This window comes from Hibiscus syriacus, unplaced genomic scaffold (genome assembly GCF_006381635.1).
Source record: "Hibiscus syriacus cultivar Baekdansim isolate YM2019G1 unplaced genomic scaffold, ASM638163v2 tig00110294_pilon, whole genome shotgun sequence".
Taxonomy (NCBI): Eukaryota; Viridiplantae; Streptophyta; class Magnoliopsida; order Malvales; family Malvaceae; genus Hibiscus; species Hibiscus syriacus.
In genome coordinates, this window is record NW_024062666.1 from 117,776 (window position 1) to 189,864 (window position 72,089).

The following is a 72,089-nucleotide window of genomic DNA, read 5'->3' on the forward strand; positions in this document are numbered from 1 at the left end:
TTAAAGCCAACAAATAAGATAAACACAAACACCAACATGCATCATTCGTATAGCAACATCGATAAACTATTCGGCTCACCCGAACACAATTGGAGCTGTGGAATTCGCGGTCATAGATCCCTCAAGAATTGTATTGAAATGCAACAAATCAGCTACATAATACCCTGATGTCCCACTGCCATCTCCATACTGAAACGTGTAGCTGCATTGATTACCCTGACCTGAACAACCGGAATCCGACGACTGAAGACCGGCATTACATCGTTGGCCCGAACACGAGATCAATGAAGATGTTGAGGAGCTTCCAGGATCATACGGATTAAGTTCAATCTGTAGAAAAGAAAAGAAAAAACACAATAGCTAAGTACTTTCTATTTCAATTAAAAAAACCAAAATGAAAAAGAAGTCAAATTTACTCGAAGTCCACTAGATTCTGGGCAACCATTGCAGGAATTGCATCCAATCCATAAAACATCACTTCCAGTATCAATCTGTACGTAGTATTCCTTTGGAGGAGAACCTAACTGTAATTTTGTATAATATAATCTGAAGAACAAAACAAATCAATCAGTAAAACTCAAAACAGAAAGGGAAAATATGAAACAAAGCTCAAAGAGAAAGAAACCAATAATCAACAACGAAGCCCAAATTCAAAAGAAATTTTTATTGTTTCTTTTTTATATAAAAAAAGTACTACCCAACAAGAAAAGGATCGTAGGTGCCTTGAACTGGAAAATCCACCACACCACCAGAAGACTGCAACAACCTTCCATGCCTGAGCCTGTCGCGTTCTCTGAGTCGACTCAACTCGAGTTCATGACTCACCAGTGGAATCCTTCTCTCTAGTTTCAAAGTCGGTTGAGAACCACCCATAACTATCGCAGCCTCCAAAACCGAAATCGTTACCATAATCCAGGCGGCGAAAACCGCCGCCATTTCACTTCTTTCACAAAAGCTTCGTAAAACCGTTGTATTCGTCGTTTAAACAAAAATATTTCTCCCCCAAAAAAACCAATAATAAGAAGGAAATTGGGTCTGGGGGAAAGCTAGAAAACCAGAAGAAACATGATTGAAAGACAGAGACTTAGAAGCAATGAGAGGTTAAAGAACATAAACATGAGAGTTTGAAAGACGATTACTTTACATCAAACAGTAGAGACGATGAGAACAGAAGCTTTGAAATGTGCAAGAAATAGATTACGTTACGTTCCTTTGCATATTTATAATTTTATCTATCTATTTAAAATTAATTTCATGGGTTTGAAGAAAATATCCATTTAATATTACCAAAATGGTTTACTTTAAACAAAGGTTTAACGCTTATTGATCTTTAATTAATTAATTAATGTAAGTCCATAGACTGATAAAAAGTAGTTTATAATTAGGTCTAAATTAATACTAATTTCGTATATCTACCAACTTTTTTAGTGGATAAAAAAAATAGTCAAAGTGACTATTCGATCAAATATTAATGACTTTTTTACTTATAAAATATTATATTGACCCGCATCGCACACCTGATTTTAGTGGATGAGTCTCCCAAAGAATTTTCTGCGTACACAAGAACTTAAACTTGAGACATTACTTAAACGATATTAAGTTGTTTATCACTTAAATCAACCCATATTAGTTATTATCATAATACTTTACTTCTTATTAATAATAAAAATAGTTCAAAAATGTTTATTCTTCGTAAGTACTTGAATTTGAATGCATTGATATGTCATTTGGTTTGAGACTAATTATTTTTAAATTCTTTTATCAAGAAAAAATTATAAATTAAAAGAAAACTTTAAATCTTATATATAAAAAATGTGCTAGGAAGAGTTGAGAAGAAATGCTTTGCAAATTGCAAATTGCAAAGTCACAACTCACAATGCAGCTATCATAAGTTGACAATTAAATTAAGTATAAATTCAACTACTCACATCTTGTTTAAGTTTTTTTATTTGAATTCATTGAGTAGATTTATTTGAATGCTATTTTTTAAAAAGTTTTAAATTTGAATATACATTTACATAGTGTATTGTCAATAATTAAAAAAGATTATTAACAAATAATACATTATAATCACTTCAACTTATTAAAAAAAAATTATTCGTTTTTATACTATGTGATAACTATTTAATTCCAAATTCTAAATTTTCCTATAGATAATATAAATAATTATATCATTCAAATTTTAATTTGATCAAACATATTTTTTAAAATATTTATATCATATTTAATATTATTAAATTTTAATTATATATATATATATATATATATGTATCTTATGATATTTTATAATCATATTTAAAATTATAATACTATTCATCATATTAACTAATTATATTCATATGAAATACTTAAATTCATTGATCAAATTATAATACATTATATGAAATACGATTCAAGCTACTTTAATGGTTAAAAGGCTTTTTAAAAAAATGATTAAAAGGGATTATTGTTATCCTTAAAAGGTCTCAGGTTCGAGCATTAGAGGCTACAAAGGTATTGAGATTTCATTGTCAAATGATTATGATTCTTTAGAATAAATACTATCTTGTAATCACCCGATATTTATTAAAAAATAAATTCATTCAATAGTGTATGTCGTTTCATTGTCATATTTGTTCATTGTCATATTTGTTTATTGTTTGAGTCTTTTGGTTGGAATTTTAATTTTTCCATGTATGATCTTTATATGATCTAAAGTAATTAGTTTCACTGTTATAAGAAAATGTCCAAATTATGTATTTAGTTTACGGCGATAGTTGTAAACCCTTAATATAATTTTAAATATTTCATTTTTTTAATAAGATTAATGAATTATATTAAAAAAAAAAATCATTCAAACTAACAATTTAAAAATATTGTCATCGACATCAACTTCAATTGAACTAATATTCAATCAGCTGGTTTTAACTCTTTAACCAAATTTATAATTTTTCCTTGTAAACTAAACTAATACAAAACATAGCACTTTCTAAAAGATGAAAATGTTAATGACAATGATTTAAATTTAGGATAAATAAAACTTTTGGTATCTAATTTTGGTATTTATGTATAACATGATATACAATTTCTTTTGGGTGCAAATAGGTACATGTTCAATTTTGATTGGTTCATACTTATAATTTTAATATCAATTAGTTAAAGAGATAATATGTTCTTCAAATTTTAGATATAAATATTATTAATTTGAAAAGTATATAATTGCACCAAAAATAATTGCATATCTAATTGCACCCACAAAATTTAAATACTTAATTGTACCATTAAAATGCCAAATACCTAATTTCACCATTAACACACACACACAAAAGTAAGTACTGCATTATATTTAAATTTAAAGTTAAACACCACAAATTATAGGTAAACTACAAGTTTAGTACTTAAACTATCACTTTTGTTTCATTTTGGTCATCCACCTATTATTTTTTCAAAATCATACATAATGTTGCGTTTTGATTTTATTTTGGTTATACGTTGTTAAAAAATTAACAGAACTACTGACGTGACATTTTTAATTTTTTTCAATGATGACATTGTATTACCTTACGATGACACGTCAGCTTGACAATTAACATTTTAACGGTGGGTTACCAAAATGAAACCAAAACGTAACATCAAAAAATAATTAGGTGGCCAAATAGAATAAAAGTGATAGTTTAGATACTAAACTTACAATTTACCCAAAGTCGCATTTTATCCTTAAATTTGAAAAACATGGGTAAACTATATTAGTAGTCAATAAATTTTTAGAGTGCTTGCACTTCAATTGCCGAAATATAAACATTCAAAGAATCACTTTCATTAATAAATTTTTGAGGATGAAAAATATGTGGGCACCAAAAGTTATACTTATACTCAAATTTATATTAAAAATAATTGAAAACAAACTTTTGAGAAAGGAAAAAAAACTAGAAGCCCAATGCACAATTATTGTTTTGTTTTACATATTTCACTTTACTTTTGGTCGGTTTTAAAGGCCAAAAAAATAATAAAAGAATATAAATGCAAGTAGGGCACTTTTCCACTAAACGATCCTTCAGGACAAAGGTGAAAGTGCCTTTTTATGCAAAATGCCTAAGGTGTCCCTAAGTGGCCTCTACATTTAGCAATATCTGTGATGGGAAGAAGAAGGACATTTTTGGCAAATGAATTAAAAGATAAAGTTAAGGGGGCTGTGTTTTTCTTTTCACCTCTTTTGGTATGATAGTTGAGTTGGTTTTCCAAGGCAAATGACTTTGTGTTGCCTTTGTTTGACCCAATGCCGCCACCCAAACACGGCATAAAAGTACACTTCCGTTACGGACGCTATGTACCGAATCATAGGTGACCTGAAAATGTTTGATCTATGACATCCGTTAAAAAAATTATTAAAAATTAGTCGATCAATTATACTTGACACATGACCTAATGGTTAATTTCCTTTAATTTTAAAAAAGTAAAAATGCATAAATTTTCAACAAAAAAATTATTTTTCTTATTTTTAAGAAAATACCTAAAAATTAATATAACTCTAAAATCTCTTGATTTTTGTCCCCAACCACTATCACCGCGACGATCATTCGTTCACCTGTCAAATGAGATTTAGGGATGCATGTAATAGATTTAGAGATTTAGGTTTAAGAATTTTAAACTTAGGTTACGGTAGGCGACCAGCGGGGTCAATAGAGGCGGAGAGGTCCAGCGAGTGCCACATTTGAGTTGGGAGACAAAGAATTTGCCAGCAAACCAATGAATATAAAGTATAAGTTAATATTTAGATTCTTTTTTGTCTAATAATAAGAATGAATATCCTAAAGAATTAAGTGTTGGGGACATTGAGTAAAGGTTATGTACTTAACACATGACGTGTGAAACCAGATATACCCTGTCATTCTCCGACTTATGCTCAACTTTCCTTGCAAGATAAAATGACATTTAATCCTTTAATACCAAACAATTAATAAAATAAATAAAGTACTAACTAAGATAATATTTCAGCAATAATTATTTTTTCTTTTTGAAAAAATAATTATGGGCAATTTTGTTTGCCTATAATTTCAATAATGAAAATTTATTTGGACTCTTTCAAAAATGAAAAGAAATAATGGAAGAGGTTAGAAAAGGGTAAGATGGGACACTTTTTATCCTGCTGAAAACATTATCTGCTTTTGTGGGTCTCGGTGGCTGCCTCATTGGTTTGGTATATTCAATGAGCTAGAGCAACATAACACTAACACCTCAAGGCTTAAGGTGAAGAAATTAGGCACTGAACTGAGGTCTTTTTATTTGGCCTCTACCCTCTCCACTATCCTGCCGGAAAAAAAGTGAAGAAATTAGGCACTGAACTGAGGTTTAGTAGTGCTATATGCATGCACATTTGAAATCCTTTTATATTTTCAGTGGAAATGAAAACAGCCAACGGGACCTTGTTTACAACAAAGCACATCATTATTTTTCGTTGCCACTCGTATCCCTTGAATGAAAAAAATTGGGGATTAATCCATTACGAATAATACCGTATCTAAAAGATGCTAGGCTACCTATTTTTCCTCCAGAAGAACTGTTGTGCAAGAAAGAAGTGAAGACAATTCCTCTTGTTTCGCCAAACCAAAGCCTTGCCATCTTACTCTACCAAATTTGTCAAGCAGGAAAATATACCTTCAAACAAAGGAAAATATATATTCTCAGAGTAAAAGAACAGTAGTGTACGAAGATTATGTTATTGATTAGGATATAAGAAACTTTGAGTACCCAGTTAGAAGGGTCAGTATCTTAAGTTCCTTTCGGAAGTAATAATGGTCGCCAAACGAATAAACAATATGTCTCTGAAGAGTGTCCTCTCCATTACTAGATTTCCTCATAAATCGAAGAAGCAGCTGTTTAATGGGATTCAAGCATAAGAGCCAAGAGTCTATAAAAGACACCTGATAGCAGAAAACATATTATCATTTAGCATCACAATAATTTCTAAACATGAGTATATTAACAAATAAATTGTATAAAACATAAAATCAGCTGCCAAGTTTTTCGTTCAATTAAGTTAATAAAAGAAAAACTGATTTAAAAGTTATAGGCTGGTTGGATGAATTTGAAGCTCAGCTAGGAAAGTCAATAGTCATACAAATCATTGTTATTTTATTCCCTTTCTTTGTTTTATTTGTTTGCTTGTTTGTTTATCATCATCATCTTCATTTTCTTGACTTACAGAGATGCATGCAATCTATCAGTTCTAACAACATAAAATCGAGAACATCTGATATACCATGCATGCCAAAAAGATTAAAAAAATAGAATGAATCTCCAAGTTAAATGGAAAAATTATAAACAACCTCATATAGCCGGACATTCTTGGACTCACTAAAAGCTTCATAAAAAGGCTTGCTCCAAGAATCAACCATAGCCTGACAAGGAAAAAGGGATTAAATTGCACCAGCAATAAAAAGAATAACTAGAAAAAAGAAAAATAGATAAAAAGGCATAAACCAACATCCTTTTCTTTCTTATGCTTTTGCTGTTTTCTTGCTTGTAATTTAATTCTACCCATCCATTCCCATGGAGATGCTGATATATACCTCTATCACAATTTTAAAGCAAATGCGCTATCTAATCAACATTCTATTTTCAAGTTATTAGCAAAAAGAAAAAAAGGAAGATTTACAACATGGTTTTAAAGTATATAAAATTTATCTAAAACAAACATAGAAAAAGAAATCCATGCCTGAGAGTTTGCTCTAAATGATAGACAGACTAAACAGGCTTTAGGGGCAGCCAGCTTGCTAGCATCACCTCCATTTCCATCAAAAGTAACTGGCAGCTTTGACTCTCTACCATCAGAATATATCACATCCACCGCCGGAAACTTCTTTGCCGCAATTGCTGGAATTAAAATCTTATTTGCCGTTGCAATCTGCAAAAAGAAAAGGAAGAAAAATCTAACAATTAAAATCTTCTCAGAAAGTGACATTATTTCTTTTTTTCCCCAGAAATGAGTTGCAATTCGATTAATTTGAACAAAATTTAAAAGATTTTGAAATGATATAGCATATATGTATATATATATATATCAAGAAGAACAAATGAGTCAATACCTTACCACCGTGTTGTTTTAGCTCAGACAAATCATCAAAATATCCTCTATTCAATTCATCAGCACTGTCATGAATCAAGACTTTCTTTAGAAAAAGTAATTTTATAAAATTCTAGGAAGATAGCACATTAAAAAATCTCAAAAATAAACAAGTAAACTTAAACTTACAGTCTTGCTCGTTCTTTCTCGATTTCTTTCTTGCTAGCAAGCTGCATACGTACACGAAAGACAGAAAGAAGTTAAATAACTTTAGCTTAAAATTCAAACTTCTTGGAGCTTAAAAAGAGGGGTAGAAGGATTAATTACCTTGTAAATATCGAAGAATCGATTAGAGGAATTCCGACCGAAATGTTGAGAAGGTAAAGGGCAAATCTTTTGTTCATGATTTAGATTTAGGAGGAATTGACAAGTCGAAATCGAAGCTCTTGCCTGGTTTATCACTCGATTTACTCTCAACATTTCCGATTCGGACTTCAATTCCCTTTCTAAAAACCCTAAACCTCCAATTTAGTTTAATTTTTGCAGTGCTACACCTTATCATGTGTCTGGACGGCAAATAAATTATGGGCCGTCGCTTAATGCCCAAATTCGGCTAATTTATCAAAATAATAAATTTTCAACTTTTCTTTTAGGATAAACTACATGTTTGGTACTCCAACTATCATTTTTACTCTATTTTAATCACTCAACTTTTTTTAAAATCTTCATTTTTATAATATTTTTTCTTTTTTTATATTAAAATAAAAAAATCAAATTTACATTTAAACACCAAATTGAGAAAAAATATAACTCTATACAGAGTAAATTGAGTTATCAACAAGAAGTTGATCTAGTGGGATGAGGCACTAGATCTCTTAAGCAAGGTAAGGAGTTCAAATCTGGTTTTTGAATGGAGCAAATTAGGTTGGAGGATCGCCCTTACCTATGCAATACCCGATCCAACTACAAACAATATAAAAAAAGCACATAACCAGACATGCTTTGAAAACAACCAATACATAACCGAATGTTTAAGTTTAAATATTTAGAACTTGTCAAGCAATTTTACTGATAAAAGAGATTTCATTCTCTCTTGAGGACTCGGGTGCGTCTACATAGTGTGTAGTTATTCTTATAATCGCATCATATTATTAAAAAATATCTTGAATATTTAAAATATTTTAAAATTTCTTTAATCCCAAACCGTAAAAATAATTAAAATACCTTGAAAACTAATGTGTGCAGGCCATGGTCTATTTAGAAAGTGAAAATATTGGATTTATTCATACATTTGTTTTTGAATATTGCCTCATTCAAACACACTTCAAAAGTTTATACAAAACTTGCGGTAATAAGAACTTATAAACTTTCTTTTTCTTCAAGCATAATCCCTAAAATTAATTAAATGCCATAGAATATTTTAATTGAACTTCTGTGTGTATCGACAATTAACATGTGCGGGTCTAGTTATTTTGGTGAAAATGTTAGGCTTGAGTTACTTAAATGTGTACAAATTGATTGATTGAATTGATATTATAAATTAATTTAATATAATTTCAGTTGTAAAATTATTAAAATATTTTTATTTTAGAGAATAATCAATATTATTATGATAAATTTTGTATTTTTTATAAAATTTTAAGATTCGAGATGATTACAAATTAATATATATTCGAAAAACTTTCGTTCATTTAATAATGGATACTCAAACACGCATGCAAACATCGTACTTAAATCTAGAACCTCTAGAGAAAACAATAATACCTTTAACCACTAAAATTATTTTATTTGTGCATAAAATTTTTAAGATAAGATAACTAAAAACATTTTTTATGAATAAAATATAAGATCGATAAATTTTTATATTAATCTTTACATAAAATATTTTAATACTCACAAATTAATTATTTTATATTAATATTTATAATTAAATAGATAAAGTAATATTATATAAAATCCGTTTGTATATTACCATCACGTTTACATTCAACACGACTCAAGGATCAACACATAATTAGTTGATTAATAGATCGTTCATCAATATTTTTTTTTAATAATTCCTATTTGGGGTAGGGGAGGGGAGGGGATTTTTGTTCCTAACGGTATTGAACGAACATACAACCTAAAGGAGAGATGTATCAACTGAGAGTTTTTAACCACTTATTTTAGAGATTATTAACATATATGAATAACTAAATAAAATATGAATATAGAAATTTATAGAATAAGATGAGAATATAAATATATGCACAAAGTAAGAGTGACGTGATAAGAAGGGTAAGTAAATATAATAAATAATTAGGTATACAAAGTCTTAATTGTTTGGTTTGGTTAATGAGGAGAAGAATTAGGAAGCAAAAGGAGCCCTTTGGGGGAAGCCTTTTCTTCTCCTGGAATTAAAATGAGGCGTAATATCACTATTACTTGGCGTTGATGCCCAGCATGTCTTCATTTCTTGCGACCTATTTTCACGCAATTCTTCTCCTTGTACTTGTTTTGGTCCCATTCTTGTCGCCGTATTTCCTTCTCTTCTTTCTTTCTTTCCTTCTTCCTCATTCTTCTTGTTGCCTATAATGACAAAGCTCGTGTCCCTCTTTTCCCTTGTCCCTACAAGCTGCATTATTTTCAACCCTTTATCTAATTTCCATTTCTGTTTTAATCACTGATATCTGATCTATATATATCGGATTTTGCATAGGCCAGTTAGGAGGGCGACTCTTCCAGCCCAATTTGCTTGAGGAATGTAATGTCTTCATTGGATTTTTTTACAAAATCTTACCTAAAGTTACATTTTGTTTTCAGGTTATATTGTTTCAATGATGATGTGTCATTAACTTGTGGTGACATGTCAGCATCATCGTTGATTATTTTTTACCGCGGGTGACTAAAACTATATGTGAAGTATGATTTTAGAAAAAAAATAGTTGAATGACCATAACGAAACCACAAAAATATGTGAATCACTAAATACGCAGTTTACCCTAAAATAAACAACTAACCTTGCACCCCAAAGAACAGAAGCGAAAGGGGTCCAAGAGAATTCTGCTGCAAATTTCACACGAATAAGAACACCTTTGCTGCTGGGGCTGCTACTGATCTTTGGTTGGGGTCTCTCGTTTAGGAAAACAACTCTTGCACTGTTGATCACATACGTCTGCACCCCACTTATGTCCAATACCCTTTGGATTTCTGTAACTCTCACTACATCGTGGTACGATGATCGTCTGATCTGCATTCGTCTCATCTTTACACACAAATCTGCAATCACAAAGAACGAAAATGAAAGATCTGCGGTACCTGAATTACAAGATGATCTTTGTGTCTCGAGGATCGGCAATAGAAGCAAAATGCGTCCCTCATGCAGTCAAGGCAATACATATTACATTCGCTCCTCGGAGCGTCTCCATGTCTTGGGCAAAAGTGAAGAATGCAGTCGATAGCAGTGATTCAAGCCATGGTGGCACCTTCATTTCCTCCTGTTTTTATTTGCAGTTCCAAGAAGAAAACATCATACATGATCATGGATTCATACAAAAATGAAATGGGGAATTTTCTGAAACAAGAATCGAAGTGAGTTTTCATTCATTACCATCAACAAAGACGATTAAATGCGGAAACGAGAGGTTGAAGAAGAGAAAGGGGTTTTAAAAGAAGCTGAAAATGAAACATAAGATTCATCAATAAAACAATGTGGGGGGGCGGGGGCACTAATTAATTAAAAGAGCAAAGGATGGCCAAATGAAGGCACATAAAAGATGAGTTGAAGCCTTAGCAGTGTAACGGTTTGGATTTAGATGGTAGGTTAAAGTGGGTTTTGGACCGTTGGATTTGTGTCAACGAAAATAGTCATTTTAGTCAAATAATAATAATAATTAGGTATAATGATAAAAATGTCCATACCATTTGACTAAATAGTCATTTTAGTCCTTATTTATTTTTGAGCATTTTGATCTCAGTGTTTCATTTTGAGACAAAATGAACCCTATGTGAATGTAAATTATTAGTCAACAAACGGTCAATGTTTCAAAATAAGTGTTTTTGTCCTAAAATGAAATATTGAAACCAAAATATTTCAAGAAAAAATGACTAAAGTCTAAAGTGACTATTTAATCAAATATTAAAGTTTTTATCATAAAATAAAATGTCGTGAGCCAAAATACTTCGAATAAAAGAATAAGGGTTAAAATAATTTTTTAATCAAATATTATGAATTTTTTGGTATTATACCTAATAATTAATTAAAGATCTTTTATGAGCTTACGCTATACTTTGGTTCTTCTTTGCGTCTCTTTGTAAGTGACAATAAATTTGGTATATTACAATTGGGCTTTAAACCCAAAAAAAAACATATATTTTATTGATTTTAGTTTCTTCTAATTTATAAAATATAATATAATATTTTGATACATTCGATAGTTTGTTTGTATTTAGGAAAATTATTTTGGATATTATTGAACTTACTCGTTTATAGCACTAAACTTTCAATTGTGTCAATTATAATATTGAATTTTAGTTTTACATTCAATTATGTCACATTGTCGTTAAATTACTAACGAGGCGAAGGCATGACTAATAGTTGTTGATGTGGCATGCCACACCAAAACGACATCGTTTTGGTGCGGTTTTTATGATGCCTAAAACGACGTCATTTTAGATATTAAATTTAGGGTGTATCAATTTTATTACTGGACTTTTACATAGTTTATTTTTTGGCACTGTACTTTTCAAGCGTCGTCAGCAACTAATTACTACCCATCACTGACTATCTTTCGAGGTAAAATTGATATCAAAATGTTCGCATTTCACTCCTCATTCTTCTCATATGATTAGTTTTCCACGAAACTCACTCAAAATCGACGAAAATAAATAACAAAAATCTACTATTTTTTAGATGTTTGGAGACTTTATTATATTTATGAGATTTGAAGTGTTTGTTCGTAAATCTGAATGGTGAAAATCATTATTTCGAGAAAACGAACAATATACTTCAAAACTAGCATCATTGGATGATCATTGAAAGAGATCAGAGTATTAATATGTCAAAAGTTTAAATGAATTTTCGTTGCTTTTGAATGTGTTTCGTGGAAAATCTATCATACGAGAAGAAAGATGAGTGAAATATGATCGTTTTGGTATCAATTTTGTCATGAAATATGACCGATGATGGGTGTTGTTTGACTATTCACGGTGACAGAAAAGTGCAGTGCTAAAAAAGAAAAGCGTTTAAAAATTCAATAACAAAATCGATACATCCCTAAAGTTTAGTGTTTAAAATGACATCGTTTTAAGCATCAAAATAGTTGCACCAAAATGCTGTCATTTTGTTGTGAGACGCCACATCAGCAACCGTTAGCCATGTCATCGTCTTGTTACTGACTTAACGATGAAGTGATATAATTAAATGTAAAACTAAAGTTTAGTGCCATAATTGATTAATTGATAAAATTTAAAATTCAGTGATATAAACGGCTAAACAAACAATGTTCAATGATATATGAAGTAGTTTTTCCTTATATTTAAATGATCGACAAAATGTTTAAAAGGATTGCCATTTCCATGTGCAAAGCATGTATTTCAATGGGATTGAATTTGGAATGTTTTTTTTTAATAAATGCTTACCAATTACATGCCCAAATTTATTAATTTCCTTCTACAATATTTGGTATAATGTTAACTGCATAAATATAAATACCTTTTTATCGGTACACATGAATATATAATCTATTTTTTTTTCTATTGGAAGGCCTTAACTTGATTTTATAATATTTAATTACTTTAAATTCAAAATGTTTTCAATATTTTATTAATCGTGTAGTTAAATGGTTTTTTTACTGTATTATATTGTGTGGGCACTTCTTAATTTTAGCTACTATTGTTTAATAACATAGGAATTGTGCCATTAATGACACTTTATAAACATAGTTCTTAACAACATAAATTCTATCGAACGAAGAACAACTTTGGTGCCAACTATGCTACAATTTGGTTAAATGATTTTAGCGAATGATTTTCTTTTACAGAATTGACAAAGATTAGGGTTTTGGGTTCTTCAACATATAGTAATCTCATTTCATTTATCAGTTTTTAACAAAGTTTGCATGTTGATGTAGGTTTATATTTAGGTTTCAATTAAGTGACGGACGTAGGATTTTATGTTAGGGGATGAATTTCTAAAATTTTAGACGGACGAACTTATAAAATTACATGGGACAAAAACAAATTCATTTATTACTTTATTACTTGTTCGACGTGTATACTTGCACAATTGCACATCATAAATATACATAATAGTTGTCTATTTTGATACAATTAAACATCTAATGTAACTGGTATACTATAAAAATTGATGTTGAATATATCACCACCTATGTAGTGAGATATGATTGATTTGTATAGGATTTCTCCCTCGTATATAATTGTAGTAGTATCTTTGGTCACTTGATTGAGTGATATTATAAATGCATAAGTTAATATAATATATCACACTTTTTTGTTTATTACAGTCTACTCGAGATATCAATAAATATGAGATGAACTATACAAGTGTGATTATTCCATGACTTGTGTCCAATCTAGATATCAAGGATAAAGGGCATAATATATGAAAGGTTAATCATAGAAAGGTTATGTTGAAACACGACTTCTTGTAACTTAGGTAGCAATGATGCATTGTCAGATGTCACTCGTTGTTTGTAATATTAAAATTGTTCTAATATTCTTACTAATGTTACAAGAATCTATGAGGTCACACCCTATGATTGAAGCGAATGCAAATCAAACACAATTGATATTGTATTTAACTGTCACATAGATTGAATTCATTTAATCGAATTTGAAAGTTAAATATTGAACGAATTACATGTTCAAACTCGTTGTACATGCATAGAGAATATAGTTAAAGTTAAAATATGAAATTGATTCGTATATTAATTTTAACAGAATATGATTATCGAATTTTTTATTATTATTTTAATTATAATTTTGGTCAAAAGTTAAAAGGAGTATAATTGTTGTAATATATAATGTTTTCTATGAAAATATTCAATTTATGTTATATGCGAGTCAATAATTCGATATTTCACAAAGGATAGGATCTATAGCATTCCTTTCTATCGTAAAGCTTATATTTTTCATCCATTCTCACCTGATCCGTTCCTCGTACAAGGTTCCTTAGATGTAACCGTTGGTGTATGAAAAACCTAAAGGTAGGGATGGCAAACGGGTACAGTTTCGTGGATTCCACACCGCATCCGCTCTAATTGGAGCGGGGATGGGTGTAATTTTAGCGGGTAGTGGGCGGGTGCGGATTTATAAAGTGGTACCCGTCGTGGGTGGTGGGTGGTGGGCGGGTAATGTTTGAGACATTACCCGCCCCACATCTGCCCGCCCCACATCCGTCCGCCCAGCTAAATATCTATTAAATTTTAGACCATTATGAATTTAGGTGTAATTTTAGAGACTAATTTATAAATTTTAATATTATATAATATATAACATATAATTTAATTAAATATTAAGGATATTTAGTCTTTAATCTGATATTTAATTAAAGGGAAATATTCAGCTCTTTGATTAAACCATAATCACACTAACCACGTCACTTTCCATGTTCTTTAGCCCATGCTGCCCATCAAACACAAATTAGCCGTACTATAAGCATTAACATCAAAAGCACCAGTTTTCATGTTCTTTAGCCCCTCAAAACCCATATTAGGCGCACTATAAGCATTAACATCGAAAGCAACACAACAATCCAGCTCTGCGACTACATGCTCCCTACAATTGTCTCCATAACATTCGTAGAGCCACTCCTCTGACAAATTGAAGCATGCGCTGCTACCCCATCACGAACTGTCTGGGAACCAACTCCAACATCTCATTAGTTTGTTGTCAGGCAGGTCTAGATGGGTATGTCACTAGTGGGTAGTAGGTGTGGGGATGTATTTGAAAATGTACCCGCGTGGGCGGGTGTGGATTTAAAAATTTGTACCCATCATAGGTGGTGGGCGGGTGGTAGATTGAAAAATAGTAGGTGGGTATGGGGATGAGGGAGGGGTATCCGTACCCGACCCGCCCGTTTGCCATCCCTACCTAAAGGTTTTAAGTTTTACTTTGACTACTTTTGCAAATCTTAATTGCGAAAATGCAATAATACAAGGTAAGAATGAGAATAATAAACTCACTAAATATCTTTAGAGTATGAAAAAAGGACCTAAAATAATTTTGTAGAACTCATCTACCAGAAATTAACTAGCAAAAGAAATTTGGGGTGTTTTTATTATGTAAATCTGTAATGGTGAAAACTAACTTGATAGTGTTTCTCTCACTTATTTCTGGTGACGACTCTTTGAGTAAGATCAACAAGTGCCTGCCTCGACTTTATTACGTCTTCATCATCACTTTGGGGAAGTGAATCAATGGCTGCTGCAGCTACGTTTGCGTGCTTCATGGCTAATTCCTTGGTCCTTTCTATGCCCCTACTCTTCCCTAGATACTTGAGAGCCTGTATTCGATAAAAGACTCGGTAATTTCGAACGTGACACAAACATTGTTGTGAGCAGAGTCACACATTAAACTTAATTATTCAACTATCTTGAATAGATCAGCAAGTATACCAAAGATTAACTATTTTAACTCGTACTGCTAGTTTATCAAAGACGAACTATTTTTCTAAAGGGTTTCAGAATCTAGAAGAAAGTGAAACGTTGAAATGAGAAAAAAATTTAGCGATGTTTCGGATCACAAATGCCTCCAGCGACATTTAACAATGGCGTTATAACAGAATAGCGTTAGAAATTGCAGGCAAAACTAGGTAAATATAGGCTTACTAGGTCAACATTTGCAGGGTTGTCAAATCCCTTGTCAACAACTGCACGCAATTGAGGAAATTCTTCCATGGCAAACAGGATTGGAGCTGTTGTGATTCCCTGCAACACAATTTTTTACAAGACAATTGTACATCATTTTTATTCATTATTGACAAACATTCATTTAAATCATTTATTTCGAAACACGGTCTTGTTAACATTCAATAAGTTCCCTTCTTTTTTCTGCCTTCGCTAAGATTCAAAAATGAGTTCAGAGAGACTCAACTGATGAATACTCTCTATGGGCATTAAGATTCATGAATGAGTTCGATGAGCATAAGCTCAACCCATAGCCACAAGGATGGAAACATAGGGAGGGTTTAGAAATTTTAAACTAAGGATTTCAAACTTAGATTGCTTAACAATTGAAGACCTTGAAATGCAGTTAGAAGGGTTGTCCAAATTCCCGGTGGGTTTATCTTTCCATCAATTCTACCACTTAAATTTTTAGTTTAACAAAAAGAAGATGCAGCATGGGGACATAAAACATTAAGGTAGATGAATTACATGTCGGATATCAGACAAAGAACCTTTTCCAAGGGATGCTGATGTGCCTGTGAAATCAAGAACATCATCTATCAATTGAAATGCTAATCCCTGCAGAAAAGAAAAGAAGCAGATGGTGAGACTAAAGACACGTTGTTACTGTCAGATGGCATGGGATAGAAAAAGCATGACATGATGTCAAGTAGTTCTAGTAATCTACTCTAAAGTACTTAAAAGTTCCTGTCAGTTAATTACTGAATATCAACATGGCAAACCATGGATTTAAAAGCATGCAACTACCTTTTTACCTATGCACCATGTTCTAACGCTGAGCTAGACCATAAACTAAAAACAACATGCAAAATGTGGTGTGAAAAGAGTTCAATTTTTGTATCTTCAGATTGAACTTTTGCATAATTTTTCAGTGACAACTGCATGAAGCAAGAACAATAGGATATAGAAGATGCTTTTAGTAATATTCAGTTTCTACCATACCAGGCCAACCATATCACACATACATGATAATTGGTGTTACAACAGCACAAAGTTCTCCTGGATAATATTTGGTAAAATGCAGCATAATCCCAAAATGTTTCCCACTAGAAACTTAAGGATTTTTTTCTTTGTGACCAAGAAAAAAATTGTGGAATTTACAAACCAGATTTTTTCCATATCAAAGGCCAACTTTGCAACTTCTGCCGTGTGCCCAGCAAGAATGGCAACTGATTTGCAGCTGTTTGATATCAGGGAAGCAGTCTTGTTGTAGGTCTTTTGCATGTAATACTCCATGCTGCATTTACCAAAAAGGAAAAGAAAAGAGATTGAGAGAGGATACATAATTAAAAGTGCAATCCTGAGTATGTTAATGAGACAGCAATGATTCAGCCCTTGTCATGGATATGCAATCAGATGGAGACAAATGTTAAGAAAAAGAAAGAGAAGAACAAGAAATCAGAACATGTGCAATGAATTACGGGAGTGTAAACAGGCATACCTGCAAAATACTTGAAATACATTTTCAAGGTTGATTAGCTAGCAATCAAGCATTGTAATACTAAAGAGTTGCCATCGTAATCAAATTTTTAATATTTCAATTATCTTTTTACTTTATAATGATTAATTATGCATACACAAAGACACGTACATTTATGCATGTATATAGTACTATAGTGTTTTTTCCTCTATAGATATTAGACTTACAAGAAAAAGAAACTGCAATTCTTCATCCCTTCTGACAACACTCAACTTCATCAGCAGTGTCCATATTCTATCTTAATTTCGTCCCTTTTTCATCCCGTTTTCCAAAAATAATACTGTTGGACAAATTTAATAGCAGCTGTCTTTTCCTTTTACTCTGTGCTATGATTTCTTTCATAGTAAGGGTGTTTTATAGATCAAGTGGATAACTTCAGTTAATAGGACTGACATGTATATTGCTCAACATCAGATATCTGTACTACTGGGAAAATTAAAGCAGTAAAATAATCAGAAGTCTGAAGATAACATCAAGCCTTCATTACTTCCAGATGTAAATGAACAAATTACATGTATTCAACAATACTAATACTATGGTAACCATGCTCAGCATTAAGCAGGAGGAGAAGAGGAAAAAATCATTATATACTCCAGGGTGGAAATTGTCCAATAGGAACAAGTTTTCATCATAAGACTTTTAATGTCTATTCTCATAAATCAAAATTCAAGTTAAATGAAGAAAAAATTGAGATCATGGCAAAATGGTATACCTAAAATGTTGAGTAGAAGCAGTTGTAAGTTGCATGGTTTCCCCGGTAACAAGATTCTCGACAACTGTTGCAATTAAGGTGACCACCTATATACACCCAAAAGCCACAGATCCCAAATAGAAATTTAGAAAGCATGTAGTAAGGTGAAAGTCTGCATTGTTAGTCAATATATAATCGCACCTCCTGACTTGCCGACACAAACATCCACAAGATTAAAAAGGGTTAAAAAATACCTCTGTATTTTTTAAAGAAGCAAGGGTCAAGCACGCTCGAGAAAGCAGGAAATCTCCAGCTAAGACAGCTAACTGCATTACAAACAGAAATTCTTAGGAAACAATCATCTACTGGCTCTCTTCTTTAGACAGGTGAAAGAGCCATAAAAAGGTCAAGTAGCATAAATTAAGAACTACTTTTACCAAGCTGAAATATAAGACGAGTCTCAAAACAACAATGAGAAGTTGTTGTAGAACCTTATTTCAAGGGAACAAGAAAAATAACCTTATTGCCCATTACAGCATTTAATGAACCAACACCGCGTCTTGTGTCTGCCTCATCCAAGACATCATCATGAAGGAGGCTTGCCACCTGATTCAAGGGCATGGCCAAGTTAGTCTCGAAGGAACTCTGTAGAAGTTACCTGACAGCCAGCCAAGTATCTGCAGAGGTAAATTGAATGCAAAGGGGACATAAATATTTAACTAACGTGGATCATCTCCGTGATCTCAGCTATACGCTGCTGCCTTGTACGCAAATCAGTTGGCAAAGTATCTCCAACTCCAGCACGGGGTAGTTCAGGTATATGCACATTCAAAGCTGTCGCCATTAAAAGTAAAACCTACATAGAACAACTAAAATAGCCATTTGGAAAGTAACCATAATCTGAAATATAAGCTTAAGAACTTAGAACTTGAAACAGAAAAACAGAGAAATAACATGTTGAAAGACTGCTTTGCTAAAGTGGCACATCTAAAGTGTGCTATGTTCATATTATTTGCATTAAACAAGTTCCAAAAAGCAAGGGCGTGATCAAATGACAAGTTCCAAAAAGGATACTTAGAACTCAACTTATGCAAAATAATAAAGAGGTATTTTATCATCTTGTTCATGACACCCAAAAATAACTACAGTAAAAGAAAAGACAGCAACTTTTAGAATTAGCCTTAAGTCACCACTATTATTACCGTGGGACGAAACCTTTTTCCTTCAGCCCCAATTTTGAAGAAGTACTCCGCTGCTGAAGCAAGATTAGGAACCTGTAGGAATGGATATCTAGCTATTATCACAAGTAAGCAAGTTCCTACACCTGTTGAAACCAGAAAAAGAAAAACTAATAAAACTCAGTTAGAAGACCTGAGAAAGAAGATTTACATACTTCAGCAGCTACCATTGACCGCAGCCTGGTAGCAATAAGTGATAGTTCATCGGCAACAATTGAAAACGGGTCAAGTCGTTCCTGGAAAATGTCCCACTATCTCAATAAAGTGCTAAATCAAAACTAGGCAGAAAGGAGAGCAACGAAGTAGTTTTTCCAGGACAAGTTTAAAATATGTAAAACATTGTGTGCAACAAAAATTAAAAATGGGACGTGCCAAAGGAGCTCTACAGTGGCTTTAGGCAATTTTCTTCAACTGTTTGTTTCTGAATCAAGTTGAACTGTTGTGGACATATATTCTAGAATGCTTTATACTTAGGATCTTATAAAGTAACTCAGCCTAAAGAGCATCAAATGCCTATGGGAATATTGATTTGAAAATTAAGAAAAATAATCTAGGATTGAAGCAGTAGTTACATTACAACCATGATTCAACACCTAGAGACTTCATAATTGCTATCGTGGAATCTACCAAAGACAAGAAATTCTTGTTAGCAAATGAGAGGGCCTTGAGGTCACCACAAGCAATTTTCCTCTGTCTGACATAACCCAATTCTGTAATATAGGAGCCCTATAATCCCCAAGATTTAACTATTGTAAGATCATACATTTCTCATCTTAGGAAAAACCTACCTCTCTCATTTAGCAATAGCGCCTTTTAAAAGCAACTAGCCTCTTTTTGTTTACACTCTCCCAAAATCCAATAAAGAGTTCAATCTGAGACATTTTGTGACACTTATAGATATGTTAATCCGAATTTCAAGGGACACCGAACATATTAATGCCTTAAAGCTGTTATACTATGATACAGAAATAATGAAAACTACCAGACAATCTAAAATAACAACCATTGGTGAAACTGAAATCTTATACAGCACTACCCCCTTTTTGTAACCAAAAAATGGAAGTACAAGGTGGAAAAAACTGAAACAGTATACAATTCAGATATAGTAACGGGAACCACCAATGGCTTGGGTGCTAATTCAGCAATTCCCCTGTTTACTGCAGACACATATAATGCCAGGTTATAAATACTTGTGATTGTGAACTTCAGTTGGGAATCAAAATCAGAATTGTTGTCTCCCTCTCTGTCTCCTTTCACTATTTTCACTCTTGATATAATCACTCTCTTCCTATGAAGCATCAGAAAGACCAGTGAACACCCACAGTACCTTTTTGAAACATTATATGGAAAAATATGGACAACTTTGAATGACATTAACAATCACCAATAAGCAGTAACTTCCAATTTATCATTCAATAATCTTACCTTTCCTTCCATGAATGCAAGGCTTGAATCCGTATTCGTGAAATCGTTACCAATAACATCATTTACAGCAGCTCTTGAGCTAAGCAAACAAACAACATCAATGGTCAAAACAAATCAATTTAAAACCTATTCAAAGAAATAAAATACTATGTACCAACAAATAAATAAACCACAAAAGGGGGCCATCTAAACCTGAAATGTCTGCAAAATCCTGTCCACTTAATCCCTGCAGCAGGCTTCCTACTATACCCACTAGTCATCAGCTGCGTATATAAATAATTAAAATGGAAATACGGATCAATCAAACGAATCATGAAACAATCAAAACAAAAAAAGAAAGGCATTGAAACTTGCGCATCTAAAGGCGGAGAGAGGTTCTGCAGCTGCGGCGGCGGCGGTGCGGTGTCTTAACAAATGAAGAATAGCTGTCCTTGCCATATCAATGAAAGGATCGGAGTTTGTCTAGGGTTTTAGCGAGTGAAGGCAATTAAACAAAGATTTGCAGATGGTCTTTCAAGGTTTCGGCGGCTTTAGCTTTCTCTGATTCAAACGGTAGTTTGTTCTGTTTGACTTAATTTATGGTCATTCTTGCTTGTCTTGTCATTTTATTTTGGGTAAAGTGCGCATATGGTCCCCACACTATAGTGTATTACTTTATTGAGTCCTCTGACTATTAAAGTTATAAAATGGTCCTTTAATTATAAGGAGTTGCTTTGTTGAGTCCATCGACTATTAAAAATTACAAAATGGACAATTGAATATTCATTATGTTTCAAACTCGTCCTTTTTCGTTAAAAAATTGACGAAAATGTGTAGGATGTTAAACTACTGACAGATATAATAAAATTTGATCTCATAATTCAAACGACTATTGTATCTCAGTCAACATATTAACGTTCAGCACAGACGTTATTAATTTTTTAACAAAAAATGACGATATGAAACATAATAAATAGTCGGGTGCCCATTTTGTAACTTTTTATAGTCGATGGACTCAAAACAATATCCTATAATTAAATAATCATTTTATAACTTTTAACAATCAAATGAATTAACAAAACAATATCTTATAATCAGGGGACTAATTGTATACTTTACCCTTTTATTTTTCACGGGTAAACTACAAATAATCATAAGGTTTTTTTCGTCCATTTATAGGGAAAAAATACTCTATGATTACCGAAATAAATAAATAAAAACGCTAGGTTTTAATTAGAGGCGATAATCAAATTTATTTGAGTGAATTCGAATTTTAAAATTTATATTATTATAAAAAGCTAAATACATTAAACATCTTTAAATTATGATTCTTGTTTTAAATTAATTTCTAAATTTCTAAATATTTTAATTTCACCCTTAAACTTTAATTATTATTCTAAATTAGTCCTTAAACTTTTGAACATTTTAGTTTCATCCTTAAACTATAATCTTCATTCTAAATTAGTCCCCAAAGTTTTTGAACATTTCAATTTCTTCCAAGCACAAACTTCTTTTTATTCATGTTTTTAGAGGTCTCTTCCACTTCTTTAACTAACCAAACAAGCAAAGCAAGAATTTCTCCCTCTCTCGAGACTCAACAGAAGCTAAAGAATAAAACCCCCAATGAACCCAAAACGAATAAGAAACATAACTAACAATCATATAAGGACTAAAACCTCTCATATTTTATATTCTTTACAATTTATTTCTTGGCCTTGATTTCAACACTTCTATCATTAGAGACGCATTTCAGATTTTATTTGATAAAGTTATTTTTTTAATAATGGGATTTACAAGATAGTATATGCTTATAATTTTTCTTAGACTATTGATAACGTATATATCCCCTATAAATGCAGCTGCTCGAGACCACTCAATGGATTCAATTGAAAATTTGTTGAATTTGTTAATTTTTTATTGGATATATTATGTGCAATTTAAAGCCCACCTACCCTAACAAACCGATCCAAATAGTTATCAAAACTTTAAGGCTTATATCATGGCTTTAAAAACCATTAAATGTGCCTGCCCAAAAATGAATTCAGCCTACATTGTTAAAATAAAGTATAAAGTACACATTTAGTACCTCGACTACCATATTTATTCCATTTTGGTTCATCTAATTATTATTTTGTTCAAAATCATATCTAATATTTTTATTTTGGTCACCCAACGCTAAAAAATTAATAGAAATATTGACATGGATTTTTTTCCAATGATGTGAAATTATCTTATGGTGGCACGTCATCATCATTGTTAATGTTTTAACGACAAGTGACCAAATGAAACCAAAACTAAACGTTTGATAATTTTTTTTTAATAATCGGATGACAAAAATATGTCAAAAGTGATAGCTAGAGTACTAAATGTATAGTTTACCCTAAAATAAATAATAAAATGAACCTTTTGTCTTCTCTTTCTCTTCTATCGTTCATATGCCTCTCTAATCCACATTGCTCATTTCTATTATTCTCTACTTGTTCAAGTCATCAAACGTCCTTCAAAGCTCAATAATTTACAATTCTCTTTCACTACATCCCCTAACTTTAAAATACATGGTGGACGTTAACTTGTTGACTGAAATATAATAGTTATTTGAGATTTTAGGATTATATTTTATCATATTACAACCGTTAGGTTAACATCCAACTCAGACTACCGTCAATTTTTAATAGAGAATGACGAATTTGGAACATATGAATAGTCGGAAGCTATTTTGTAACTTTTAATAGTCAGGGGACTCAACAAAGCGACGCCATATAGTTTGGAGGATCATTTGTATGCTTTACCCTTAATTTTAATGGTCTAAAGTTATTTATTTGTTTATATTAGAATGAAAGATATATTTTATATTTTTTTCAAAAATGAATTTGTTTTCAATAATAGGAAACAAAGGGTAATTGACATTAAAGATACGAGGTGGTGAGGTATGGAGGAAAATATAAATAATTCAGTAATTTGTTTATGTTGTAATATAATAAATAATGTGGCAGAAAAAATAAATAATTCTGTAATTTATATAGGTTATAATATAATATATTATGTGACAGGGAATACTATGCGTTTGTGGAGATTGGAAATTATTTTCCCAAACTCAAACGGTATCCTATGCCCGTAGCTGTATATGCAGACAAGCAATCTCGACATATCATGGATCACAAAGATAAGCCTCCCTATTTATTTCCAAACCTTATCTAATTCGATATATAGAGGGTAAGGATCTATCTACGTTGTGTAAAATTATTTTAATTTTATACGGATTTAGGATTATTGTATGAATGAAAATAAATTATTGAGATTAACAATATAAAATGAGATTATATTCACTAAAAACGGGTTAATTTCAATAATCTATTTTCACTTATCAAACTGTCCTAAATTATGTAAAATTAAAAGAAAGTACAATTATGTTAATAATAACATCAATTAAGCTAAAGTAAATAGAGAAATAGCAACTAAGTTAGGATGATAGGATATGGACATATCCTTGATCTTAATGTCAATTTAGAACCATTCATTTAAAGTTTTGAAGTGTTTAACTGTATAAATAGTATGTAACAAGTTTCCTTTTTTGGCGGTAACATGAATTGAATGGACCGTCATTATAATAACACGACTGCTTTGTCGGGTTTCCTAGATGTGAAAATATAAAAGACTGAAGGTAAATCTAAAGGTAGAAATAACGTGGAAAAAAAAAAGTACAAATACGAAGTTTTGAGAAGACGATAATAGTAGACACTATATAAATATATATCAATATCGTTTCTTTAAAAGATAAGTATCAGAATCGAATAGTTGAAAGTTTCATAATTTCTCTCTTTCAAATCACTTATTATTAGCTTTAATTTCAAGTTTCACCTCCATGTCCAAGGACGATCGCCATGAGAATGTTCTTCAAGGAACTCCTACAGAACTTGACCAGCAAAAACAAGAAGAAGAAGAAGAAAAATGTTTTGAAAAAAAGGATGATGAGAAGAAGAAGAAACTGTGGCAGTAAGAAAAGATGATGATGGTGATGAAAATGATGACGACGAAGACGATGACGAAGTGGTGGCATCAAGGAAAGATGACGAAGAAGAAGAAGCAGTAGAAGAGTGTAAAACGCCAACTTCAAGTGATCATAAGATACCAATGATTTCAAGTTGCCCACCCACACCTAGGAAGAAAGCGACGATGAGCTTAAACTCCCAGAAGAGAATTATCAGAGTTGTTTTTCTTCGAAACTACGAGAAGTGAAGAGGTGGAGTCTTTATTTATATCAAATTCTGAGTTATTTTCTACTGATAATACTTCTGCTGCAGCTGAGCCTCTTAGTTTCAAAGGAGATGTAAGAGTGCCTGATGGAAATTAATCTTCCTCTCATGTGAATTTAGTTTCTTGGAGTTGCTTACTTACCATTCTCTCCTCTTGCTATTGTTGCATATTATGATCAAATATAGCTTGAATTATCTCCATCGGTGAAAAGAAAATGGGCATCTTCGAGAGTTTGCATATTGCAAATATATGAGAAAAAATATATTATAGTTTAAGGTGTCTTGTTTCATTTATTACTCCCATTTTCCTCTGAACTTTTCCACTTTCAATATTCCCATGGCTGCATGTAAGTTTCACAAATGTTATTGGTAATTGTGAGAATAAATAGAACTTTTATTTATAGTTCAACTTATCTTGTTTTATGAACGTTGAATATGGATATATTTAGTTTTCAAAAAAATTATTTGAAATTTATTCATAGTAACATTTGGTTGTGTTGATTGTAGACGGTTCACTCTTTCTGATTTGGATATAGAATCAGATATGATAATTTTATGTCGTGAAATCAATCTTTGGTTGAATTATATCCTCCGTCTCTAGATTGAGAGAGAAGAAGAAGAAATGGAATCTTCCTTCTCAATTTCACATGAGAGAATGGTAAGCTCATTCTAGGTTGAAGAAGCAAGCAGAAACTGGGCTTGGATCACTCCAGATTGACTCATAAATTACCTGAAGATTTTGGATTTCCTCTTCAGTGGAACAAACCCGATCAAATGGCAAGGATTGTTGTCTAACGGTTAGAAAGAAATGACGGAATAGTTTGCTTTGTTGAAGAAGGGTGGGTAGATGATTTTCCCAAAGGAGATTTCTTTCGGAACATCTTCAAGTTTTGCCTTAAGGAGACCAGAGATGTAGTTGGATGCGAGGGGCCTCCATACATTCGAGATTGCAAGAATATGTGGCCTTATGGGGGAACATACAATTTGACAAAGGTGTTGCTGGGGAGATGGTAGAGGAAGAAGATATGCTACTTGTGTTCTGCAATATCCCATGGAGGCCCTGGTCGAATGGTGACTCAATGAGGGGCTTTGCCGGGGGTTTTGGACCCTATGATGTCGATGGGTGTATTTTGGAGGAGTTGCTGCATGCTAAGGTGGCTCCGGAAGAGGAGGCGAATCCAAGGTAAGAAATAATTTTGTGATGACCTTAGTGAGGTTGCAAAGTTTGGCATTGACGTTTTTGGCGGAAAAGAAAGCAATACGGAGATCGTTGTAGGTGAAAGCAGTAGAGTGAGCAAGAAATTCCAAAGGATATTTTGGGGTTCTTACCAGTCCATCAGTACATATACACTGTAAGACCGTTTTAATACTTATTCTTGCATTGATGTGTTGTCAGAGAAGGAAGTTGAGGATTTATCAAGGCGATTAATCCTTCTATAACGACTCCTCCTTTAGTAGTACGTCCCTATGTTCATTATTAATTGTTCGTCGAATTACTGTTATTTACTCGTTTCTTTTTTACATAGGTCAAAACGACTCGCTTTATTGGAGTGGATGTGCATTCAACGTCTTGAACGAAACCTGAGTTCTCACCGCACTTGTCAAAGAAGGCTGGGGCTAATTCTCTTTCGGAGATTGAGGCAGACAACATTATGGAAGCTGAGGGGAGGTGACTCCTCCGACTAACAATATCGAGAGAGTTCTTCCTGAGGTGCCTCTTTTGACTGAGGCTGAAGCGAGATTGGCATAGAGATAAATCCTACGAAGACGGTTGCAGCGATTCCTCCTTCGGTTGCTAATGTACCATTGATCGGGGTTAGAATAGCAGCACCAAGTGGAGGATGATTCGAGCCCCGTAGATATGAAAACAATTCCTCTTGAGCTTGTGAGCAAGAAAGGATCCATCAGATGAAAGTAGTAAAGGAGATGGGGAAGCAACTGCCGTCATCACCCTGGGGTTAGTCAATGCAGAGATCCTAAGAACTGCTCCGGTGGACATCGGCCTAACTCATTTAAAATATCAAACCTATTTTAATTCAAAACTAAATGAATAAACAAATAAATTATGAATCTAAATCAAAATTTTTGAAATTGCTCGAATTAGATTCACTTCCGCCCCTAACAATTTTCCTATATATAGGGCAACCGACTTTCCCCCCTCATTTCAGTGCTACAAACTCGGAAGAAAAAACGTTTTAATTGACTTTTCATCTTTTTCCTTTACCCAAAACAAAAGGTACTATAGCATCCCTTTACTGTACAATTATGAGGAAAAACCTGTTCAAAAAACTTGCTGCTGGCTACTGTCATTCATCTTGTGATTTACCAATCAACCGAATAGCTGGCACCGGCTTCTGAAGTACTGACGTACCCTGGAAGATCATCATCTGGTAGTCCCTTGTATAGTTGTTTAACTGTTGCAATATTACCCAAAAAGAAACATTATGTTATACTTCATCCCTACAGATTCCATTCTTTTGGTAACCATCAAGACTTCAAGAGTCGCTGGTAGGAAATGGTTATTACCTCTTCCTGGGTTATCTTGCCAAATCTGAATTTCTTTGTCCAAATGGATTCTGCCTCGTCGGCAGCCGGGAGCACAATCATTTTCACTTTTAGGAACCCAAGCAGCTTCTCAATGCAATTGAAGAGGCATTGGAAATAACCCTGCAATGTCGATGTTTTTTAGTCGGACTGCATTGTGTCTCCTAATCGAAATGAAGAGAAGACCTTCAATGGGGAAAAAGTAATATTTTTATAAAGCAGTGTTAAATTACCTGTCCTTGACTTTCAGAACTTGTTGCAACCAAGGGAATTTCAGCCATTTCTTGCCCAAAAATCCGGAAAATACCGGCCGAGACAACCACTTGGCTGCGGGACGAAAAAAAATAATCATGCAATCAGTGACACCCAAATTATAGAAGATTACACAGAAATGAAAGCCAAAAAAACAAGTCTCACTTGACAGTTAATATTGCACAGTACATGCCACTAAAATCTCGGCCCTTGAAAGTTCTCCTGCAAAACAAGTTATTATTAACTAGTATTAAAACAATTTATCATAACATAAAGAACAATTGGTACAATCTAAACTTAAAATTATAAAGATGAGTAAAATCTCTAGTAAGTAAGACCATTTTAAAATAAGTAAAATATTTCCCACCTCTTTATGCAAATCAAAGCATATTAGTGGCTAAAAATTACCATATGAAGTTAACCAGTTTAAAACTCAACACTCGTACCAAACAAAGCATCAATGATATTATTCGCACACAGCTAATCGGCAAGCATCACAAATATACACAAATAACGAGTATTGCTTACCCATAAACCATTGATGGGATGAGATCACCTTTACTCGATCCAGAGTCACTTATGGGATCAAAGCGCTCCTATAAACCACAAAAGTAACATCATAAATCAATTACTACTTCGGTAGCTTTAACTTCACATCAAAGACCCAAATCAAAACAAACTACAAGGAAGATACCCCATGCATTAAATGCACAGAGGCAACTACAAGATTTAAAGCTTATATGACGGACATACAAGCTTTAACAAGCTGGTCATTTATCTAGTTAATGATGATAAGATCAGCAATGAATTTTTTTAGAGGTTTAAGCAGGAAATAATATACATGGAAGATCGCGACAGCCTTTGAAAGTGTTACTCTGGTGTCATCTGAAGAAGCCATTTTGCCGCTAAGAACCCTCCATCTTATATCAAGTTTGGCCTTACTCTCCAAACTACTTTCTGCATGCTTCTTCCTCACAACATGCAAAGACGAATCAGGAATATTCTCATCTCCACGAACTATCAATTTCTGTAAAGAAGTATGAATTCTATTGCATTCCGCACAACAAAACCACTTTCCTTTGGGCAACTCCTGATAAGAACGATGTGTGAATACTAATTTATAAACAGAGGGAAATAGAAAAACTATGCATATATATATCAAAGAAGAAAAACAGGGGACCTTAAGGTCATCCATGTTATGATCCCTCAGACAACCCACATGATACTCTCTTTCACACTGCCAAAGAGAAAATAAACACAGATCGTTCAGTGTCAATTATGGCAGACAATCATAAGCACAAACAAAACCAAAAAGATACCTGATCACAAAGTATAACAGTGCGAGGACCAAATCCTGACTTGCTAAAAGTACGACCTCTACAATTATCAATGTCATGTTAGCACAAGAAAATAAATTTCAAAGCAATGACAGAGAGAGGGAGAGCAAAAGAATGGCAACAAATAATCAAGCATCAACATGAGTGCAGGACACAACAACGGGATCAGACATGTGTCAATTTGCAAATAAAGAACAAGTTTTTGGATCAGATAGGTATGAGTTTATCACTGCTACAGATTCTGAAAAATCAAATTAGAGATTTCAGCCGTCTAGAATATTTCTACTCCAGGCCATAGTGTTAGATTAGTAATTGTTTAGCACTTTTACCTGGGTAATTGCATATATTTTCAGAAATAAATGTTATAATAAGACTTAACACTATTTAAGGTAAGTAAAAGTGGTGGGCGTTTTGAGTATGAGGATTAATTCAAAGCAATATAGAAGTATTCAAAATGGTCAGAAGAGAATAGATCCAACCTGCATAGAACACACACACTAGGAACTTCTGCCTCTGGAGTTTTGATGATTCGAATGCATCTCTTGCTTATCTGTTCTATTGGATCAATTCCAGCAACTCTTCCTGCAGCAACAGCATTGGCATTATGTTGCACAAACTTTTCCTTTTGGAAGGTATTCTGGCAATATCTACAGTGCCAGTACCAGTTGGAATGCGTGGTAGGGATATACACTCTGCAGCCAGTAAAAAGAGCATGAGCCCAACAGGAATTGTACTGATTACAAACTAACAACTAAAGTGACATTTGCGTGGTAGGGATATTTCACAATCTGTTTGTATGGAGAAAGCAAGAAAACTGCATTTCCCAAAATTCCATTGGTTGAAAATCCGTGTAATGAAAAATGTTGCAAAATTCACAAATCATTCTAAATGACCAAAAACACAAGGAGATCATAGCCATGTAAAAATAAGTCCCAAAAAGGGTACAATATAGTAACCAACTCTCAACTCTCCAAATTAAGTTCAGTCAAGTCAAAGAGATAGGGTAAAGGGGAAAAGGAGGAAAAAATACTACTGAAACCAAAAGCAAGTTATGTTCACACATAAATCACTCCATAGAATTATTGCATCCACAAATAATCAATTTCACTTTGCAATAAAAAAATATCATTAACCGCATAGGTAATTAAACAATTGGGAAATGACATTAGAAAACTATTTTGCCATCACTAGAGCCTTCAGTTAAGAAATACATTATGGCCAACCAAGAGCAAAAGGCAAAGTTCTCAATTTGAGGCAAAAGATTCTATGTAAGACTTGTTACAATTTCACAAAGTTTAGAAGTTCATAAGGGGAAAAACCAAATAAGTTTAGAATTTAGAATATGGTTTGGCATTCCCTAAAAAACAGAGACAACATTGGAAGTCAATTAGGTGAGAGTTTCTTTACTGCCATTGCTTAAATGCATCCAGCACATCAATTATTATACAAACAAGTGAATCCTGAAAAGCTTCCGATGAAGAGAAAACCCAGGAATAAAGTTGAAAACTAACCTGCGTGAAAAGCCCTTGGACATGTATCACAACACAATAGATCCCCACCATCCAAACAAATGCTACATAGGTCATCATTCTCATAAGTAGAGAACTTCCGATTTTTTGATAGGGATATCGACAATTCATGGAGAGATACCCCATTTGATGTGTAAATGTTTTGAAAACTGTAAACAAAGGAAATGTCAAAATAACACTCGTGTTCCTAGATACATACACTAAATGCACCAAGTCATTATTATAACAATTACAAGATAAAAAAAAGACCAAAAACAATGAGGCTTTGACAACTAGGACTGAGCAGAAACTTACGGCTTGCGACGACTAGAAAAACCAGCATGAGCTTCAAACTGTGAGGGGCTTATCTGTGCTCATATAAAACAATAAAAACAAAAAATCAGAGAATTTGTGATGCAGCAAAGTCATTGGGAAAATGAAGAGAAAAGGGTACCTCTGTATTGCAGCAGGTGCACAATATTCCAAATCCCCTTTTATAACCAACAAGCATTTTCTGTAACACATCAAATAACCACTTAGTAGACATAGTTGAAATAGATAAATCTTACGTTTAAGCATATTCACACAAACCTGTCCGCGAACAAAATATCCTAATTCAGTCCCATCTGGCAACCCATCTTCCTCAAATACCAATTTATGCATCCTCAGATCCCTTCAAAAGCAGTATGAAGGAGATTAATTCGTTATACAGTATCAACAAAAAGATAATGCCAAAAGTGACCACCTCAACTATAATCAACAGAGTGAATATCAAATATGTAAACAGAATACATAAACTCAAAACTAAACTTACTTTCTAGTTACTCTACCCTGACTCTTAGCTTGTGATGAATTGCATTTTAAAGCACTCATTGGAGACTTCGGAAACGCAGTTGGCTTGGGTGATCTGAAGTAAACCAAAAAAGAAAACAAAAATAAAATAAGCGGGTGAATGAATTAAACTTCAACAGAATATCTTACTTTAATCATCAGATAAGAGAAAAATGATACTAACAAGCAAGTAAATGCAATGTGGAGACTATCTCTTTGCATTTAAATCTAAAAGCTAGCATGCAAATTTTATAAGCAGCAAATATAACTTCCAATCCACATTCATACAAATTTGCTACTCTTTATTATCGGGAACAATCATAAACCCCTCAATACTCATAAATTTGATGAAAATTGAGACCAATTTTTTGCATCTGCAGATAAAACTGACTATGAAGCCAAGGGTTAAAAAATCGACATATGCCAGAAAAACAGTACTAGACATTCGACAAATTCCTAATTGATGATGAAATTGTAAGGATATTTTATTTTTTCTCTCCACTTCCAAACTCAAAGATGGACCAAGAAAAACACAGGCACCCAACCATACCTATCAGCAGCATCAGCTACCTTGGTCTCATCAGGCACTACAGTTGAGCTGTCTTGAGACTCTTTCATATCCAGACATGAATTACATAGAACCATGGCTTTCCCATATCCAGCTCTAGTAATAAACTCTACAACAATAAAGAAAATTCAAGACTCCACCAAATTCCAATAAGAAATGAGAAAATATGTGCGGATAAAAGAAGAAAAAATCAACCTCTGCAGTTCAAACAAAAGCGGGATTTCTTCATGGAAGAACCTATCACCATTCTCAGGGTGTTCTCCAACGTGCTCAATGAACTCTCCCTGCATGCGTTCATTACATCAAGGATGGTTTTCCCATTCTCCAGGTAAATATACTCTTCTGCAGGCTTGTTCGAGCTACTTGCATGAATCTCATATAAGGTAGGGGTAATAACCTAAATTAACGATAAAACGCAAACAAATGGGTATTCGCAAATTTGCAAAACAAGTTATAAAGACAAGACACAAAATATTAATAAATAATACACCCTTACTTTAGCCCCCTTGCATGCATTGCAAAAACACAAGATGCCAGAGCCCTTGATTATTCCCCGAAGCCCATTACTCCCTGAAGCTCTTGTAACCTGAAACAATGTAACATTCAGAAATCAAAATTTCGAATTGGAAGAGCAAGGCATTCATCACCTACAAAACTTTTCCCACAGACGTACCTTTGAGCTTCGAGCATACCTCACGTTCACTCCCTTGAGCATACCTGAATCCAAAAGATCCTCTATCTCTGTTGGGAAATCTCTTACAAGCTTAGTTGAGACAATTGTTCCCTGCGTCATTGGAGAATCCACGACCCCAACTTTAACATCACCAATTTTGGCATCACTCGCATCGACAACAACAGCATCTGTTGCAGCAGTTTCCTTCACTACCTCCACAGTCGCATTCAACAAGGAACGAGTAAACCTCCTTACAGGCTTCGCTTCCTTCACCACTTCCTCTATCTTACCATCATCTTTGCAACTAACCAAAACCGGCACCCCTAAATCCCCTTTGCATGACCCACTTTCTATCACCGAATCCTCCTTTAACTTTTCTTCGTCTACATTCTTCATTGTATTTTCCAGTTCACTTTCTTTCTCTCCAATGTCAGCATTCATCTTCTCTACCTCCTGTTTTCCTGCTGGGGAGCCCGTTACAGCCATTTCGGTGTCAATTTTTTCCTCCCCTTCCTTGACAACCTCATCTTTAACTTTCAACAAGGAACGAGTAAAGCTCCTTACAGGCTTCTCTTCCTTCACCGCTTCCTCTATCTTAATATCACCCTTGCAACTAACAAAAAACGGCACCTCTAAATCCCCTTTGCAGGGCCCATTTTCTATCACCAAATCCTCCTCTAACTTTTCTTCGTCTACATTCTTCATTGCATTTTCCAGTTCACTTTCTTTCTCACCAATGTCAGCATTCATCTTCTCTTCCCCGTGTTTTTCTTCTGGCGAGCCAGTTATAGCCATTGCGGGTTCACTTTTTTCCTCCCCTTGCTTGACAACTTCAACTTCAGACACTAGTTCAATTACCCCATCTTTAACTTCCTCATTCTTCTCCAAGTCGATCATCTTCGACTCCTCCTCTTCACAACCAACAACCTCCCTCTTCGGATCTTCTACGTCGCTTTTCGCCTCTTCTTCACTCAATAAATCAACATATTCCTCCAAAACCCTCACAGGTTCCTTCAAATCAGTCTTCTCGTTCTCATCCTTAACTTCTTTCTTCAATTTCTTGTTGCTCCTGGTACCTGGACTCCAAACCTGACCTCCATTCAGGGCCTTCCCAGACCGAGTCCGACCCAAAGACCCACAGATCTCAGATTGAACCTTCAAAGCAAACTCGAATTCACGTTTCAGACCCGTCTTTACCCGGGATAGCACCACGAAATCCTCTGCCTCCGTACAGTTCGCCATTCAATTTAAACAAAAGAAGAGCGAAACTCCGGATCAAAATAAAACCTTAGAAAGACAATGTTCCCAAGAACAAATCAAAAACAATTTTAAAATACATCCATGGAGAGGGATTAAACGGTATGAACTTTTAGCGGCTTTCCGCAATACGCAAAGATTTAAGTAAAGAACACAAGGAAATTAGGGTTTTTGTTAACCAATTTATAGAAGAAAGGTTGTAGATTTTTTTTTACGAGAGGAAAACGAAAAACCAAAATAGGGAACAGTGAGACGAAGGAAAGGAGGAAGAAACCCATACGACAACCATTGTATTTCGTGAATGACGAAACTAACCCTCTCTCATCCACACGTTTTAGCATATTTGTCTAAACGGGTCCTTTTTAATTCATGTTAATTTCATAATGGTCCCCATTCCTTTTGGTTTTGAACTGGAAAACCCTTCCATATTATTATCATTTTTAACTTTTTAAAATTATTAAATGATCCCGTGTTAAAATAAACGTTTTTCTTCCTGAAGACTCTAAGTTCGAGTATTTAGTTTAATGTGTATATTGTCAATGACTAAAAAAAATTTAAAGATGGGATAATTTCTCTAATTGATTAGTATCACTAATTTTATATTAAATCATAAATTTTATAACAAATTCTTTGAATATTATCAAATATTAGAGCAAACGTGCAAATTGTGATTTCTTTTTAGAAATTGTTTTAATAAGAAGTATAGTGAAAATAGTCAAATTGCATGAAGGATTTAAAAAAATTCCCAACATATATAATATACAATTTATTTCTTTTGAACTGCCTTATTGTATTAGTATATTATTTCTGACTTATTTGATTATTTAATCAATTTTTAACTGAGTATGTATTAAATTTTTTAATAATAATATAAGAACAAACAAGTAATTGTATATTATACTGTAGGGTGGAAATAATAATTAAGAAAATTCAAAAACAAAAACTTAAATTGCAACTCCACAACTATAGGGGTATTATTGTCCACTCAAAAGTAGGAGGGTATCCCTATATTTATTATCTGATACGTGTTCTATTTCTCCTAGATTATTCTGAAACCCTTAATTCTCGCGGCTGAACAATTAAAATTTTGGACCAATCGTATTCGGCCACGTCATTTTTGTGAAACCTTTAAGATCAGCTGAGCAATTACCACGAGGAAATCACGTCGTCTCACATGCCAAAATATTGAGTGTGTTCTATTTCAGTCATTAAATTATTTAGTTTAATTTATTTTAATTATTAAATTAAAAAAATTATAAATTTAATTATTAATATTATCATTTTATCGTAATTTAGTCATTATATATTAAAATATTAATGAGGGAGTTGATGTGTCAATTTTAAATTGGTTATAATTTTATATTAAATTCTTGATATTTATAAATTTTATCAATTAAATAATAATATTAATAAATTTAACTTTTATATTTATAAATCATATCAATTCAACTATCTCAAGTATAAGTTTTAACCCTTTGTATTTATCAAGTACAACAATGTTTTTCTAATCGTAAGAATTCAAAAAATTTAAAAACATAAAAAACAAAAAAAAAACTACTAGAATATTTTAAAACCCTCAAAATAATTTAAAATTTTAAAAGTAAAAAAAATATATATTTTTTAAACTTCAAAATAATTGTTTTGGTACTTTTAAAATTTTCTATTTCAAGTTTTCTACAATTGTATAAAAGTGATCAAATTGTCAACGTTATTTACTTTTTTGGTAATTGATGCTTATGTAACAAATTGAAGTGGGTGATGTAATTTGTGAAATAGACAAGGACAAAACCGGCATAACAGGTAATGCCACTAGATTTTGCTTAGCTCAGGCCTTCTTTAGTACAATTATCTGTATAATTACACCTCTAGGTTGATCCACATGCAAATATAAAGATCAACTTTGGATCGAATAATAAATTTTAAGTTATTTGAGTTGATAACTCTATTTTATAATTCAAATTTTATTTTAAAATATTAGTCAAGTTGAGTATATAAATTCGAGCCCAAGATGTTCGAGTCCACATGCAAATATAAAGATCAACTTTGGATCGAATCATAAATTTTAAGTTATTTGAGTTGATAACTCTTATTTTATAATTCAAATTTTATTTTAAAATATTAGTCAAGTTGAGTGTATAAATTCGAGTCCAATATGTTCGAGTTTTAATTTAAGTTTATGGTAAATTACACGTTTAGTATATAAAATATCGGTTTTTATCCGTTTTAATACATGAACTTTCAATTTTTCCAAAATCATGTTTAACGTTTTTTTATTTTATTTTAGTACCCGTCGTTAAAAACTTAACACGTTTAATACTAAAACTATCATTTTTAGTATGTTTTAAAACTTTCATTTTTTAAAACTTAAGTATTGTTTAGGTACACTAAACGTGTTATGGTACCTAAACTTTTAATTTTTTCAACACTTCAGGTTTAGTACTAAAAATGAAACAAAAACTATATTTTAGGTATGGTTCTTAAAAAATTGAAAGTTTATATACTAAAACGGATCAAAACTGATAGTTTATGTACTAAATGTGTAGTTTATCCTTAAGTTTAATTGTAAATATTTATAATATTATAGTATTAGTTAATTCCAATTTAAACAATTTTCTTTAACCAGATACAAGACATATATATTTATTTATCTTTTTCATATGCAGTATATATATCATATGGGATTCGATTCAAACTTAAAAATCGATCCCCTAACTACTAAAAATTTTGAGTTATTCAAGTTTTATTTTATAACTCGACTCAAATTTAAAATTTATCGAGTATAGTTTAGTTTATAAATTACAACTCGAATGTAATTGAAGTCAAATTTTGCTCACCCACATTGATAGATCTAAAAATATTTTTAGGGGACACACACATGTTAACACCATAAAATTTTAAATGGTGTAGGCAAAAAATAAAATTTTTAAGATGAATACCATCAGTAAAATTAATAATTAATTGAAGAAAACTCAAATTTCAATTCTCACCCTCATCAAAATGTGGCTCTGCCTAGGCACATTCTTTCAATTTTCAAATAAGTGTTGTTTAATTTTTCTGATAGTCCACATTAATTATAAAATAATATTTGTTCAGAATTTTATTTTTTTATCATTAACAATATACATACATTTTACAAACATAACAGATTGAACTCGGAATCTTTAAAGAAAATAATACTCCCTTTTATCTTTTATCATTATATGTATAATTATAATAATTAAAAAGTTGATACATCATTTAATTCATTATTAATTTAATTAACAATGATTAAATTGAACTTAGAGTATAAAGTTAAGGGGTACTACCCGTTTAATTTTTATAGGATGTAATATAGGATAAGGAAAAAGTACCATACAAGTTCATGTATTATACCCATAGTTAGGATTCATCCTTAATTTCAAAACCAAAACTGAAGGACTATTTTGTAGACATTGCTCATTAGAAAGCCAAAGGCTAAAAATTGTTTTAGTGACTTAAAAATATAATTTTGAAAGACTTAAGTGGTCAAATACCATTTAACCCAATTATATTAGTCTTGACAACCGAATGATTCAATCAAAAAAAGCGGGAGAAATTTAAAATTTGAAATTCAAATTTATTTGAATTTTATGTTATGTAGTTACTTATAATCGCACAAGAAAATTTAGTTTAGCTCATATTCTTCTTCTTCTTCATTTCTTAATTACCTCGTTGATATTTTATTTTCTTTCAATAGATCACAAATTCCCAGTAAAATATTTTCTCACTCTTCATTTCAATCTCTCTCAAGGTACGCCGGAAATTGTTCTTTTAAATTTCTTTTATTATTTTTGAAAGATTTATTATATATAATCGTCGCATGTTTATCTTTCTATCTTTTCGTTTGTTTAATTATTGTTCCGTTTTTGGCAGATCGAATCTTGAAATATAATTTTGATCTCTAACAGATCGAAAACATTAGTTGTTTTTATTTTTAGAAAAACCGAAGAAAATGGGTCAAATTCAGTACTCCGAGAAATACTTTGATGATACTTATGAATACAGGTGGTGGATTTCATTTTCCCTGTTTCCAAACTTTCTGTTATGGATTTCATTGTTTGAAAAATTAATTTCGATTTTATTCTTTTTTTATTTTCTTTTGTGGGTGATCGTACAGGCATGTCGTTCTTCCTCCTGAAGTAGCCAAACTTCTCCCCAAGAATCGCCTCCTTTCTGAAGTATGTTTACTGTTTCTTATGGTTTTACTGGAATGCGCATTTTTTATTCGTTTCCCTTTTGATTAGTTTCACAAATTGAATCCGGTACTTGTTTAATTTAATAATTCATATGAATTATGAAATAAAAATGACAAATTATTGATAACCATAATGATAAGATCTGATTTGGTTGCTTGTCAATGATGAAAAATGAAATGAAATTAACCAGCTTTCCATACAGCAAAAATAATTCATTTTACAAATGCGGGTATGCTTCGCAGAAGGAAATCATGATTAGTTAAACTTATATGTTATGATCTTCAGATTTCTTGATTTTGTGATGCTTGTCAAATAGTTTGCAGTATATTTATAGCACTTGGCTTAGTTTTGAAATATAATTTGAATAAATGAAGCATTAAGTGGATTTGATGATATAAGATAACGTTATTCTTTTTGAAAGATTCAGTTCAAACAGTTATGAGATATAGGGTGTGTGTTGTTAATAAAAAATATGATTTGAATGAGTTAACTAAGTTGTTAAATGTAATGTGTTCTTTAATTTAAAACATTAGATGTTCGTAGTACTTGACCCAAGGATCAGGGTTTAAAATTTGATATTGTCATTCGTTTCTCTCATATTGTAGAATGTATAATATATATATATATATATATATACACACACACACACACTACCTTATGGTTTGTGGGTTTTTTTTCACACTTTTTCTATTGGTTTGAAGCAACTTGTATTGGTTCTGTTACCTCCATTAGATTTTGCCTCATTCTGCCATGCTTTTTTGTAGAATGAATGGCGTGCAATTGGAGTACAGCAGAGTCGTGGCTGGGTCCATTATGCTGTTCATCGTCCTGAACCACACATTATGCTTTTCAGGAGGCCTCTTAACTATCAACAGCAGCAGGAGAATCTGGCTCAGCAAACTATGCTTGCCAAGTAATTACAGAAGCTTTCCAGTATTCAAAAAATGGGATGAAAGTCTAAAAAACAGTTTGGGTGTTGTGGAATTCATGGATTGTTTTTCTATTGTAGTTCTCCGTTGTGGAGAATTCCGTGTTTAGGTTTTGCTTCTTACTTTCTTGATGATGTAATCTCATTGGTACTAGCATCTTTAGATATCAAATTAAGATGCTTTAGATGGCATGGATGAAAATTATTCTAGAATTTTGATTGATTTCTTTAATTCCATCTCAAAGTGCACTCGTGTTCTTTTCTTTTTCTTTTTTAGGCCACCAATGACCCATTTCCCCCCCCCCCATTATCTCCATAATCTGCTGCTGTATTATTAACTCAGCTTTCAACTTATCCTCACCCAATCCCATCCCATCATCTTCTCCTTCCACACCTCATTTTCAGTCAAAACCCTCGAAAACTCGGTCACTAAGGGAAATTCGCCAAATTCTCAACCCCATCTCCCTTTTACTCCCCATCTCATTATTTTTCTTCCTGGGTATTGTTTTCTTGCCCCAAAATCTTTTGAAAAGCTAATCTTCGGTCGTGATCGGTTCTTATCAGGAACTGTGCCTTGCATGCTTGTGGTACTTATCTCGCAGTCTACGAATCTCGTCGTTGATTCGGGAAGGGTTGAACTAATTGAGTCGTTATGATGCGGTTGATTGTTGGGGTCAGTACTAATTGTGGTTGCGATCGCAATTGCGGAAGTTGTAGATATTATTTTATAAAAGTAATTATATTTTAATATTAGAATACGATATATGAGATCACAATAAATTTTTTTAAAAAGAGAGTACGATGCATCCTGTTACATTACGTTGTGACAATTCATTATTTAATACTATACTTGAGGAACCCACGGTTTGGGGTGGCGGATAAATGGTTCAATTCAGCGTTAGATGATGTTGATCGTGATGGATTCACCTCCTTTATTGTGTTACTGTGGAACATTTGAAACAAGAGGAATTACCTTGTGCACAAAGGAAGATTCAACCTGCCACATTGGTGGTGGAGAATGCCAAGGTACTGCAATAGGCATTTTCCACAGCTACCGCAAGTAATGTCCCTTCCAGTGGCGGATGTAATTTATTCTTAGAGTGGTCACGTGTTTATCATTAAATCTTAATTTTTCTTAATTAATTAATTAATTTTATTTATTTATTTATTTATTTATTTTACTGATTATACAGACCATAAAGTTTTATTTGTGTCTCCTAATATAAAAATTTTTATATTAGTATATGTTTTAGCTATTTTGTTTTTGTTTTCAAATGATAATTTGTGTTCGTCCTTAAAATTTTATTAGTTCATCTCCTCCTAAAATTTTAAAAGTTTATCCCCAAACATAAGATATTCATTCCGAAGGTAGCTTCAAGATCAATGTTGGCAATCCTTTTACCAAGGAGAACCGATCTGTTGCCATTGGTGTAGTAGCAAGGGACCATATCAGTAAAGTGGTTACCAGACATGCATGGAGTTTAGATGCTAGCCACGATCCAGAATTGGTGGAGGTATCCATTGAAGGGGACGCTGCTAGACATCTTGATTTGTGTTAAGTTTTTCAGATGTGAGGCTCAAAATTTGGTCTAATGGGCAGTTAATTTTATTTCTTCTATTTTGTTTATGAGTATATTGATTATATTTCCAATATTGTATTGAATGATGTCATTTACGATTAATTTATAAAAGTGCTTACTCTTAAAAAATATATTTGATTAATATAAGAGGACACTAAGTTAACTACTCTTTAGAATTGATCTTTCATAAATAAAGACTAGAGTTGTAAATGAATTGAGCTCGAGTCGATTCGAAAATTTTAAAGTTGAGCTCGATTTGACTCGTAGGCTCGCGAGTTTAAAATTCTCAAGTTTGATTTAAACTCAAATAAAAATTGAAGCTCGACATGACCCGAAAGATCACGAGCTTAAATTTGTCAAGCTCGACTTAAACTCAAAATAAAAAATTAAAACTGGACTTGAGCTAGAATTTTTTGAAACATTCTTAGACTTTTAGCTCAATTAAGCTCAAATCGAAACTCGATTTAAACTCACATAAATTAACAAAATTTTAACTAAACTAAACTCAGAAAACTGGTTATTTGTCTCTATAGTTTATAGTCCTGATAAAGACAAATAAAGAGAGCATGGGGACTTCTATTGGGATTTTATAGTATGTAACCAACCTTCCTATGATGGGTAGGGCTACATAATAGGTAGTTAGGATTAGAGCCTCTGATGTGACAGCTGTAATACAAGGAGTCGTATGATCTTTATTGTGATTCTCTAAGCATGTGAGCATCTTGGCGGGGTGAACCCTTCATTATAGTTATTGGCTTCACTAGATAGTACAAGTGAGGTATTTATAAGTAAAAAGTCGATTATTTCGAATTAATCATTCATTTCTTTGAAAATAAATATTTTATATTTACTTAAATAAAAAGCTAAATATGACATGCATTCCTGTTAACCAATAACATGTCAAATATAAACTCATTTTAGTAACTATGATTCAAAGTTCCCGTGCTTGAAATGTCTCTATCACACCACCAAGATGACTAAACTTTCTAAAGCAAAGGGTGTGAATCAGTATATATATTAGACTGTATTAGGGGAAAGGAAAGGAAAGGAAAGGTGGCTTCCACAATACCCCAAACGCCAAACCCACCAACCATATATTAGGGGAATGCTTTTGAGTGAAGTTCAAAGAGATGAAAGTAGCTACCAATATTGGACTATATTCATCTACATTATCAAAATCATAAATGACATCACCCTTATATGGTGGGACATTATTCAATTCTCGAGGTTTCATTAGTATAATTCCAAAATATATATTAAGATTTGAACCACATATGTGTTGGATAAGATCATGTATGAAAATAAAATTTTATGTTAAAACGATAAATTTATAAAATTTTAGAACAACTTAAATTATAAAAGGTATTATCAACATAAAGTACACAAAAAAATTAAAATAAAATTTTTTTTAAGAGAAACAACTGTCCTCGTCCACTCTTCTCTAACCATCTCTAGACAAGATGACTTTAATTTGGAGATGATCCATGATATGGGGTAGTCATAAATGTGGCAGTTCAGATAATGTTTATGTTGTTATGAGTTCCAATGGCGCAGGCAGATGGTTCACTGACAACCAATCAAAATAATAAAAAAATAAAAACAACAAGAATAGGGGGGAAGACAGCCAACCAAACCCACCGGGCAGCTCGGTTTTGTTCTGTCACTGACAGCCAAGAAACATACAAAACAAAAGCAGTTACTTATAATAATCTGCTATGTGGTGTTGTGAGCAGCACTTGTCGCAGCTCATCTCAAACCATATCCAATACTGCCCAAGACACAATCCTCACACCAATTTTATCTTGGGTAAACTGCGTGTTTAGTCGCTAACTATTCTCGTGGTTCATTTTTGGTCATTTAATTATTTTATTTTAAAATTATACTTAAATTTATATTTTTATTCCGTTTTAATCACCAACCTTTACCAAATTAATGATAATGCTGAAGTGACATCATAATATAATTCCACGTTAGCAGTTATGTTTATTTTTTTGGGTAAACTACATTTTTCGTCACCGAACTATCACTTTGGTTTTGTTTTGATCACCCCAACTATTTTTTTTTCAAAATTATCAGCAATATTACGTTTTAGTTTTATTTTGGTCATCCACCATTAAAAAAATTAATAATGATGTGAATATATCACCATCAAGTAATACCACGTCATCATTCAAAATAAAAAAAATATCACATTATCAGTTCTATTACTTTTTTAACGGTGGGTGACCAAAATGAAACCAAAACATAACATTATTGATGATTTTAAAAAATAGTTGAAAGACCAAAATAGAACAAAAGTGATATTTGTGTGACTAAATACATAGTTTATCCTTATTTTTTTTAATGATAGATGAACAAAACAGAACAAAATTTAAATATGATTTTGAAGAAAAAAAATAGTTGAATAATCAAAATAAAATCGTGAGATTAGTTGAGTGACTAAATAAAAAATTTACCCATTTATCTATTAATCCAATCCAATCAAATTATAATATTTTTTAAAAAAATATATAAAAATCATAAATTTCAAATAAATCCGATCTATTTATTTTTTAATAAATATGAGATGAATACAAGGTAATATATGTTCAAAGACTTTTAACATTTTGATAATGAACGCTCATACCTTTGTATAAACATTGTTTGAACCTAAGACATCAAGATATAACAATTATTCCCTTAATCACTTAAGTCGTTTGATTTGTAAATCCCGGTTAAATTTTAAATAAGAGATTTGAGTAAATCCAATATAGTTTAAGAAAACGAATCGTTTTTCATAATTATTAGAGGTTTTTTTTTAAAGGATTCCCTTTCCAATGATTAAACGTAGCTAGCAAAGATTAATTATCAATTAATTGGTCGTAATTTCAAAATGGATGAAACAAGTAATTGATGCATGAATTGTTGACAAAGAATGCTTCGTTGGCAACAATGGATTTAGCTATCAAATGAAATTGTGAATAAATTAAGTATGGTTTAATCATTGTGGATCTCAGCATCTTTTTAAACAATTAGCCGACTACCACACTCAACCTTACTTTTTCAGTTTCTTACTTTTTAACTATTAATTTGGGACTGTTAATTTATTATATGAATTAAAATTAATAAAATTACCCTGCTTGATGCAAAAAATTATAATAACCCTGAAAAAAAAACTAAGTATTAAAGTAATTTGCTTTTATGCCTCTTTCATAATTTTTTTTTTTGAAAAAAAAATATAGTAATTTGCTTTAGGAAGACATGGAGTGAATGCGTTACCATCGCATGCTTTTAACGAGCAACACCCCCTTTGCTTTTAGATCTCTCCCTCTCTAGCATCATATATATATTTTTTTATTAATACTATGATTATAAAATAATATTTATTCGAAATTTTCTTAATCAATTAATAACGCGTACATACTGTAATAGCATCTATTCGAACTCAGGATTTCTAACAATAATATTATCTTTTATCAGTGAAATCACTTGATGTATTCGTTAATATCACAATCTTATGATAGAAGTGTACGAATTGCATGTATTAAAATTCATTAAATGAAATTTTTAAAAAATAATTTAGGGTAAAGTACATAAATGGTGCCTCAATTATAGGGTATTGTTTTACTAAGTCCATCGACTATTAAAACTTATAAAATGGTCATTTGACTATAGAACATTGCTTTGTTGAGTCCACTAACTATTAAAAGTTACAAAACAGTCATCAGACTATTCATATGTTTCAAACTTGTGCTTTTTCATTAAAAAAATTAACGGATGTCTGAGTTGAACGATAACCTGCTAACTGAAATATGATAAAATCTAATCGCAAAACCTCAAATGGCTACACAACTCAAACAGTTATAGGATCAAATTTTATCATATCACCGTTAGTAGGTTAACATCCAGCTTAAACAACCATTAATTTTTTAATAGAAAATAACGAGTTTAAGACATATGAATAGTTAGATTACCATTTTACAATTTTTTTATAGTCGATGGACTCAACAAGATAATACTCTATAGTCAGGAGACTATATTATAACTTTTAATAGTTGAGAGACTCAATAAAGAAATGTCCTATAATCGATGGACCATGTATGTACTTTACCCAATAGTTTAATTGAGTACTTCATTTTAGGGGGGGGGGGGAAATAGAACTCGTAGTTTCAGGTAATCTATTGGGCATAAACGGTTTGTATTTTTCTTTGTTATAGCAGATGGGTGGGTTGACCCCCTCACTAACATAATCTCAAATATACATTTACTTTAATTAATGCTTCATTTAGTTATGCTCCTAAATGTTTGTCGCCGTTTTAAAGCAAAATATTCGCAATTCAACTCTCAACCCTATAATTCTTGTAATTACTGATATTTATCTGTTCAAAACTTGTTTAAGCAATTGATAACGTACGCATATTCTACAAACACAATTGCTCGAATCTAAAACCTCTAAAAAGAATAACATTCTCTTTTTACCACCGAAGTCACTTGATGATTTTAATTTATATAATTTCGCTTTAATTAATCAAAATTGATTAACTGATAGAGTTTGAATGTGTTACTTGTAATGCCTACACCTAGACTAGAATTTCAAAGCTTAAGACATTCCCTTATTTTAAGATATGAATTTACCTTCATTCACTCGAAAAATTCTACATGAACGCCACGTATTGATATGTATGCCTAGTTTTTTTCTTTATGCAAAATTAATTTCATAGGATAAATGTTATAAATGATCACTAAACTATGTCAAAATGATTTTTTGGACACTCAACTTTGAAAAATTATTCTTTATGCAACATTAATTTCATAGGATAAATTTCACAAATGCTCACTAAATCATGTCAAAATGATCATTTGGACACTAAACTTTCAAAAATTATATGGTGAACATTAAACCTTAGATTTTATTACAAAATGAGCACCACACCATTAATTTTCATTAAAAGGGATGGCATAACATGTTAAATTAATGAGGAACATCTTATTTGATTCATCAATTATAATTAAAATTTCATTATGGTATTTTTTTCTCAATATTTCTAAGTATAATTTCAAAGAAATAAAAAATATTTTTTAAAAATATATAAAAATTCATAATTTATTTTTAAATTATAATTTCTTAAACCTCAAGCAAATCCATTTCCAACTATACCCTGGAACTTAATACTATTTGGCAAGGTTTTCTAAAGAAAATCCATTTCCAACCATACCCTGGAACTTAATTAGTGGAATTGACTCCAAGGCAAGCATTCCACATATTATTATAAAGCTGAAAGTCTGAAACCAGCCTTCTTAAACCTCAAGTCTCCAATGAGTATGGCTTTAGCATGATGGACCGAGGGGCGGGTGGGGTAGTCGCCTTTATAAAATTTAAAATTATCATATATCTTATTTTTTTTATTAAAAATCTGTTTTTACCTTTATGAAATTTTATGTTCATCTACCCTAGAAATTTTAAAAATCCACTCATTTAATATAAAATTTTACGTACGTCCATGGGTTTTAGGGTTTTTTCAGAAGAACCCAAACTACAGCATTGTAGCTGATCATTTTTATTCATTGAAACCTCTAAACAAAAATTCACATCTTTTTCCTGTAGCCAAACCGATGGTACAAACTCAAATCAATCCCTTATACGCAACAAACATCTCGTCATATTCATAAAACAGCAAAGAGGAAAGACCCTACGACTGAGTGAATCTCAGACTTTTAATAGTTTAGACTGTGAAATAACACTTAAACATTTTCTTTTCCCTCCCCCTATTTTATACGAATCAAACAAAAAAAACTCTCGTCAGATGTATGTGTATAAAAGATTAAAGGAAGACATATGGGTTACGTTAGATTTCTGGAGTTTAAGGTATTTTCCGAATGAAGAAATATCAAATCATTTTGAGGTTCAAAAGAGTGATTTGAAAATTTTAATTTTAGGGTTCTATGGTCATTGACAACAACGATCGATGATGAGCGGAGGTTGATAATTAACAAGAAACTTTGGACAGATTCAAGGATTAAAGGTCAAATTAAAAAATAACGCCTTTTACTAATGTGTTACATCGTTAAATTAACGATATTTAACATCACCATGATCAAAATGTACAAATTAATAACATAAGTGACCAAAATGGTACCTTTTTAAATTGACTAACAAAAAAACTGAACAATTATAAAATGAAAGTGACCATTTTGATAACTTATCCTAAAAATTGAGTCACTATGCTCTCAACTTTCCTATAAAAATTAAATGTTATAATTGGAGTGCTCCAATTACACTCAACCAAGTGAACTCACTAATTATAATTATTATTTAAATATATTCTATATGTATAATTACAAACAATCACACCCAAATCCATTTACTAGATAACTTTCCAAGTACACCTTTAAAATACCATATTTAACATTGTCAATTTTAAAACCTCCACTCTTTCCCTTAAAACTTTACTTAAATTTGTAAATTGATAAAATTGTATTTTTGGATCTTTTAAATAAAATTCTTGGTTTAAATATTTGTTATATTATCATTATTTTACTGAAGAATTATAATGAAATTAACTTAAAATCTCAACAATTTAACTTTCTATAACGTATCAAGTGAGTTCAGTGGTTTAAAAAAAGTAATAATCTTCCTAGAAGTATTGAATTCGAGCCGTTATGTCTAAAAAATATGTGTGTATTATCAAAAATTAAGAAAAATTATGAATAAATATTACCTTATAATTATCTAAACTATTAAAAAAAATTTACCATGGGCTTTGTTTCTAGTAATAGTAACACCTAGGAAAGTTGGAAAGCAAAAAGGAAGAAGATGGTGGGCATATATACAAGGTACAAAATATTCAGTAATATAATAATATAGAGCCTTATCCTTCACTATATAAGGACTCCCCTTACTTTCTCCATCTTTGCTTCCTTCTTCTCTTACTCATCTCCTTTGTTTGGTCACTTGCTCACATTTTACTTCATTTTTATACTCTTCTTGGCTTTGGTGGATACGGAAGTTCATCGACAGGAATTTGTGGGATCTTTTGATCATCGTCAAGCTTTGATCATGAAAGGAAAACGTACGAAGCGCCAAAGGCAAACGTCCAGCTCCTCGAGCGCTTCTGTTGGCGGCGCTGGAGGTGGAGGAGGAGTTGGGGAGGAGTATAACTCGATTTCCTCTACCACCACGTGCGGTGAGATTTATGAGAGTACCGAGGAAGAAGAAGATATGGCGAATTGTTTAATCATGTTGGCGCAAAGTGATGGTCCCAAGAGGAGAATTGATGAAGGAAAATCAAGGTTCGAAAAATGGATAATCGGAAGTTGTCTGAGATTACTACTACTACTATGACGACGATAAACAAGGGTGGGTTTTTCAATTACGAGTGTAAAACTTGCAACCGATCCTTCCCTTCGTTCCAGGCACTGGGAGGGCATAGGGCAAGCCACAAGAAGCCCAAGGGCGGCGCTTCCACCGTCGGAGAAGATCATCATCATGTCGTTCTAATTCAAGAACCGATCTTGAAAAGTCCAGTTCTTGCTTGTCACGGTAACAAAAATAACAAGATTCACGAGTGTTCAATCTGTGGATCGGAATTCTCGTCGGGACAAGCCCTTGGCGGTCACATGAGACGCCACAGGACGGCGGCGGCTGCCACCAGCAACGGCGACGAAATTAAACCCGGAAATATTCTATCTTTGGATCTTAATCTGCCTGCACCAGAAGATGATTTAAGGGAATCGAAGCTTCAATTCGGAGCACCACAACAAGCTCTTGTTTTCACCACACCAGCTTTGGTAGATTGCCATTACTGAAACCAAAAAACAATAACAGAAAGCAGATGGGCCGATCCATGTGAATCATGATTAGTATATGGTTTCAATTCCATATTATTTACAGTTATCATTATTCTTTGGATTCTTTTTTTGCCCTTCTTGTTGGAGTTGTTAAATTTGATGATCTACTTGTTGAAGTTGAATCCTTTGAGTAAGTGGTATGTGTTCATGGTTGCCTTTCATTTACGAAAAGTGAGTGATGGGGCATCTTTTATTTCATTTAAAAAATTGTTTTTTTAGGAACCAACGTACTTACGTGATTAAAGAATATATTTAAACGTTTATCGTCAAATATGATTGAAAATATTTAAAATATATATTATCTTGTAATAACTCTAAACTAATAAAAATATTTCTTTTACTTTTAAAATATATTTTTTAAATTTGAATAGGAATATATCAAAATTACTATAAGATCCGATGTTAAGTGATTATGAAAGGCTTGGGAGCATCAACGCCGCTGAGAATAAATGGATAGCAAAGGTGAGTTGGAAACTGTCCAACCCATCTGTATCTCTACGTTTCTTAAATTCTATTTGGATATAAAATACAATATAATTTTTAAAGGTGTATATTTTGGGTCAGCTTTAAGCCTGCTATTGGTTGCACCTAATTAACCAACTACACCATCCCTTACTTTGTAAGTCACTTAAATTCAATGCCAAAATACCACTTAACACTAACTAATACTTGCCATTATTATCCATCCACGCCCATGATTTAAAATTTTTAAATTTTCATATATTTTATTATTTTTATTGATAATCTACTTTAAAATTTTATAAATTCATTCTCTAACATAAAATTTTAGGTTTGTCCCCTATTGATCCACCTCTAATTTTATTATTAGATAAATTCTAAGAATTTACCTGTAAGTACACCCAGTCGTAATTATTTTAAACTCAAAATTTATAAGAAAAACAACACTTTCTTTAATCAATGAAGTTACTTGACGAGTTTATTTAGAAATTAAAAGGAAAGGAGGATTAGGGTTGATATAGGTGAAAATTTGTTTGGCATGGGGATGGTGGGGGAATGGAGTTTGTTAAGTGCACGTTGGGTGAATATTAGTAAAGCCAAAGCCAAAGCATGTGGGCAGGCACTTGCGTGAGATGTCCGAATACAAATAAAGATGATCATTGACATTTGCACATGTACTTGCCTTGTCTTCTAACCTCCCAATATTCTCATCTTATTTTTCTATATACGACGTGCTTATGACACTCTTTTTAATCTCTCTCTCTTTACTTAACTAAATATCCATTCCATAATTGTCTACCAAGTCTCAAATAAGTACATCAAAAATATATTTTGGGAGACACTTAAATTATAGATTTTGATAGTGCTAAACCAAAATATCTCATTTTTAAGGGGAATGATGAACAGTTTTATCGTTATTGACTTTAAAATCTAGGATAACGTACAAGTTTAGTACCTTAACCACAATTTTTGTTCCGTTTTAGTCACCCAACTATTTTTTGTTTCAGTATCATACATAGTGTTACGTTTTGGTTTTATTTTAGATACCGGCCGTTAAAAAAATTAACGGTGATACTAACGTGTCACCATAAGATACTGTCACATCATCATTGATTTTTTAAATGTCACATCAATAATTATGTTACTTTTTAATGGTGAGTGACCAAAATAAAACTAAAACATAACGTTAGGTATGATTTTAAAATAAAAAATAAATGAGTGATCAAAACATAACAAAAATAATAGTTGGGATATTAAACATGTACAGAATAAAATGAAACTAAAACATAACATTATGTATGATTTAATTTTTAATATAACTTTTTAACTTCGTATCTACTAATAAAATTCATACATCCATCCTTGATTTCCCACATCTTATTCTCTGGAGTTATATATCTATTACATGTAAACTAATGAATCTTATCCAAAATATATTCAACCAAGTGCTCATGTACATAATGTTATTAGGGTGTACATCTTCATATATCAGATATTATCCAATCTGAAACTTTGGATATTTGAAAATTAGGATCATTCAAATTGTGATTTCTATCCGATACAAAAAAAATCAAATATATGATTTTTTTATATTTAAATTTCATAGATATCTCAATATCCATATCAAAATATAAAACTTAATTTTTTAAAAAAAAATCATATTTAAATTTTATATTTGTGACATTATGCGTTATCTTTTTATACCTATATTATATTCTATGTACACAATACATTTAACTATTCACACACAATAAATAATTAAACATCGTATTTTTTTTATCGGGCTAGAGTCTTTCTAGACTCTAAAGGTCCAATTTTTATCGAATCTTCGAATAATTCAAAATTAGAATTTAAGTGATTCGTATTCGATCTGATTATCCAATTTCTCCCAAATATTTAATCTAAATCAACTAAAAAAAACGTATCAAATATTTGAATTTTCATATCTAATAAACGAATCGATGATATCAAATTTTTTTCACACTCCTAAATATCATGTTATCAAAACTAAATAACTAGTAAACCAAATCTTGAATGGAACTTGAAACAACGTGTACACAATATCTGGTAAGTGGAGATGCATGAATTCAAAATGGAGATGGTTGGCAACATCATCTCAAATTTGTAATTACTAAAACTTGGTAATCTTCATTGATTATAAGATAATCTCACTTTTACCATCACAATCATACCGATACGAAGGAACTAATTTTGGATTTTAACTTGTACTGTGACACGTGGACCTTCGTTATACAATGTCCAAGTGGCGTGGCCTCCAACTTCACAGCCGAAGTCACCAAAAGAGGAAGACTTCAAGGTGTTGGGTAATAAGCGGATAATGTATATGTGGATAAATTACACGTTTAATACTTTAATTATCACTTTTCTTCCATTTTAGTCACGCAACTAATCATACCTAAATCATACCAATGCAAAGAAACTAAAGGAACTAGTTTTGGATATTTGGTAATCAGCGAATAGTATATATTTGGGTTAAGTACAAGTTTAATACCCTAACTATCACTTTTGTTCCATTTTAGTCACTCGACTACTTTTTGTTTCAAGATCATTCCTAACATTAGATTTTGATCATCCGCTGTAAAAATTAGTGGAATACTACTAACATGTCATTTATTAAAAAGAAATTTCAATGATGATGAAACATTATCTTATGATAATACGTCAGCATCATCGTCGATTTTTTTAACAATGAGCGACAAAAACGTAACGTTATACGGTTTTGAAATAAAAAGTAGTTGGGTAACCAAAACGGAACAAAAATGATAGTTGGGGGTACTAAACGTGTAGTTTACCCTATATATTTTTTTAACCAAAACTAATAAACCATTAATAACTAAAGCTTGGGGTGTGGTTTTGGTATTTACCGGCTTTTCTCCCATTATTAACAATTCTGAACAAACCTTCTTGTATATATGTCTTTCTAATCACTCAAACTACCGTAAACTTGGGTTTAAGTCCAAAATACTAAAAACCAAATCCATTACCCATGTTTAGCTCATTTCACCTAATAATGACAATGGGTTAGATTTAATTAGACATTTTTTGTTCTTTGTGAAATGTTGCCTGCCTAATGTGCCTCATAATGATTTAAATATGGTTTAGCTCAAAGGTGATGGATGGTAGTTGCCAAATGAAAAATATGTGTTGATATATGTATATGTGCGTGCGTGCACTTGACATACAAGTTAAATTTGTGATTTGTGGTTCCCCTTTTATTCATTTATTTCCATAGGTATAAATGAGTCATGACTTATAATGTCAATGACAAATCTAGAAATTAAAATATGGAGTTTAAAATTTTAATCTCTTCTTTTTAAAGGAATGAGTATACAAATTCTTTTACTTTTTCATTTCTCTTAACAACTAAATTAAGTTTAATAAATTTTTCCTAAAATAATAAATATGCAATTGCTGTTATGGGAGACTGCATGCATACGCCCATGCATAGTACGTCTTGACCTAAATGTTACTAATAAATGCAAAGATGGAAATGTCAAGATATGAGGCGCTGACAGTTTCCAAATGTTTAAATGGGACCGAATGAAGCAAAATATACGATAAAATGTTCGACACTGAAATTGAGTTGTGGTTTAGTGGCCATTATGGCTGTGTACTCAATAGATCTAAAGAATATAAAGAAATTACAAGCAAGAAGTTGCTGTGGTGTAGTGGTTATCACGTCAGTCTTACACACTGAAGGTCCCCAGTTCGATCCTGGGCAGCAACACTTGTAATTTTTTCCCTACTCTCTCCGGAGTACAGCTGAAACTTCTGAATCTCACCTCACCCTTACCCACTTGAACTAAGCACCAGCCGGTTTCCTTCTCCTATGTTTAATTAAAGCCTAATAGAACTCCACAATTACATCAAATTATAATTTTATTAAACTTACTCCAAGTGAAGGAGATAATATATTTTTAATGGGTAAACTATACAGATGTCGGATGTTAACCTCGATTATTTTGTTAACATGACACGTTAACTATTTTGTTACCACAGAGAAACTGTTAGAGCATCGTTTTCCTCTCCTTGGCCTTGTGAACAAAGCATGGTCTGCGCCACGGGGGGTTGATCAGGACGTGCAAAAGCTATTGTGGGTTCAAACTTCCCAATCCAGCAAAGCCACCAGCATTAATATGTTGAGCCGATGAGAAACTGGAAGTGATGGCATCCATTGGAGAATGGAGACTCGAGGAGCATGGTGCCAATGTCCATCTTCTTGTCCCATGGCATTAGCTTTTGGAGAAAACGGGTCTTCTCGCCGAGCTTACTGTATGGGATGATTGGAGCATTGGCATTGAAGCTTTTCATGAAAGAGTCGAGGGTTTGAGAGTTGTCGTTGTGGGAGTGGAAGTGGGCTAAGTCGAGACGAATGCGTTTGGGTTTGGGAGTTGATGAGGTGGTGCTGGTGGTGGAGGGGGCTGAGTTCATGGAGGTAAGCGGAGCAACATGGAGGTTGTTCATAGAGTAATGGGAGGAGAGGGTGGAGATAGGGATCGTTGATGATGATGCTGTCGAACTCGATGGCACGAGAAGTTAAAGGCGAAGGAAGGTTAAGAGCGAAATGGATTTGTAGTGGTGGAACATAACTCGTATATATTCATTTTCATGGTGGCGTTTGAGAAATTGTAGCATAAAAGAAGAGATTTTTAAATATGGAGTTAATTGTGTCATATGTCCCTAAATTATAACCTTTAATTTAAATTAGTCCTTAAACTTTTGAACATTTCAATTTTATCCCCAAGCTATGATTTATTTTAAATTAGTACTTAAACTTTTGAACATTCTAATTTCATCCCTAAACTATGAACCACTTTCTAAATTGATCTCCAAACTTCTGAATCTTCCAATTTTATCCCCAAACTTATATATTTAATTAGTTTCAACCATAATTTAACCTAAATTTTGGTTTTTTTAAAACATATTATAATACAACTTGGCCTAACGATTTTATTAACAAAGGAAATGATTAGTATATATGTATAATTTAAGATAAAATTGAAACATTCAAAAAGTTTGTTGACCAGTTTAGAATGAATGTCATAGATCGGGGATGAAATTGAAATGTTCAAAAAGTTTAACAACTAATTTAGAATGATAGTCATAGTTTAGGGATGAAATTGATACATTTAAAAATTTAGGAACCAATTTAAAATGAAGGTCATGCAGAACACGTGATACAATTAACTCAGAAATGTTAATAACCAATTTAAGGACATGCTTTAAGGACCTGTAATGGCATCCGCCAAAAGAAGTTAAAAAATGTACCAGAGAAACCTGGCTCTAAAATCCCTTTCTTTTTGCCCTCTTACCTACACCTTCTTGGTTCATATCAAAATGAGAATGCATTGCTTAACAGCAAAGGTTACACTGACCTATAATCCAAATTTATAGTAATCATATAACTATAAATGAAGTGAATCTAGTAGAATAATACAGTATAAAATAGTTCATTCCAAGTATCAGGCAACCCAGGTAGGCACCAATGGCTACAATCAGCTGACTTTGCCGGGTTAGACCTCTGAGAAGGGCTTATATCGCCGCTGTAAATTGAAGGGTGCCCGTCTTTCCTAAGCTCAGAGAGCATTGTTATGTCCAACAAATATACAGGAACGTGCATCTCCCTAATGACTTCATCCAACACTCTCGTCTGATCTGCATATGCTCCGGTGTATTTAGTTCCTTCCATAGGGGTCGTTTCTCCATAACAGTTTCTCGTGGTAATCACTGTTGCTCCGGCACTCCATTCACTTGGACTGTTAATGAAGTTAACCAAAAAAATCATTAGATGATCAAAACAGAACAATATGGTCATTTACGCATCATGCCTTATTTGTCAGGGACGTAGGCCCAGGGGCACGGTGTGGTCGCTGTTGAGAATTTGTCAGTCAATTTTAAGCATTAGAATAAAGGGTCATTGGCCACCGACACTAAAAGTTGTCTAAAAATGAAACTTTCGTCACTGTTTCACTGCATTGATGCATGGGGCAACGAAACTGATAAGGAACTTTCCTATACAGGAACGGTTAAGCTAAGATATCTACAATTTGCATGATTTCATTTACTATGGTGCCTATATAATTATAGCAGTTTCTGCAAATTTCCCTTGGCCTACCTTCTCTTATTTTGAATCCGACGCCATAGTCGAAATGATTATTTGAGAGAGAGAGAGAGAGAGAGAGAGAGGCTCACTCGTAGTGATCGGGGGAAATGGCCTGAAAAAAGACTCTGGTTCGAGATATGTCGACATTGGTGTCAACCCAATTGGGCCATGTTCTTAGCCCTTTCTCCATAGCAACCAAACGATCCATTTCCTGGTAATATTTTCCTCCTGATTGAATCATATCCCACCTGCCAGATTTACCCCAAAACCATTCAAATTAAACAAAAACAAAATCCCATTTGAAAACTTTTCACCAACACAAAAGAAATTGGTTAGCCTACCCTTGGAGAGACCCTTCATGAGTCCACCAATGGCCTGTATTAAACACCAGCACATCGGCCATTCGCCAGGCATTTCCGTTTCCAGCTATGTCGTCCAACTTTACGATTTTCTTCCCTTGCACCACATCAATGTCTACCAAATACGGAGCTCGAAAATATGACATGGTTATAATATATTCCTGCATTCATCAATTAAACAAAATTTACCTAGTAGGATAGAAGAATAGTACAAATATAAGTTGGGGTAAAAAGGCAGTAGCTAGTGGCTTTTAGTTGACATGATATTTTGCAAAATAATTCTGGGTTTGGGTCCCTCAGACAACTGCTGTAAGGACATGTGCTCGAAACGACTTTTTGGCCATGAAAAGCTTCAACGCTATTTGCAAAGGAAGCTTGGTTTCAGATATTTAAACAGACATTTTTCAAAAGAAATTTACGCCAGATATTTTAGATAGCTGCTCTATTTCAGATCTTTTTGGACAAATTTACAAATCTATGAATCAAAAACGAATTTCTTGATATCTGATTCGAAATGTTCACAAGCAACTTCAAAAAAATAAAGTCTAAGGTTTTCATGCACTTAAATTCATGTTTGACCCAAGCTTAATTTGAACTTTAATCGTGAACTTTAATCGAGTAAGTTTGAAAAAATTTCGAGTTCAAATTTTAATTTTTTATTTCCAATCAAACTTTAATAATTTTAAGCTGACTAATCTTCAAATTGAGTTAAACTCAATCTTAAATTTTTTTCAGTCAAGTCGATCTCAGTAATAATCAAGCTGGACTCAAGCTAGACTGGTTTCATTTACATCTACAATATGCAATGGTAATTGGAAAGGAGAAATAAAGAGAGCAATATGGATTTACGGTCCAATAGAATCGATGATTCGGATATATGCTTGGAAAGTTTGAATAAAGTTGAGCCAAAATAGGTTGCTTCCAGCCTGTAACCACTGCACAAACCTTTCTTCTTTTTCCTCTTTCATTTACTAAAACTAGAGTTTCAAGAGCTAAGGAAAAGGAATAAAGAATAAAGAAGGTTTGATAAGACTGACCAGGAACTTGAAAGTGGAAAGAGGCATTGCTCTGTTCATCTGAGTCTGGGTTTGTGGATCCCCAGCCAAAATCATACAAATCAAAGACTCCCATTGATTTCTTCCCAGTGAATCCCCAACGAACATCACATTCCCCCCCCCTCATCTTCGACAAAAAAGCAACCCCATCGAACCTGACATAAACTTACTAAAACAAAAATCATCACCCAAAAACAAATAAACCCCCAAAACCGGGCAACAAGGAAGTAGTGATTCTGGTACCTTGGAAGCTGACAATTGAGGGGCTTCCATCGATACTTAAGGTAATCAGAATCAGGTCTTCCAGATAGCTGACAGTTGAATTGGGGATCTATGGCTGGACAGCTTGAGTATTGATACAATGGGTAAGAATCATCACGGACCCAAGTCCCAGCAAACAATGCACAAGTAGTTTGGTTGGTTTGGAACATCGGTCTTCGATGCTGGGGGTGGCTACGGTGGTTCCTCAAGCTCATTATCAGAGCTGAGAAAGATGTTTGAGATTGAAACAAGGCTAGAAAAAGAAGGGTTAAAAATGGTTGGAAAGATGAAAGGAAGATGGGTTGTCATTTTGAAGAGCAATGAAGGTAAAAGCCAAAAATAAGAAAGTAGAGAAGAAAAAAAAAATAGTATAGATATATGAAAAGGGAAGTGATTGGTGAAGTTGTGCAGAAAAGAGTGGTGCTTTTTCGTTGTGTTGTGGTGGAGCTGATAGGCTTTCACAGTTTCACGTGAGCTTAAAATGGAGTGTCTGCCAACTTGCCGGTGGATTTGAATTTGCCTTCTTTAATTTTGACCCAAGTCTCCTTAACTTTACCTTGTCCCACATTTTCGTTTATGAATAGGGATGGAAATCTGTCGGGATTTAGCCAATCTGATTTGATCGATTTTTTTTCTTCTCTTTTACTCGAAATTTGATCCAACCTAAATATAAAATAATTTCATGTGACTTGAAATTTGATCAACTTTTAAGATAAAATTCGATTCCGATCTGATCTGATAAGAAATAATATAAAATTTTTAATTTTATTCAATAAAGTATGGACTTAATTGAAAATAAATAATATAAAGAATAATATTATTGTAATTATTTATAAAAATTTAAGATATAATTATATTATTTTATGGGTTGATCGGGTATTTTTCATCCTAAACTCGAACCCAACTAGACCCAAACTTACCCTCTAAAAATTTCGAATCGACCCGAGCCTGAATTTTTTTTGAAAAAAACTCGATCCAATCGAGTCGGATTGGATCAGAACTCGTCGAGTTCGAGTCATGTGTCCATCCCTATTTATGAATAATTCAATTAGTTTTAAAATGAAATTATATTTATATTGTTTTGTTTTATTTGAATATAAAATGTTTAAATGCATTATTGTATCGAGTTGTTGTTTAAACTATTTTTTTAATATTTTACTCCTTAAACATTAAATTGTTATTTTATTTATTTTAAAGTATTAATTTCGTTAAAAATACATAAATAAATTACATATTTAATCACTCAACTATTTATATAATTTCATTTTGGTCATCTAATTATTTATTTTTTTTCAAAATTAAAACATGATCGTGAGAACTGAAGCCGGTGCAGTTAACGTTGAATCTACATGAGAAATTTCTCATGTAGTTTTCAGATGCTAAAGACTGAAAAGGAATTTATTTTTTGAAAAAACTAAAATAATAACATTAATGGAGAAAATCTATAAGTTAATTGATGTGGCGAAAATAATTGACTTGTGAGAAATTTCACGGGTGTTATCGCGGTCGCGGACCGTTATTTAAAACCCTGAGTTTCATATAACTAGTTACTAATGTAGAAACTTTTTTGAGGGTAGACATACATACGTTAATAACATAAAATTTTGTATTAGGTGAACACAAATAAAATTTTAAGGTAGGAAAATTTGAATTTCAGGATGGACAAGTACCCATACCGAGTTAAGGGTAGACCCGTTATTGTATATAACCATGATGAGTTATCGTCCGCTAGTGAGGTGAGATTGTAATTTAGGGTTTAAAGTATAATTTAAGAAGTTGAAGTTTGAATCTAAATTTTAAGAGTATAATTTAAAATTATTAAATTTATTTTTCATTATAATCTTGTGTGATATTAAAACATAAATAAAACACGTCATATGAAAATGATAATAAAATGATCCGTATCATTTAGAGTGACAATAAATTATGTATAAAAATTAATTATTAAATTGAAAATTTTCAAAGTTTGATAAATAAAATAGGAATGACAAAATATTTTAGTAACTAAATTTGTAATTTACCGTATAATATAACTTTAAAATATTCGGTGCAAATAACACAAATGACATACCTAGTTCAATTGCTAAATGCTTGGACCTTAGCATGAGGTTTAGGATTCGACTCCTTTAAAACATTAGTAGGTGGAATTTTATTTTGTTTATAATTTAAAGAAATTTTCTATGATGTTCGTTGAACATGAATGAGCACCGTTAACGATAAACACTATTAAATTAATTTATAAAACGTCAAATTATAAAATATTAAACGCATAATTATAAATTAGTTAAAAATGTAAATGTAATTTGATTAAAATACAGTATTTAGAAAACATTAGTTTTTAGGATAAACTATACAATTAATCATTTAACTATTTACCCCTTTTACTTTATCTGTCAATTTTTTATTTATATCAATCGAGTCACTTAACTATTTAAATCTTGTCAATCAAGCCATACACCGTCAAATATTAACTGAGAAGATGACGTGACAACTAATAAAATTTGTATAATTATACATTTAGTCCTCATTACTTACACATTCTATTAAATTGATACTAACTTTTAATTAATTCAATAAATTTAATCCTCAATCAGATGATGACATGTGTCAATATGTGATTGAATGTTTTTTCTTAATATTTTTATTTAATTTAATAAATTTCCATTCAATCAAATGGTGTAATGTGTCACCAATTGAATGAATGTAAAATAAATTAAATCAATAATCACTGCTAGTGTGGTTTAAACCAAAGACGTGAGGAGAGGAAACAAACTCCCCAACCACTGGAATACATCATTCAAATGACAAGTTTATCAGTACATAATATATATAATTAATGGCAATAAAAAAGGGAAAATGACCTAATAAGAATTTCAGCATGGAATAATTGAATAATATAATAATATGATATATATATATATATATACATAAATATTATAACTTGTTAATATGTGAATGTATTTTTATCTATACTTTAAATCATTTTAATGAAAAAATAAAAATAAAAATAATTTTAATATGTTATAATTGCAATATAACGAATAGTTTCGCTGACTTAAAAATTTCCTGATAGTTGATGGCTTATCATAATAAGCATTTTAACTTATGTATTGACTTTTTTATATCCCGATTATAATAAGAATTCTATATTTTATTATTTATTCGTTATATATTTGAATAAAATTTTAGGGTAAACTTGATTTTATTGAATTAGTCTATTCTTAATATAGAGTTGTTAAATAAGATCAGAATCCAATCGACGTTATAACATTTTAAAATATAAGATATGATACATTTCAGTTCAACAAAATTAGAATAACGAAGACAATTTATTAATTTAAAATATGTAAAATGATACATTTCAATTATAACATATTAAATTCACTTTTATTTTAATTTTTGCATTATATGTGATTTAAAATATAAATAAAATATATTCATTTATTAATCAAATATAATATATATTTATATTTTCATACTATTCAATTATTTCATGTTTGAGTCATTATAAGGTCATTTATTACCATTTACTATATTATAAATTATATAGATTATGTTCTATATACTAAGCAAATTTTGTGGTTAAAGTGCTTAATTTTTTTGATTGTATCCCAGGTTCAAACCCCACCGACAATAGTTATTGATTTAATTTATTTTTCATTCATTCAATCGGTGATATATAGTATCATTTGATTGGATGAAAAATTTATTAAATAAAAATATTAAAAAAATTAAATCACACAGTGACACATGTCACAATCAGATTGATGATTAAATTTATTAAATTAAATAAAAGTTATGACCAAATTAATAGAATATGTAAGTAATAAGGACTAAATATATAATTATAAAAAATTTATTACCTGCCATGTCATCTCTTCCATTAATATTTAATGGCAGGTGGTTTGATTAACAAAATTTAAATAGTTAGGTGACTAGATCGACAAAATTAAAAAATCGGTGATTAAAGTAAAAGGAGTAAATAATTAAATGGTCAATAGTATAATTTACCCTAAAAACTAATGTTTTATAAATATTATATTTTAATTAAATTACATTTAGATTTTAACTAATTTATAATTATACGTCTAATATTTTATAATTAAATGTTTTATAAATTAATTTAATAATAATCATCATTAATCGTGTTCATATATAATCATCAAACATGACAACATCATCTTTAATTAAAATAGAAATACAATATAACATTAAATATAATTTAACTAAATAAATAAACCCGAATACGAGAATACACGTAAGAGATCGAATAAGTATTTGATATAGTAGAAAGACGAAGCTGTCCCAGGTCTCAATAATTCGCCAAAGAACAAGTAATCAAGTATCTGCAGAATCAATGGACTTATAAAAGCATCTTCAATATCACTAAAGTCTTTCAACTTTTTTCTTTTTCTGATACGGTGGAATGATATCAGCCATGTTTCGGTTTACAAAATTAATCAAACTCTCCACAACAACGAACTCCAAAATCCCCATCGCCAAATCCCTTCTACAAGCTTCTTTATCCCACTTCAGCACCGCCAGCCACCACCCTTCATCGGCGGCTCAGGCATCAGGTCTGGGACCCACCAAGCCAGATGAGAAACCAAGGGTGGTGGTGTTAGGATCTGGATGGGCTGGTTGCAGGCTAATGAAAGGCTTGGACCCCAACCTGTATGACATCGTTTGTGTGTCACCTAGGAACCATATGGTATTTACTCCGCTATTGGCTTCAACTTGTGTTGGGACTCTTGAGTTCAGGTCCGTAGCTGAACCCATTGCCAGGATTCAGCCCTCGATCTCCTCAGCACCCGGATCTTATTTTTTCCTTGCTAATTCTACTGCCGTGGATACTGAAAACCATGAGGTATTTGAAAATATATGTTGCCTTTATAGGATTAAGCAATTCTTTCCCTTTTGTGAATTTTTTTGGGGAGAATTACAATCAAAAGTATTGACTATTGGCATGATCATAAAATTAGCTTGATTGTTTCCATATTTGGCTTTGGCTTTTGGGTAATGAATTTAGTTAAATTTTAGTGAAGATTGCTAGTTTGTACAGAAATGTTGGATCTTATTTCTACACGTTGCTTTGCGGAATGAAATTGGTTGAATTTAAGGTTATTGGTAAACAGGGATTTAAATAGCTGTTGCCGTCGCATTTTCGGTTGTGTTTATCGTCATTGCGGCAATTACGGGTATCACAATTGTGAAATAACGGTTTCGGATGGCCCCTTTACCGCTATAAAACGGTCGCTATTCCGATAGCGGACTGCTATGTAAATCTCTGCTGGTGGGAAATTATTTTTTCTTGTTTTTTTGTTTGATGGAAATGATAATGCAGTATGGAACTTAAGGAATTTTGGGTTTTGATGGCTGGATCATGAAATATTTTGTTTTGGGTATTGAAGGTGCATTGTGAGACTGTTACTGATGGAACAAACACCGTGGACCCTTGGAAGTTTAGGATTTCATATGATAAGTTGGTCATTGCATCAGGAGCAGATGCGTCAACGTTTGGAATACATGGCGTCAAAGAACATGCACTTTTTTTGCGTGAAGTTCACCATGCTCAGGAAATTCGGAGGAAGCTACTTCTGAACTTGATGTTATCTGATGTGCCAGGTAATACACCCCTTGTGTATTTTTTTTGCCTCCTTTTGTACTGGAAACTAATAACTTGTCCATGATTATATGTTTTTTGTATTGGCTTGGTGTGGAGCAGGGCTTCCTGAAGAAGAGAAACAGAGATTGCTGCATATTGTTGTTGTTGGAGGTGGTCCGACTGGGGTTGAGTTTAGTGGTGAACTTAGTGATTTTATTAGGAAGGATGTTCATGAAAGATACACTCATGTAAAAGACTATATTCATGTCACACTGATTGAGGTTCGTTTTACTACAATCTAAGTTATTCTGTTACGATCATTTGTGTAGTTTTTTTGTCTTCTAATACCTTTGTTGAAGCCGGTGCTTTTTTTCTGAACTTTTCCTGGAAACTTGAAGGCCTACTCAAGATTCTTGTTATGCTCATGTCATGTCATGTCTTGTTTGAAGTTGTTTTAATTGAGGAGATTTTCAAATTATAATATTTTTTTCAGGCTAATGAGATACTGTCTTCCTTTGATGACCGCCTCCGGCGCTATGCAATTAAACAGTTAACAAAGGTGAGAGATGGTTGATTGAAACAAAGATTATTTAATCTTTCCACCTCTATTCAAAGAGGTTTCTCTTTCTTTTCTTTTTTTATATTTCATCAAGTAGTTTTTCTCAGTCAGGAGTTCGTCTGGTTCGTGGGATTGTGAAGGATGTTAAACCTGAAAATCTTGTCCTTTCGGATGGTTCTGAGGTTCCCTATGGATTATTAGTATGGTCCACAGGTGTTGGTCCTTCTCCTTTCGTAAAATCTCTAGGCCTTCCGAAATCTCCTGGTGGAAGGTAAGATGAAATCTGAGTGACTTTGTTCGTCTTTTTTCTTGTTTACAATAAAAACTGGCATAATAGGTTCAACTTTCAATTGTTGGTAATTCTTTATGCTATATATGGGTCGATTTTTTTCCATGACTTATTCCATTTTGTTAACAGGATTGGTATTGATGAGTGGCTTCGAGTTCCTACTGTGCAGGATGTGTTTTCGATTGGTGACTGCAGTGGGTTTCTAGAAAGTACTGGTAAACCAGTCCTTCCAGCTTTAGCACAGGTAAGCTAGGAATAATCCCCAACCTTTTCTGAGCCTTCCTTAAAGTCTTTTTGTTCTTTTAAAGTTCAAGATAATATCATCCGGTTCTGGTGGAAATTGGATTCGGTTATCCAACGAGTTACTTCCCGTGTGTTGCTACATGAATCCGTTGCGTAGGCTTAATTATATACTCGCAATGGTGTTTTCTTGAAACTACTCTTTCCATCCAAAATCCGGGTACAACACTAGGTTGTGTATCCCATTGAAAGTCGAGTACTATGATGAACTTTGTATAGTGGATAAATGGCTCTCTTTATGTTCATGGGAGATTTGTGTGTACCCTTTTGTTGCTTTGAGTGCCAATGTTTCTATCTTTCTCAGGTTGCCGAGCGACAAGGAAAGTATCTAGCGAACCTATTGAATAAAATCTGTAAAGACGGTGGAGGACATGCCAACGGTGCTAAGGACATGAACATGGGGGATCCGTTCGAGTACAAGCATCTCGGGAGCATGGCAACTGTTGGCAGATTCAAGGCTCTTGTTGATCTAAGACAGAGCAAGGTGATTCCCCCCCCCCCCCAACATTTGAGCTATTAATTTGGATGACTTATGACATATGAAACATCCATGATTTTCTTTTATAGGAAGCAAAAGGGATATCTCTAGCCGGATTCGCGAGCTGGTTTATATGGCGCTCGGCGTATCTAACACGAGTAGTCAGCTGGAGAAATAGATTCTATGTTGCTATTAACTGGTCCACAACATTCGTTTTCGGCCGAGACATAAGCAGAATATGAATTCACAGAGAGGTACCATTTTTGGATTAAGTGCCAAAAACCACTGTTCTTTTAATTCGTTGCATACTAATCTGTACCTTTTTTTTTAAGGGAGAGGCGACAATGGTTATCAAGTTCTAATCAGCAAGATGCATTTGTCTAGTTAATCAGGTTATCAGCCTGGGGAAATTCCTACTATTTTCATTTGAGATATATTTTTACCAAGTTAAAAGACAATATATATCACATTATGTACATTTGAGAATAGATAATTATTATTTGGCTGGCGAATGCCGAGATGGTCAAATGTTATCAAATTACACTTGTTTTATGGTTTTTCGTTTATGGTATACTTTTATTCTATAAATAGAGGGTAAATTACGTATCTAGTCATCCACTTATTTATTTTTGTGGTTTCGTTTTGATTACACAACTATTTCTTTTCAATACTTAAACTCACGTTTTTGTTCCGTTAGATTACGGTGATATTGATGTGTCATATAAGATAATGTCGCATCATTATTGAAAAAATGTTATATCAATCATTCTGATTATTTTTTAGATGTGGGTGATTAAAATGAAATAAAAACACAAGTTTAGTTATGATTTAAAAAAAAACAGGTGATCAAAACAGAATCACGAGAATAATTAAGTGATTAAATACAAAGTTTAGTCACTAAGAAAAAATGTGTATAATATTTGGGAAATGAATGGAGTTGCAATAATTTAAACTTGTCAAAATTCAAAATATGCATAATGCCAATTTATATCATGTGCAATTTTTTTCTTAATTGATTAATTAGCTCGGTAATTTTTTTTTTCAGATTTGGGGTTTTCTTTTTAGCCTTTGCTAATATCTATAAACCTGTTTTTTTATGATAGCAAAATTAGGTTAATTATGTTCTAAATTGGAACTTATTTCCTCTACTTTTATTTTCAGGCATTTAATCCATCTATTTTTTATATCAAACAAATTTTAAATTCAATTATTAGCAAGTTGTTAAATTTAGGTTCCTTCAATGCTTCTTCAACAGTACTTGGAACAATAACATTTTCTACACTGGCCGTAAAATTCCAGACAAGGCATTAGCTTCTTATATGCAACAAATCTATTAATCGGATAATTTGTACTTCTCTTTACTTCATTCTTTTAAACAATTGGCAAATCACTACTATCAAGTAAAGTATTTAATTCATCGGGAGAAACTTGATTACCTTCTTCATTCTCAGAGGGATTCACGCTCGGTTTCGGGTCTTGGCAGTATTCATGCTATATGGGAGGCTTGGGAATAAGCTCGGGATTCGGTCTTCGTTTTCTTTTTGTTTATTGATTTTTTTTTTCCTGATTGAGGAATCTGAGGGGAATTTGAAATTATTTAGGGAAAAGCAGTGTGATGATCAGGCTAGGGTAGATGTATTTCTGCTGGTTGGTTGATACGTTTTCCGGTTCTGCTTTGTTCGGCATTGTTGATTGGTCTGGTTGGTCCGATTCTGTTGGTTGGTTCGATGTTGCTGGACAATCAAAGGATAATAGTTGTTGGTCAAATAACAACAGTTGTGAAGTAGAAACAGTCTTAAAAAATTGGAATTTATTATTCGACTCCCCTTGAATTTCAATTTTAAGGAAGGATGGAGTTTTTTTTAAAGGAAAATGACATCCATTATAACAAAAAACTTATTAGTACTAGGACAAGAACACTTGGCCTTTTTGAGTTGAAAAATATCCAAGAAAGACACACAAAAAGCCCCAAGAACCAACTTAGACCGGGTTTTATCATGGTTATGGACAAATACAATATAATACCCAAAGATTCGAAGAGGTAAAGAAGAAGCCATAGGTTTAAAAGTGAAAAAATACTGAAGAAAACCTCTCTCGAACATTAAAATCATAACGGTTTCCTGGGCATTCGCTTAATCGAATATGTGGCAATTAAAAAAGTCTCCCTAAAAAAATATTTAGGAACATTTGTAGAAAACATAGGAGACCGAGTAATCTAATGAAGATGCCTATTTTTCCGTTCAACCATCCCATTTTTTTAGGGGAATCAACACACGAAATAAGATGAATAATTCCTTTTTCCTTAAAGAAAGAACCCAAAATGTTGATAAAATATTCAGTGCCATTGTCAGAATGAAAAATCTGACTAACTCTAAAATTGAGTTTCAACCACTTTATGGAACTGTTTAAATATATCACTAGCCTCATATTTAGTTTTCATGATAAAAGTTCAAGTAGTACGAGTGTGATGATCGATAAAGGAAATAAACCATCAAAACCCATTCAAAATTGTTACCTTGGATGGACCCTAAATTTCACTATGAATCATGGCAAACAGTTTGTATGGAGAGCATAGATAAACACTATTTATTTAGCAAGATGAAAAATATCACAAGAGAAAATTTTAGGACTTTTATTAATAAACGATTGTGGAAACAATTTTGCAAGATAAAAAAATTAGGGTATCCTAAACGAAAATGTAATAACATAACATCCGATGAAGGCTCAAATAAGGATGATGATATGGGAGCAAATTGTGACAAGGAAACGGAGTAAGTGTGAGGCTAGTAGGATAGGTTCGCCGTAAGCAGGTAAAGACCCTCACAAAGCTGAGCAATGTCAATTACCTTCTCTGAGTTCGAATCTTGAAATTCACAAAAATCAAAGTCAAATTGAATAGTGCAGCGTAAATCATCAGACAACTTACTAATGGAAAGAAGATTGCAAGCGAGATTAGTAACATACAAAATAATTTTTAAAAGAATATCCATATTTATCTAAATTAATTCATGGCCTGTAATACAAAAAAGAGAACCATCCGCCGTATGGATATGGGAGGTAGACTGTGTTGCTTGAAAAGTCTGAAAGATCCAAAGATCACTTACACCGGAATCCACAATTCATGTAGGAGTATTGGTTTTGTTAGCTGAAGTAGCAGAGGAAACTCTACCTTCAGGAACGAAAGATGCATGTGCTGATATGGAGGTAGTATTTAACTGAACAAAGAACTGCTGTAATTCCTCCATCTGTTTCTTACTAAAAGAACTACCTGCAAACCATTAGTGAAGACACAATGCCCATGAGAATCACGTTGTTGATGCTGCTTCGAAGGTCTCCCACGGCCGGCATGTCATGCAACTTCCAACAAAAATCTCACACATGATCAACCTTCTTACAATGATCACACCAAGGTCTCCCCTTCTTTGGTTGAGGATTGCTGTGGGAATGAGTTAGTAACGTAGACCCTTTAGTAGGCATAGAATCAATAAGCATAATATTGCACCGATTTTCTTTCTGTTGAATTTTAGAGAAAACCTTCCGAACTGACAGAAGAGGTTTAAGACCAATACTCTTTCCCATACTTTATCAAGATCTTGATGCAAACCAGACAAAAACTGAAATATACGATACTTCTCAATAATTTATTTGAACAATCGAGCATCGTCTCCACACCACCAGTCATGAGATTCAAACAAATCTAGTTGTTGCCACAACCATGATAAAAGATTGAAGTACTGAGTAACAATCATATTGTCCTTTTTGAGACTAGTAATTGACATTCAATCCCAAACAAAGCAGAGTTCTCCAGACTCAAATAGGTGTCCTTTGTAGCACGCCCAAATTTCAGTAATCGTATCGTACAACATAAAGATCTCTCCAACTCCAGGAACCATGGAATTTATCAGTCATGACATAATCATGGTATTTTCACTAAGTCAGTTTGAATAATCGGGATCTTTAGCAGCAGGAATCGATGTGGTCTTCAAAATATAGTGTTGTTTGCGTCGGCCAGTGATATAAAGCCGTACAGACTGGGACCAAGAAATATAATTATTGCCATTCAATCGATGACATGTAATAGAAGTACAGGCCGTATCGGTTAGGGTTGTGTGTGAAGGATGAACGATAGCCTCAGAGATAGTCCCATAGGAAGAAGTCATAGTCGAGTAGGGTAAAGCCCGAACTAATACCACGTTGATAATAGAGACGGGTAAAGAGAAGTAATTCTCAGCCCGTATTACATTCTGGTAAGTACAGTGCTTTATACATTAGTAAAGAATAAGTCTTTTATTGAAACTAACGGTATGTTTGTTTGGGGAAAAATCAATTACGAAATTGGTTTTCTCCAAAATTCTGTATTTGTTTCACGTAAAACGTTTTTCGAAAAATATTTTTCCAGTGTTTGATTGGAGGAAACCTGGTTGGTCAACGTAAAATATTTTATTGGTCAACAGAATTTCCATTGTGTTTTCTGAGAAATGACTTGCGGTTTGATTTTTCGTAAATCATTTTCCGAACTTTTCACTTCAAAGAATAAATACTCAAAATAATTTTATTTTATGAATTTAATATTAATAAAATATTTTAATATCATTTTAATCAAAATATTAATTATTAAAATATTTAAAATATATTTATTAATATTTCTAATAATATATTATTATATTTTTAATATTATAATATTATAATAAATTATATTATAATAATATAAGATATTATATTTTTATTTTAATAATATATAATAAATTATTAATAAAATTTATATTATTTATTAATTTCATAGAAATAATATTATTAAATTATTAATAATGAATAATATTATTTATATATTTAATATTAATATAATAATCTAATAATATTTTAATAAATATATTTAAAATATACTAATTAATATTTTTAAAATATAATATAACACTATTACTTTAATAAATAATTAATATAATTTATAATCTTTTTATTTCAATAAAATATACCAATATTTTTATTTTTATTAATAAAATTATAAAAATAATATTTAATAATAAATATTTTATTTTAATATTTTAAAAATAATAATATTAAGTTTTATGATAAATAATATTGTTTATTTTTATTTAATATTTGTAATAAATAATTTTTAAAAAACTTATCAACTAGTGGAAAAAAAGTTTAAACAACATATTTCAAACATCGTAAAACATTTTCCAGAAAATATTTTTCAGAAAAAATATAATTCATTTTACGGAAAACATTTTCTAGAAATGTAATTCATTTTCCAGAATTTAATTTCCAGAAAACCAATTACAGCAAAACAAACAGACCCTAAATTATCTTTGTAGTTATTATTATCTACATAATCTACTATTCATTAAACCACTAACACATGTACAAGATAAGTGTATCGTATAACCTACAAAAAATGTGCCATAAAATTAAAATTATTAAAAAATTAAAAATTAAAATTAAAATATAATATTAGAATTAAAAGAAAAACAAAAAATTATCGATCACAACAATTAGCACAAATGCCGTCGCTTATGAGTCAAGAATGAAAAAAAAATAACGATAAAGGATTTAAACATTTTTTTCTGATTTTAAATTTTCAGCGTTTAAAATATTTAATGAAAGAGAAATAAGTTTGGCGCCTCCGAAAACACGCATGAGTGAGTGCCGTGTTTGATAAATATTGTATACTGTTATGAAGAACATTTGAATTTATTAGAAAGTTTGAGTTATAATATGAAATAATCAACATTTTTGCGTGTTGGTCACGAAAGAGATTGATTCATGAATCCATTATGTGTGTTATTTGCTTAGGTGGAGCAGTTCAGGGATGTATAGAGGTATTTACGAAACAATCGTTCCTTAACATTTTAAATTTTTATATAATTTAAATATTTATTTTATATTTTTAATAATAATTTATTTTTATTTTCTAAAATTTTATAATCTCATTTTATCTAACATAAAACCTTACTTTCATTTTCAAGTAAAAGATATCCAAAAGATAATTATATGGACTTGTGGGGTTAATGGTGGAAATGAATGTTCCATAATTTAATCATTTTAAGCTCATTCCTATTATTTTATAATATAGTTTTGGTTAAAATTATGATAATTTGTTGTTATATTTTAGAAGACCGACGTCTAACGTTACTTAAAGTACCGAAGAGAGGATGAATCTATCTTAAATAAACTGTTTATACATGCATCAACGAAATTCCACCTTTACTCATTCAATTTCATGTCTACATACGAGTAACCAACACGAATCAGAATCGAGCGATGTGAAAATATTATCCAATGAATGTAAATTGTATATCCAAATTTAATCGGAGAGTTCAAAGTAGAGAATATCACCATAATAACAAATAAATGTCATCTTGATCAATCATGATGATATGAAATTCAATCATGAGAAGAAAAAAAATAAACGAAAACAACAATAAAACGATCAAAAAAGTGTCATAAATACATAGAAAAATGTGTCATCAAGGCAAAATTATTAAAAAAAATAATGAAAAAATTGTGAAAACAACACTGATATGCTAGGAAAAACAATGAATACCCCTGGTCGACGACTAAAACTAAGATTGATGTTGCCATCGATCTCAAAGATGAAGAAGAAAAGAGACTCGTGGCAGCAGAAGAAAAAAATGTATAAATAATATTTTATAAATATTTAGACTATTAATTTTTTTTTGAATTTAAAAAATAATTAAAAAACAAATAACGATATTAATAAGAAAATAATATAAAATTTGCAAATGGATGTCATTAGATTTGTAAAAATACACAAATAATTGTAGTGATATACAATATAAAAACAGCATTTTTAAAGTTTATTTTTTATTTAATTCGACTTGATCAAATATTCACTCTTAATTTTATTGATCTATTAAATAAAATTTTCTTTTATCATTGGACTAACCAACCAAACAGACATTAATAATTAATGAATGACTTATTTGTAAAATAAATGTTTAAACTATATTTTTTTATTTTATGTGTTTAAAGTTTTTTTTGTTAAGAAAGATTTCTAATATTTTATTTCGTTATCATTTTAAGATCAAATCGTTAATTTTAGTAAAAAAAATTATCATCTAATGAATGCATGACATGAGATCAAAATTTTAATTTCTTTTAAATTTTTAAAAATCTTAATTTTTTTAATTTTCTCAAACCCTTAAAAATGTCTAAAGTCGGTGGCGAATGTATACTTCAAGGTAGATACATGTATACCCTGAAATCTAAATTTCTTTATGTTAGTTGTTTATTTTACTGAATATGCCTATCTTGAAATTTTATTTGTGCTCGTTCCATATGAAAATAATTATGTTGTCAATACATAAGTGTCTACCTTGAAAAACATTTCTAAATCTTCCACTACTTCAAGTCTAAAGAAACCCTAAAATGCTAGAAATATATTCTCGTATTTCATATGTTATAGGATTAATACAAAAATAAATGCATAACCTATATATCAAAATACGATTTGGTGCTAGAAGATTTTTTTTGCTAAAAATAGGTGCTTAATATTTTCTCTGTTACACTTTTAGGTGACTACCGTTATATATTTTAATTTTATATTTTTTAATAATAAAAATATTATTTTTTAAAAAAAGGAAAAAAATCAAACCACAGGTGCACCCTTTCGCATCGTCTCTCGCCCTCCCATCCCCCCACCTCCGATGGTGAAGGGTCACCACCTGTTGGGTTTTGTTCGGAAAAGGATGAAAAATTTAATGGTGGTGGTCGTGTAATGTACGGACGGTTGTAATTGTCAAAATCGCTGGAAAACAATAACGAAAAACCTAGAAATCCAGTAATCATTCGCAGAATTTTTCACGATGATTAGCGTAGTTTTATGATGGGTGGGGGACTGGGTTTTGGTCGTGATGGCGAGACGGTTCTGATGGTGTCAATGGCGACGACTACATATTGACGATGGCTGATCGACAGTGGAATATGTAAATTTTGAGGTTTTTTGTTTTTAAATTATAATATTATTATTTTTTAAATAAAATAATTTTTGAAATTTTATATGCGTGATATGTGTAAGATAATAGTCAAATATAACGATTGTTA

At 32.0% G+C, this 72,089-nt stretch overlaps 3 protein-coding genes, 1 non-coding gene and 6 pseudogenes across 7 annotated transcripts; 4 read left to right on the forward strand and 6 right to left on the reverse strand.

Annotated features, from left to right (window-relative positions):
- Window positions 1–977, reverse strand: part of LOC120116377 — a 3,200-nt pseudogene extending 2,223 nt beyond the window's left edge.
- Window positions 978–5,092: 4,115 nt separating this feature from the next.
- On the reverse strand, window positions 5,093–7,628 carry LOC120116378. 3 transcript variants are annotated; one of them, XM_039136885.1, is made up of 8 exons: window positions 7,370–7,628; window positions 7,232–7,272; window positions 7,065–7,128; window positions 6,695–6,883; window positions 6,306–6,377; window positions 5,728–5,900; window positions 5,517–5,634; window positions 5,093–5,281 (listed from the first exon to the last, which is right to left on the reverse strand). In XM_039136885.1, exons 1-7 carry the CDS (start codon window positions 7,520–7,522, stop codon window positions 5,517–5,519), a joined length of 810 nt encoding a protein of 269 aa, XP_038992816.1. In that variant the 5' UTR covers window positions 7,523–7,628; the 3' UTR covers window positions 5,093–5,281. The 3 variants fall into 3 exon arrangements, with proteins under 3 accessions (XP_038992816.1, XP_038992814.1, XP_038992815.1); XM_039136883.1 differs by having other exon boundaries at window positions 5,095–5,286; XM_039136884.1 differs by lacking the exon at window positions 5,093–5,281 and having other exon boundaries at window positions 5,302–5,634.
- Window positions 7,629–9,389: 1,761 nt separating this feature from the next.
- LOC120116407 lies at window positions 9,390–10,628 on the reverse strand (annotated as a pseudogene).
- An 880-nt stretch (window positions 10,629–11,508) lies between these two features.
- Window positions 11,509–34,037, reverse strand: LOC120116379 (annotated as a pseudogene).
- LOC120116380 lies at window positions 15,304–21,316 on the reverse strand (annotated as a pseudogene).
- Window positions 34,038–37,662: 3,625 nt separating the features above from the next.
- LOC120116382 (cyclin-dependent kinases regulatory subunit 1-like) lies at window positions 37,663–39,272 on the forward strand. The gene is made up of 4 exons (XM_039136886.1): window positions 37,663–37,753; window positions 37,876–38,007; window positions 38,120–38,180; window positions 38,963–39,272. Exons 2-4 carry the CDS (start codon window positions 37,955–37,957, stop codon window positions 39,113–39,115), a joined length of 267 nt encoding a protein of 88 aa, XP_038992817.1. The 5' UTR covers window positions 37,663–37,753; window positions 37,876–37,954; the 3' UTR covers window positions 39,116–39,272.
- A 771-nt stretch (window positions 39,273–40,043) lies between these two features.
- Window positions 40,044–48,597, forward strand: LOC120116408 (annotated as a pseudogene).
- A 4,070-nt stretch (window positions 48,598–52,667) lies between these two features.
- Window positions 52,668–52,740, forward strand: TRNAV-UAC. The gene has a single exon. It is a non-coding gene; the product is annotated as a tRNA-Val (tRNA).
- A 1,675-nt stretch (window positions 52,741–54,415) lies between these two features.
- Window positions 54,416–57,093, reverse strand: LOC120116381 (annotated as a pseudogene).
- A 4,108-nt stretch (window positions 57,094–61,201) lies between these two features.
- LOC120116383 (internal alternative NAD(P)H-ubiquinone oxidoreductase A2, mitochondrial-like) lies at window positions 61,202–64,555 on the forward strand. Of its 2 annotated transcripts, none has more exons than XM_039136887.1 (9): window positions 61,202–61,658; window positions 62,203–62,416; window positions 62,517–62,677; window positions 62,890–62,955; window positions 63,063–63,226; window positions 63,374–63,488; window positions 63,849–64,028; window positions 64,112–64,276; window positions 64,355–64,555. In XM_039136887.1, exons 1-8 carry the CDS (start codon window positions 61,218–61,220, stop codon window positions 64,262–64,264), a joined length of 1,494 nt encoding a protein of 497 aa, XP_038992818.1. In that variant the 5' UTR covers window positions 61,202–61,217; the 3' UTR covers window positions 64,265–64,276; window positions 64,355–64,555. The 2 variants fall into 2 exon arrangements, with proteins under 2 accessions (XP_038992818.1, XP_038992819.1); XM_039136888.1 differs by having other exon boundaries at window positions 64,112–64,272; window positions 64,413–64,555.
- Window positions 64,556–72,089: the final 7,534 nt, after the last annotated feature.

Coding starts and splice junctions, on each gene's coding strand:
- LOC120116382 (XM_039136886.1), top strand. CDS start 37,955: ATGGGTCAAATTCAGTACTCCGAGAAATACTTTGATGATACTTATGAA. Junction 38,008..38,119: donor GATGATACTTATGAATACAG/GTGGTGGATTTC, acceptor GTGATCGTACAG/GCATGTCGTTCTTCCTCCTG. Junction 38,181..38,962: donor AGAATCGCCTCCTTTCTGAA/GTATGTTTACTG, acceptor GCTTTTTTGTAG/AATGAATGGCGTGCAATTGG.
- LOC120116378 (XM_039136885.1), bottom strand. CDS start 7,522: ATGTTGAGAGTAAATCGAGTGATAAACCAGGCAAGAGCTTCGATTTCG. Junction 6,884..7,064: donor TAAAACAACACGGTGGTAAG/GTATTGACTCAT, acceptor TTCTTTTTGCAG/ATTGCAACGGCAAATAAGAT. Junction 5,901..6,305: donor AGAATGTCCGGCTATATGAG/GTTGTTTATAAT, acceptor TTCTGCTATCAG/GTGTCTTTTATAGACTCTTG.
- LOC120116383 (XM_039136887.1), top strand. CDS start 61,218: ATGATATCAGCCATGTTTCGGTTTACAAAATTAATCAAACTCTCCACA. Junction 62,417..62,516: donor GATGTTATCTGATGTGCCAG/GTAATACACCCC, acceptor GGTGTGGAGCAG/GGCTTCCTGAAGAAGAGAAA. Junction 62,956..63,062: donor CAATTAAACAGTTAACAAAG/GTGAGAGATGGT, acceptor AGTTTTTCTCAG/TCAGGAGTTCGTCTGGTTCG.